This window comes from Ochotona princeps, chromosome 4, assembly GCF_030435755.1.
Source record: "Ochotona princeps isolate mOchPri1 chromosome 4, mOchPri1.hap1, whole genome shotgun sequence".
Classification (NCBI taxonomy): Eukaryota; Metazoa; Chordata; class Mammalia; order Lagomorpha; family Ochotonidae; genus Ochotona; species Ochotona princeps.
The window spans coordinates 9,047,827-9,111,941 of record NC_080835.1 but is presented as its reverse complement, the minus strand read 5'-3'; the positions used below and the strand labels follow the sequence as shown (position 1 = coordinate 9,111,941).

At 48.5% G+C, this 64,115-nt stretch overlaps 3 protein-coding genes across 9 annotated transcripts; 2 read left to right on the top strand and 1 right to left on the bottom strand.

Annotated features, from left to right (window-relative positions):
* Positions 1-6,668: 6,668 nt before the first annotated feature.
* On the top strand, positions 6,669-13,566 carry TMEM216 (transmembrane protein 216). Of its 3 annotated transcripts, none has more exons than XM_058662966.1 (5): positions 6,703-6,821; positions 7,296-7,397; positions 8,260-8,352; positions 12,647-12,848; positions 13,420-13,566. In XM_058662966.1, exons 3-5 carry the CDS (start codon positions 8,307-8,309, stop codon positions 13,433-13,435), a joined length of 264 nt encoding a protein of 87 aa, XP_058518949.1. In that variant the 5' UTR covers positions 6,703-6,821; positions 7,296-7,397; positions 8,260-8,306; the 3' UTR covers positions 13,436-13,566. The 3 variants fall into 3 exon arrangements, with proteins under 3 accessions (XP_058518951.1, XP_058518949.1, XP_058518948.1); XM_058662965.1 differs by lacking the exon at positions 6,703-6,821 and adding an exon at positions 7,005-7,104; XM_058662968.1 differs by lacking the exon at positions 13,420-13,566 and having other exon boundaries at positions 6,669-6,807; positions 12,597-12,734.
* A 3,111-nt stretch (positions 13,567-16,677) lies between these two features.
* Positions 16,678-39,617, bottom strand: CPSF7 (cleavage and polyadenylation specific factor 7). Of its 5 annotated transcripts, none has more exons than XM_004599319.3 (9): positions 39,428-39,617; positions 30,945-31,163; positions 30,012-30,115; positions 29,480-29,652; positions 26,211-26,625; positions 25,585-25,703; positions 23,300-23,468; positions 22,520-22,687; positions 16,678-18,712 (listed from the first exon to the last, which is right to left on the bottom strand). In XM_004599319.3, exons 1-8 carry the CDS (start codon positions 39,479-39,481, stop codon positions 22,525-22,527), a joined length of 1,416 nt encoding a protein of 471 aa, XP_004599376.2. In that variant the 5' UTR covers positions 39,482-39,617; the 3' UTR covers positions 16,678-18,712; positions 22,520-22,524. The 5 variants fall into 5 exon arrangements, with proteins under 5 accessions (XP_004599376.2, XP_004599377.2, XP_058518946.1 ...); XM_004599320.3 differs by having other exon boundaries at positions 29,507-29,652; XM_058662963.1 differs by lacking the exon at positions 39,428-39,617 and adding an exon at positions 30,748-30,813 and having other exon boundaries at positions 29,507-29,652; positions 30,945-31,084.
* A 621-nt stretch (positions 39,618-40,238) lies between these two features.
* Positions 40,239-60,943, top strand: SDHAF2 (succinate dehydrogenase complex assembly factor 2). The gene is made up of 4 exons (XM_058662964.1): positions 40,239-40,390; positions 47,380-47,603; positions 47,678-47,787; positions 60,228-60,943. Exons 1-4 carry the CDS (start codon positions 40,352-40,354, stop codon positions 60,356-60,358), a joined length of 504 nt encoding a protein of 167 aa, XP_058518947.1. The 5' UTR covers positions 40,239-40,351; the 3' UTR covers positions 60,359-60,943.
* Positions 60,944-64,115: the final 3,172 nt, after the last annotated feature.

Genomic DNA, 64,115 nt, shown 5'->3' with positions numbered 1-64,115 from the left:
AGTGATCTCCAACGCAGTGGGCTTTCCATGAAAGCAGTAATTACTGGCTAATGCCCCTGCAAGGTGAGAAAAGGGGACCAGGCGCTGTGGGTGGCCCAGCAGCTAAAGTCCTTGCCTTGAACGCACCGGGATCCCATATGGGCGCCGGTTCTAATCCCATTGGCCCTGCTTCCCATCCAGCTCCCTGCTTGTGGCCTGGGAAAGCAGTTGAGGATGGCCCAAAGCCTTGGGACCCTGCACCCGTGTGGGAGACCCGGAAGAAGCTCCTGGCTTTTGGCTTCGGATCGGCACAGTTCCAGCCGTTGCAGTCACTTGGTGAGTGAACCATTGGACGGAAGATCTTCCTCTCTGTCTCTCTTCTCTGTATATCTGACTTTGCAATAAAAATAAATAAATCTTTAAAAATGAGATGAGAAAAAGAATTGGAGGAAGCTTAATTGTAAGATGAACATGAAACCTCTGTGTCATAATACACCTCTGAGTTGTATTATGAAGTTCTAATTGCTCTTGCATTCCTTCTATTCTTACAAATATCTTAAATGCTCAGATTTTTAGAAAACAAAATTATATAAGCCAATATCCCTTCTGAACAGAGTTGGAAAAAATCCTTAGAACTTTAATAAATTGAACCAGGCAGCCTAGAAAAGGCAGACTGCATCTAATCAAATTGGATTAAGCTCAGGAATATAAGGCTTGTTAACCATCTAAGAATTCCTACATGACATGTATCAAACCGATACAATCAAAGAAGAATTTGATCATAAAATAGTTGAATCTGTGACAAAACTCAACACCCACCCATTCACAGTAAAACGCTATTTCCAACCTTCAAAAAGAACTTCCTCTACCTGACAGAGCTCAGCCATGAAATAACTACATCATTCTCAGAGGGAAAGATGGAGTACTTCCTAACTGTGGGAAAAGTTGCACACAGATGACGGGTCAGTCTTCACACTTCCTTCCCGTTCCAGCGTTCCTCACTGGGAGCCGGGCTGAGGCTACTGGGGCAAGTCTCAGCCTGCAGTGCAGGTGCCCACTCAGTCGAGCCCGCAGTCTAGGCTGCTCCACTTCCCCTGCAGCTCCCTGCTGCTGCACCTGGGCAAGCTGAGGGGGACAGCCCAAGTGCTTGGACCTCTGTACCCACATTGGAGACCTGGAAGCAGCCCCTGGCTCCTGGCTTCAGCCTGGCGTAGTCCTAGTTGTCTTGGCCATTTTGGGAGTGAAGCAGCAGAAAAAAAATTCTGTCTCTCCCTTTGTCACTTTAACTCTTTCAAATAAACAAAACAAAACAAAAAAGTTCATGTAAGATATAAAAAACTGCACAGATTTCATAATTTCTTTTAAAGAAATTGTTATTTAATTATTGATTTAAACAAGTGACATGGGAGTAGAGAGACAGGGAGAAAGAGAAAGACATCTAGCATATGCTAGTTGATTCCCCAAATGGCCACAGTGGTCAGGCCTGGACTTCGCCAAAGCCAGGAACCAGAAACTTCTATCAGGTTTTGCACGTGGATTCAGATGCCCAAGCACATTTTTGTTCACCACTGCATTTCCCAGGCACATTAGCAGGGAGCTGGATCTGAAGCAGAGCAGCTGAGACACAAACTAAGACCTATATGGGATGCTGGCATCGCAGGTGGCTGCTTAACCCACCGTGCCACACTATCAGCCCCTCAAAATTTCTTACACAAAATAAATTTGTCTTAAAAAAAAAAAAACACTTGAAAAAATACTTGAAATACTTTGTGGGAAAGACAAACAGATTTTCCACCTGTTGATTCACTCCTCAAATGCTTGCCAAAGCCACTGTGGGTCCAGGCTGAAGCCAGGAGCCAGGAACTCCTCCCAGGGCTCCACTGGGGGTGGCAGGAACTGAGACACTGGGTCTGCCACATGATAACTCCCAGGTACAGCAGCAGAAGGCTGGACCGGAAGCAGCGGTGGGATTCACTACCAAGCACTCCAATTGTGCCACAACACCCAACCCTCAGAATGACACCTTAACTGCTACACCAAATGCTTGCCCCACCCTGTCTTTGATACAAGAAAGTCCTTACAAGAAGGGAACACTGAAGACCCATCTCTCCTATGTACATACTAAGTATCAGCAAATCAACTCTAGTGATAGGTAAAAAGATCTATGCAAGGGCCCCAAGATCACACCCAGGTCTGCGGACCTGCCAGGAAGACTTGCAGGACTTGGTATCCACGTATCCTCACAGTGACAATTTAGCACAGTGACAGAATACACAGAAAAGGGAAAATGCATACGGGGTGCAGTCCAGCGGAAGCCAGGAGTAAGCTTCCGGCCGTCTCCCGGTAGAGTCACACACAACGTGCTTTGTTCCACCGGCACCACATTCTACCAATGCAGATGGAATGTCTTCTGCCGGGGCAGCTACCTGGAGATTCCATGTCCAAGGTTTCCACTAGGAACCAGAGATACCCTCTGTCCACAATGTGCCTAAATTTCAGACTTTCAGACAGGCATTCCACAGACATCCTACTGTTTGTACAGTTTAGGCACTATGAGCCACTTAAAAAAAAAAGTGCTATAGCCTAGAAGCTTAAAGTCCTCATCTTGCTTGCTCTGGGATCCCATATAGGTGACAGTTCATATCCTGGCAGCCCCACTTCGCATCCAGCTCCCTGTTTGTGACCTGGGAAAGCAGTTGAGGATGGCCCAAAGCCTTGGGACCCTGCATCCTCATGGGAGACCCGGAAGAGGCTCCTGGCTCCTGGCTTCAGATCGGCTCAGTTCAGTTCCAGCTGTTGTGGCTGCTTGATGAGTGAATCAATGCATGAAAGATCTTCCTCTCTGTCTCTCCTCCTCTCGGCATATCTGAATTTCTTTTTTTGTTTTAAAGATTTATTTATTTTTATTACAAAGTCAGATATACAGAAAGGAGGAGAGACAGAGAGGAAGATCCTCCATCTGATGATTCACTCCCCAAGTGACCACAATGGCCGGTTCTGCGCCAATCCGATGCTGGGAACCAGGAACCTCTTCCGGGTCTCCCACGCGGGTGCAGGGTCCCAAAGCTTTGGGCCGTCCTCAACTGCTTTCCCAGGCCACAAGCAGGGAGCTGGATGGGAAGTGGAGCTGCCGGGATTAGAACTCGTGTCCATATGGGATCCTGGGGTGTTCAAGGCGAGGACTTTAGCTGCTAGGCCACGCCGCCGGGCCCATATGTGACTTTTCAATAAAAATTTTTAAAAAATTAAATAAAGTAAAATAAAATTTAAATTTAAAAGAAAGTTTATTTGAAAGGCAGAATCAGAGGGGAAGACAGAGCTTGCATCCACTGGCTTACTCCCCGAATGGCCATAAAGGCCACGGCTGGGCCAGGCTGAAGCTAAGAGCCTGGGACTCCATCGGGGTCTCCCATGTGGGTGCAGGGGCTTTCCCCAGTTGCATCATCAGGGAGCCAGAGAGAAGGAGAGCAGCTGGCACTGGTGCTGGTATAGGCTGTAGTGGTATAGGCTGTAGTGGTATAGGCTGTAGTGGTATAGGCTGTAGTGGTATAGGCTGTAGTGGTATAGGCTGTAGTGGTGTAGGCTGTAGTGGTATAGGCTGTAGTGGTGTAGGCTGTAGTGGTATAGGCTGTAGTGGTATAGGCTGTAGTGGTATAGGCTGTAGTGGTATAGGCTGTAGTGGTGTAGGCTGTAGTGGTATAGGCTGTAGTGGTATAGGCTGTAGTGGTATAGGCTGTAGTGGTGTAGGCTGTAGTGGTATAGGCTGTAGTGGTATAGGCTGTAGTGGTATAGGCTGTTGTGTAATGTGCTCAGCCTCAACAGGGGCCTCACCACTTTGGACTGGTGTGAGCCCTTGCAAAAATCCAATTCTGCAGCACCAGCCAGGCATCCACCTTGCAAACTGGGCTCTCTCCAAGGACAGAAGCCCCAGCCTCCACAATGGCTTTCTTATGCACAACATCGTAACAAAATGAATTTTCTCCCCGGATGGAAAGATCAGTTACACCTTTGAAAAAACAATTCATCACAGCAGATCACAAAACTGTCTCAATAGATGCAGAGAAAACGTTCAAGAAAACACATCATCACGCTTGCGGTAAGCTAGGAAAGCAAGAAGCTTTCTTTAAAGTGGTACGTGTCTGTAACTGGGGCGGGCATTTGGTGCAGCTGCTGAGATGCTGCCTGGCATGCCTGCATCCCATTTCCGAGTGCCCGAGTTCAAGTCCCAGATCCGCCTAATTTCAGCTTCCTGCCATTGCATACCATGGGAGGTAGCAGAGGATGGTTCACAGCACTGGGCCCCTTCAACCCAAGTGGGGGAATCCTGGCTCCTGGCTTCAGCTTGGCTCAGCCTTGACCAGCATGGGCTCTGGGGAAGGGTGAACCAGCACGCAGATCTCTCTCTCTCAAATACATATATATTCTGAAGGATCCTGTGAAGGCCAGGCACCAGCCTGGGCCCCAAGTGTCCCTGCGTGGTCTTGCTGACTGAAACATCATGACACTGAGGATCCAAGCACTTCTGTGGGTCATCAACATGACCAGTGGTGACAACAGCACAGTATCTCTCTCCCCAGGAAAGGGAGGTCTAAAAAAGGGCCCAGCACAGTGCCCAGCAGCTAAAGTCCTCACCTTGAATGTGCCAAGATACCATATGGGCACTGGTTCTAATCTTGGCAGCCCCACTTCCCATCCAACTCCCTGCTTGTAGCCTGGGAAAGCAGTGGAGGACGGCCCAAAGCCTTGGGACCCTGCACCTGCATGGGAGACCTGGAGGAAACTCCTAGCTCCTGACTTTGGATTGGCGCAGCACTGGCTGTTGCGGTCACTTGGGGAGTGAATCATTGGATGGAAGATCTTTCTGTCTGCCCTCCCATCTCTATACATCTGACTTTGCAATAAAAAAAAAAGGTGCTGAGTCCTTTACCTTGGGTGCTTCAACCATGGCGTGCCACAGGACTGGAGCTGCCATGCTGAAATCACTCCCACACCCAGGCTGCCTCGAGGAGACTCTAGCTCTTGGCTGTGCTGCAGTCTGGTCTGCTTCCTTGTGGCAGCTGTGCGGTTGAATGGCATTCTCTGACATGGTCAGTCAGGTTTTGCTTTCAAAGGGCCAGATGGCACTGAAGGCTGGGGGCCACATGGTCACTATTTCTAACAAGTCAACCTCCATTAGAGCATGAAAGCAATACACACTGTGGGGGAGGGGGCCGCTGACATGGTGTTAGAGAAAGCTACTGCTTCTAATGCTAGCATCTTCTGCGAGCGCCGGTTCAAGACCTGGCTGCGCTACTTCTTTTTATTTTTAAAGATTTGTTTATTTTTATTGGAAAGTCAGATTTACAGAGAGAAGGAAAGACAGAAAGATCTTCCATCCACTAATTCACTCCCCAAGAAACCACAATGGTTGGAGCTGAGCTGATCCAAAGCCAGGAGCCAGGAGCTTCTTCCAGGTCTCCCACACCGGTGCAGGGTCCCAAGGCTTTGGACCGTCCTTGACTGCTTTCCTGGGCTACAAGCAGGAAGCTGGATGGGAAGTGGAGCTGCCGGGATTACAACCGGCACCCATATTTGATCCCAGCGGGTGGAGGGTGAGGACCGCTCCATGCCTGCTGCTCCACTTCTGACCCAACTCTCCGAGACGAACGGACTGGGAAAAGCAGCAGAGGATGGCCCCATTGGTTGGGCCCCTGCCATCCATGTGGGAGACTCAGAGGAAGCTCCTGGTTTCCCCTGACCCAGCCTGTGCCATCTGGGGAGTGAGTCAGCAGATGGAAGATCTCTCCCTCTACCTCTGTGACTTTGAGTTTCAAACAAATAAATCCTTTTTTAAAAATACACATTATGTAGTTTTTTCCTAAAAACACTTATAGTCAAAACCAAACGCTAGCCCATCTTGCTTCCGAGGTCCAGAGTAGGAACTTGCCTGGGGTTTCCTGTCCGCCAGCCTTGGAGACAGGGGTTGTAGGATCTGGAGCCCTTCCAAGTTTGCCCTGGGCTTTGCGAAGGGGACCCCGCAGAAGTGCCCTCCCGTTTGCCCTGGAGTTCTGACAGTGAGACAGGGTGCAGGTGCAGGAGGGTCATCAGTGGGTATTTACCCGCTAGTTCCCAGGCTGTCCCACCCTGGAGCCAGAAGGGCCTTGCACACACACACACACACACACACACACGCTATGGGATCAAAGAATTGCTTCTGCCCCTTCCCTCAAAATCTAGGAGAAGTGACAACTACTGCCTAACTCACAGCTCAGCACTCAGGGGCACCCACTTTCCTTCCAGAAGGTTTGAAACAGCCGCGTTTCCTGTGGGCCCCAATCTGACAGTGGTCTGGAAGCCAAGTCGCCACTGTGCTCTCCCAACCGGGCAGGCTCTTTGTCCCCCTCACGTCCGCTGCAATCGGCGGCTCGCCGTTCACCTTCGAACGTTATTTATGCGTGCTCCTGGAATGAAGGCTGTTTTCCGGCTCCTAACGGTTTTATCTGGCACACAACTCCCCAACTGTAGCACACTGCACCGGACCGTCGCCCACAGGGGCTCTCATCCCCAGTCTGGGAACCACACAGCTGCCAGGGCGACCTCGTCCCGACGTCCTGTCCCCCGGGGCCGCCCCGTCCCGGAGGCTGGTGGACATCACGCCGACCCCCATCCCGCGCACGCGCAGCCCCGCCATCACCTGGGCTCCGCGCACAACCATAGAGTACTGCCAGCCGGAAGAGAGGCCAGCGGCCCCGGCCGCTCTGTCCGCCGCTTCCGGCAGCGCCTTGCTGCCCCGGGAGCGGCTCTCGGGGCGCTCGCAGTCTCCATGGGGACTGGAGATGGCGTCGCGAGGTGAGCTTCCGGAGGTGTGTGAGCCGCCGGTCTGTCTAAGCCTCCGTCTGCCCGTTGCCTGCTTCTCTCCCGGAGTTCGGCCTTAACCCTCCGTTCTGAGGCGTTAGGACCGTTGGTCCTCACGTGGTCGGAGAAGAGTTTTGTTGCCCCGCGCACCTCCCGGTGCCCGGAGGGTCTCCAGGTTGGGGGGTCTTACGGGCTGGGCGTCTTCTAGGCCCACTCGCCTGCGCACCCCTTGCGCACCTGTGCTCCCGTCCACGTAGCGACGGGGTCAGTGCCTTCCAGGCGCGGCATCCTGTGAGTTAGCTTTTGGCTTGACGATGATTGCTGGAAGGAAACGGCCGCCACACGCTGACCCCTCACCCCGCCACCTCGCGACCAGCAGCCCCGTCCCTCTATCGCATCCTTGTGCTGCCTGCTTCAAACCCAGACCCCTGGCAGCTTGGTCGCGCTTCTGCCCGTGCCACTTGCCGGTGCTCTCTTGGCAGGTAAACGGTTGTCCTCCACCCCACTGGAGATCCTGTTCTTTCTGAACGGGTGGTATTATGCCACTTACTTCCTGCTGGAACTCTTCATATTCCTCTATAAAGGTAAGGCTTGGCGGCTGACTTCTGCTGGCCCGGCATCCTAACCTCACATCCCAGAGCCAGCACCTCCCAAGGGCCTAGTGCAAGTTTTTTCATTTTTCCTGCCTGCAAGGCAAAAGTTTCTTCCGAGGGGTTCTTGGAGAATGGCTCAAAGGAAGCCCTACGCCCAGAACGGCTTGGGAAATGGGGGCGTCTCCATGGGGTTCTTCTCCCATCACGGCTCTGGTGAACTGGGGGGCTTGAAGCCTGTTGGTCACCCCTAGAAGCTATTCAGTGGCCTATGTACATCTAGTCGTTCTGGAGAGGGAAATCCCCAAGGACTTCTGATGCTAGGAATTAGAAATATAGATGTATTTTTATTTGAAGGGCAGGTTTACAGATATATATATATATATATATATATATATATATATATATATATATATATATATATATATATAAAAAGACCTTCATTTCCACCCCACCCCCCATGGCCCAAACAGCTGGAGCTGAGCTGATCCAAAGCCAGGAGCTTCTTCTGGGTCTCCCATGTGTGTTCAGGGTCTCAAGGACTTGGTTCATTTGTTGCTGCTTTCCCAGGCTACAAGCAGGGAGCTGGATCAGAAGCGGAGTAGCTGGGACTCAGGACCCATATGGGATTGTGGTGTTGCAGGCAGAGGGTTATTAGCGTGTTATGCCACTGTGCTGGCCCAGGAGTTAGGACTGTAAAACTCCACAATAAAGAGCTTGCCTCCTGGAGACAGTCATGCCCCGAGTCAACATTTCTGTGGCTTTGTCTCAGGATGCCCTCCTAGTCCCTGGGCTGTGACGGTTCTCATGGGCACTGTTCCGTGTTGCTTGCCAACCTTGACTTCGTTGTCGGCAGGGCTCCTGCTGCCGTACCCGACAGCCAATCTCATCCTGGATGTGGTGATGCTCTTCCTCTACCTTGGAGTTGAAATAATCCGTCTGTTTTTCGGTGAGTGTCATCCAGAGACTGTGTTTCTCTTCCCTCTGAGACAAGCTGGTATCTGTAACTTGATGACCGGGAAGAACTATGCTCAGCTCACCACCCAAGATTGGATCTGGTGGCCGATCTCATTACTTCCCTGTCTGAAGTTTCAAGCTGCTCCTTCCCATTTGTCGGGTAGCTTTGCCAGTCTTTGCCTGTAGGGCTGGAGGTGGGCAGTAGCACGGGCTATTACACAGTTTTCTCCCTAATTGCTTCATCTTTGCAGAAGTGCCTGGCAGCTGTTGCTGGTTCACTTGAGAGAAAGATCCGGCTGTAACTGCATGTGCAGGGCAGCATACACAGTGCTCAGGTCCCCTCAGCTTTGAATAAATGTCCCTCTAGAACAGGCTTATTTTCTTTTTATTATTTTTTAATAATCTTACTTACTTGATTAGGGTACAAAGGGTCAAGGGCTACAGGGTGAAAGTGGGTAATACCATTGTTTCCACACTAATATTACCATTTTTCCCTGTATCTGGGGTCAGGGGAGAAACAGGGAAAAGCCCCGCCCAGCCTCCCACCCATCCCAGATCCCCAACAGGAGGTGCGCTCCGAGGGTCCTGCTCAGTTTTGATAGTTCATCAGTTCTGGGTTGCTGCCAATCTCTCAGTTCCAATCGCAATGAAACCTATTCAGAGTCCACTGGCTGACAGTCTCTTCATGGTTGGGGTTCTAAGATCAGCAGGTCAGTTGGAGGAATCTCCAAAGAAACTTCATCTGAGATGATCCCAGACCTGATTCTTGGGTTTGCCAGTACAGGGTCCAACACCGTCCGTCACACCAATCAGCTTATGCACATGCTGGTCGTTGCGATTTCTGGGTCCGTTCTGTTTCCAGCCCTGTCTTCCTCGTGAACCAACAGGTGTTGTAGTCCAGCTTGATCCTACCCATTTCATACTCGGTCCTCACGCAAACCAGGGGGAGCTGCAGCCTAGTTGGGGCAGACTCCCCATAACCTCCACCAGTTCTGCCCCCTACCCTGGTTCCCATGCTTGCCAGTCTTTACCACATGCTTGTCCAGTCTGTCCCACATCCCATTTAGCTCTCGCACATGTCAATGGGCATTGAAGCCTAGTTCAACCCAACCAACCTACTATCCAGCCCATACACCTACTGGCAGGTGCCTTTCTGTCTAGCCACCCCTGCCCCTGTCCTGGTTTTCATGCTGTCCAGTGAGAATGGTGACCCCGAGGGAGGTGCCCATTATTACCGTTCTAGGCCACACCCACTCCCAGATTATGCACTCTCCAGGTGGTTCTGGTATTTGACTTGACAGAATTAGCTCCCAGTGCCAGCCTCTGGCAGCTAATGCTGCAGCTAAGCCGAGCCAACCCTCACCCACTCTAATTTTTGCTTGCACCGGTCAGAACAGTCAGCCCACCGTGGCCCTTCCCTTATCTAGCCCACATGAGGCCCACAGGTGTAACAGCCCTGCCTAGTCTGATCTGCCCCCATCCCGACTCACACTTTCCAATGGAAGTAGTTGTCCAGCAGGGGAGCCCACAATCCCCTGTCGGCTCTGCCTCCTCCCCCTGATTATCACATGTGCTGTTAGGGCGCTGCAGCCACATCTGGTGCTGCTCATCTCACCTTGGCATTCCTTAATGTGTACTAGTATGTGTTGCAACTGAACCTGGCTCAACCCACACTCTGTTCTGGTGCTCGGATTCGCCAATGGGTGATGTGAACGGGTTCAGCCTGGTCTGCCCCCAACCCATGCCATGTGTATGCCAGTGGGATAATTTCCATTGCCTGTTCTGGCCTTTTCCTATTGTGCTTCTTGCACTTACCTGCAGGGACTATGTCAAACAGGCTTATTTTCAAAGAGTTACAGAGAGAAGGGGGAAGACAGAGAGCTCTTTCATCTGCACAGGTCTCCCATGTGGGTAAAGGGACCCAAATGCCTGAGCCGTCTTCTGCTACTTTTCCAGGACATTAGCAGGGAGCAGCCAGGACTCAAATCCCATATGGGATGCCAGCACTGTGGGCGGAGGCTTAATGTGCTTCATCAAACACAGGCCCCAAAACAAACTAATTTTAAAAATGGGAAAGAAACATTAATAGGTAATCCTTACTGGAATAATTATAGAGGATTTAAAAGCTTGACAGGGTGCCAAAACTCAACTAAGGAAACAGCCAACTGAAACAAGGCAACTCTTTTCTATTCTTCAAATTGGCTACAATTAAAGGATTTACAATATCCAGTGGGGATGGAAATTTTAAAAGAAATTTTTCTTTTCCTTTTTATTTAAGAGACAGAGATCCTCCCATCTGCTGGTTGGTTCGTTGCCTAACACCTACAACAGCCAGGGTTGGAGCAGGCAGAGGCCAGGAGCTTAGAACTCAGTTCCGAGATCCCTCGTGGGTCCTGGGGACCAAAGAACTTGAGCTGCCACCTGCTGCCTCCAGGGTGTGCTTTCTTTAGAAGGAAGCCGGGCCAGGAAACTTGACTGTTGTCAAGTTGTCAACAATAGCTGGGACTAGGACCTAAATAACTCCAGTATGGAATACAGAGTCCCAAGCAGCTACTTGATGGTTGTGCCAAAAACTTGCCCTGGAATGAGTATTTTACATATTTTTGTGGGACTATAAATTAATACTGCCTTGTTATTTATTACTGTGTAAAAGTCATACCTTTTTTTGAGGTTAAACCTCCGCCTGTGGTGCTGGCATCCCATATGGACACTTGTCTTTGACTGTCAATTCTGTTCCTAACTGGTGCACCTGGGAAGGCAGTGAGATGGCCCAGGGGCTTGGACCCATGCACGTACATGGGAGACCTGGAAGAAGCTCCACACTAACGGATTTGGGCCAGCCCACCTCCAGCCATCGCGACCATTTGGGGCGTGGATACAGCAGAAGGAAGACCTTTCGCTCTATAAACCTGCCTTTCAAATGAAAACAAATATATCTAAAACATTCTTATCTTTTTTTTTTTTTTTTAATTTTCGTTTTATATGAAAGGCAGAAACACACAGAGGCAGAGAGAATTTTCTGTCTGCTGGTTCACCTCCAAATGCTTGTAGCAGCCAGAGCTGGGCCAGGACAAAGCCAGGAGCCATGTGTGTGGCAGGGGTCCACATACTTGAGTCATCTGCCGCCTCCCAAGTCACATTTGCAGCAAGCTGAATCTGGGGCAAAGGAGCCGGGACTTGAACCAGCTGCTCGGATAGTCTAAGGTGTCCGGAGAGCCAACTTAACTGCTGGGTCGAACACTCTCCCCTGAAGTTTATATTCTTAGACCTAACAATTAAACCTCTAAAACTGTATTACAAAAGCAAAATTTCACAGATATGCCAATTGCTGTATGAGAATGTTTGTTAACAATCTTACAACATCAAAGCATTAGAAACAAGCTATGAAACACAAGAGTAGTTCAGTGATGCAGTTGGCTTGGTGGAATCATACACACCATTGAAAAGTAAATCAGCTGTGTCTAAATTAGCTGTGCCATTGTGCCAGCTCCTTTGTAACTTATTTTTTTATAAGTTACAAAGGAGCTGGGACAGTGGCTCAACTGGCTAACTCTCCACCTACAAGCACTGGCATCCCATATGGGTGCTGGTTGGAGTCCCTGCTGCTCCACCTGGCTTCCTGCTTATGACTTGGGAAAGCAGTGAAGGATGGCTGAAGTCCTTGGGCTCCAACATCCACATGGGAGACCTGGAAGAAGTGCCTTACTCCTGGCTTTTGATCAGCTTAGCTCCAGCTCCTTTAGCCATTTGGGGAGTGAACCAATGGATGGAGGATTTTTCTGTCTCTCCTTCTCTGTGTAAATCTGCCTTTCCAATAAAAATAAATAAATCTCTTTTAAAAATAAGCTGTAAGGTAATATGAATATGCATATAAACTCTGGTAATATATATCATTTTGTCATTTTACAACGGAGACATAGAAGTTTTTCTGTATTTCTAAAGTTTTATCTATTATTTGGAGACATTTTCAATGATTTTATAGATATCCATGAGCACATTTTATAATATTTTCAGTGGTTATATGTATTATTTCTGTAACTAAAAACTGTTTTTCCCACTTGAAGTTCCCATTGTCCTTCAGTGGCCATTAGGTTGGAAGCAAGACTTGAGTCAGTGACTCCCAGCCTATAATCACACAGCTTCCCCAGTGTCTGCTGCAGGGGTCCCCATCTACACCCCCTCAGGAGAGTCTCTGCTTTGGTTCTGTGTCACATTCCTCGCACCTTTCCTCCAAAGCCAGGGCAAGCAGGCCACCTGCAGGTGACTCCATGGGCTATGTCTGACAGGTACAAAAGGAAACCTCTGCCAGCGAAAGATGCCCCTTGGTATTAGTGTGGCCTTGACCTTGCCGTCTGCCATGATGGCCTCCTACTACCTGCTGCTGCAGACTTACGTGCTCCGCCTGGAAGCCATCATGAACAGTATCTTGCTCTTCTTCTGTGGCTCCGAGCTGCTGCTTGAGGTGCTGACCCTGGCCGCGTTTTCCAGGTACTGCTGCCCAGGGGCCGTCTCCCATTGCCAGGGCTTGGGGTTCTCTTCCGGGGAAGGGTTGTGACTGAAGCCTGAGGGAGTTAAAGGACTTAAAAGCATGGAGGGATGTCTGGGGGACTGCCTTTCCCAGTTAGGGCAGGTGGGAAAGTTACCCACTTCAGGATGATTCTCACTCCTTGGCATACAGAACAGTTTAGGCAAGCTGTTTTGTTTACCGTTTTTTTTAAAGATTTATTTTATTTTTATTGGAAAGTCAGATATACAGAGGAGAGACAGAGATATCTTCCATCCACTGGTTCACTCCCCAAGTGGCTGCAACGGCCGGAGCTGAGCCGATCTGAAGCCAGGAGCCTCTTCCAGGTCTCCCACGCGGGTGCAGGGTCCCAAGGCTTTGGGCCATCCTCCGCTGCTTTCCTAAGCCATAAGCAGGGAGCTGGATTAGAAGTGGAGCACCCAGGACTAGAATCAGTGCCCATATAAGCTGGTACTTGCAAGGGGAAGATTAGCCTTTGAGCATGGCATCGGCCCCTCACTACTCTTCTAACATTTTCTTTCTTTCTGCCATCAGTATGGACAGGATTTGAAGTAGACAGATGTCAGCCAGCAGCCCGTTGGGGCTGCAAGCGTGTACTGCAGTGCTGTAGCCACACCAGTGAGAACTGACTGTCCTGGGGAAGATCGCACAGATTTCCCTTGGCACACGTGATCTGGGCAGCCACCCCAGCCCAAGGCCAGAACGCGACATCTTCAGAACCAGGACCATCAGCCCTGACCCTTCTGCTTGACAGCCTAGGGGGCTGTAAGGCCAGCCCCAGCCTGGCCGTCTCAGAACTCCCTGCTGAGCTCAGGTTCTCTTTGATCACTGTGGCCAGAATACCTGTGGATCCTTCTCGGCGCCTTGGGCTTCCTGCGGACCTGGGCTGCACGTTCACAGGGTGTGCTGGGCAGCACCTGCCCTGCTGGGCTCTTACCCTCTTCCTCCCAGAGACTGAGCTCCCAGACTTTTCTAGTAGCTCATAGTTATTTTTCTATGCTCATTATGAAACACTATTTTGTAATAAATGTATTTTCTGTGGTGGAATTGAACTTTTTTTTTTTTACTGGCACCGCTCCCTGGGCTTCGCCCAGTCTAAGAGGGGTGGGACAGTCCCTGCAGTTTGCTGTCGGGCTGTGCTTGGTGGGGGCATGACACCAAGGCAGTGACTGAGGTCTTCTTATGGCGTTGTCCCCTGGGCTGCAGCCTGAATGAATCCCTACAGACCCCACCCTCCTTCTCTTTGTCACTGGGATCATCTGTGGGCTGCACTACCGCCCCAGGGGAAGCCTCTTTGTCTCCTTCCTTGAGATGATTGGCAGCTGCTTTCTAAAGTGGACCATGTGTAACTAGAAGCAGCAGATTTGAATCTCACCAACATTTTAAAGTTTATTTTAAAAACCAGTTAGCACACAGGGGGTCTATCAAAAAGTTTGTAGGAATATAAAATCTTTGGTACAATTTTGAAGTTCTTGAAGTTCATGCAGTGTCTTAATACTTGTCCAGCAGCTTTTGGAAGACCATTACATAAGGAGCACGTACCTTTCTTAATGTTAGATATGTTGTCCTAGATGAGCATCTAGTTTCTCGGTAAGACAGTCATCTTTGTTTCTTTTTTTAAAGATTTCATTATTATTGGAAAGCTGGATATACAGAGAGGAGATCTTCCATCCGATGATTCACTCCCCAAGTGAGCACAACGGCTAGTGCTGCGCCAATCCAATGCCGGGAACCAGGAACCTCTTCTAGGTCTCCCACGTGGGTGCAGGGTCCCAAAGCTTTGGGCCGTCCTCGACTGCTTTCCCAGGCCACAAGCAAGGAGCTGGATGGGAAGTGGAGCTGCTGGGATTAGAACCGGTGCCCATATGGGATCCCGGGGCATTCAAGGCGAGGACTTTAGCCGGTAGGCCACGCTGCCGGGCCCGACAGTCATCTTTAAAACTGTTCCTCGTTATGCGTGACAGTTGTATTTTTCTTAGCCCAAACTGCATCCATTTCAAAGCTAAAGTCCCTTCTCTCTACTGTCAGATCCCTAGGATAGCAGCTCTCAAAGTATCTGACCTTTAGGCATCTATGCTGGTCTTCCTGCTTGCTTCCTACGAGCAGGCTCATTCTAGTACCCACTATGCTGATCCTTTTCCTTGTTTGCTACCTTGCCCAGTGCTGTTGGTGCCTAGCTGAATTCTGTCCAGACACAGTAGTTGGATCTAATCAACAACGAAATCCTTAACAGAACACAGCAGGAGCCCTCCCTGAGTTGAGTTACACATTCCAGTAGCACCAATTTTCTGCTGCCCCTTCTGCTTTCTCTAGCCCTGCTTTGATGGCCTGACACTAAAGCGGGGGGACCTTTCTCCATGGCCCCCCAGTACAGGCCCAGGCAACAGAAGTGACTAGAAGGCTCAGCTGGAAGTTGAGGTAACATAAAATCTAGATGTTGAAATTCAAGGAGACCTTAGAGACCCACGAAGTCTGTTCTACCCACTTTGTAGTGTTCCGTGGTGTGGCAGTCACACAGCTGGTCAGTCTGGATCAAGGAAACTGATGCTTAACAGATTCCCCTTACGGATGAAGATCATGGCTGAAACGAGAACATGACTACGGTTCTGGAAATGTTTTTTTCCTGATGGTCCCTGGAGCCATGTGTGCAGCTCCAGTGAGCCACAGCAGAGCCATAGGGACAGACAGGGCGGACAGCTGGACGGCTGTTACTGAGTACATAGGCCAGGAGATGCAGCCCACCGGCACAGCCGGATCACACGCACTAGCCCCTGTCTAGCCAAGCCGTCTGGAGAAGCCCCTCTTAGCTGAGTTCTGGCCCAGGTCAGAAGGTATTTAGGACAAACTATGGTTTTAAATTCATTGATGTCTTTCCTTCCCTTCAGGTTTCACATCCTAAACCTGCTAGGGAACTCGCCTTCTCCTGAAGGCTACGTGTCTGTACACACACCATACATATTATCTTGTCTTTTTATCAGCTAACTTTTCATGTTCACCTGGCTTTTTAAGCAAGTCTGGGATCCCAAGATTGCCTCATAACACTCTGAAGCCAATGCGTATTTTTTCTCACATTTATGTGGCAGTCCAATCGGCAGCACATTTTCTTGAAACATCTTACCAGAAGGCAGAGTAACTTATATTTCCACCTTCTCCAACTGTTGGCTGCTCATTCAGGTGAAGATGACTGAACTAGGCCATGCTGGCTCCCTGAACTTCATAGCACTAGAACTGTCCAAAGCAGGACATTCGCTATGAAAATGAGTGATGCGGTAAAGAAGGCATGTATGTTATGTATCTGAAAGGCAGTGCTAACTGAGAAAGAAGAAACAGATTTCCCATCTGCTGGCTTATTCCCCAAAATGCTCTAACAGCCAGGAACCAGGAACTGGTCTCCCATATGTCTGGCAGGGACCTCAAGTTCTCAGGTCATCGTCAACCTCTCAGGCCTCGGGATCAGAGGCAGAATAAGCTGCGAGGCATGAGCTAGCACTCCGTGGGGGATGCAGGTGCCCCAACTGGTGGCTTAACTTGCTGTGTCATGACGTGTGCTCGGTGGAAGCGTTCTTTAATTGGGCTATTGAGATGGCCAAGGAAAAAGAGCTGATCTACGGGCAGGGGGACGCTCCAGAGGAGGCTTACCATAGCCAGCTGTGATAGCTGTAGAGAACCCGCTGCCTCACACGTGTCTAGCTCTGCAGAACCTGGGCTCTCGGCACCATTCTGCAACATCTCCATCAGCCCATGCCCCAAGCCCAGACACCTCAACAAATCTATTCAATGCAGAATCCACAAAACAGCTCACACCCCATTTATTATTTAAAAATATTTTGTTACAAAAGGAAAAAAATACAATGCAGTATAAAAGATTGACAGCGTCATCAAGTTTATTACACAATTTTCAACCTATCAGAAAGACAAATCACCGACAACAGGGGGACGGGGGCCTTAGCCTTTTTTGGGGGAGCTGTTTTTTTCCTTTTGCTATCAGGAAATAAAACTAAAAATTGTGTCATTGAGTAAAAACAAAAGCAAAAACAAAGGCGGGGGGAGGGGAGAGAAAAGAAATCCTCCAGGTAACGGCTTTTCTGGTTTCTATATTTTATTCCCCTTAAACTGTCATCGTGGTTTTCTCTACACTTACAAAGACACCCGGAGCTGCTCTTGAGGACAAGCACGTCACTTAACACTTGGCTGATTGGGCGGGGTGCCTTGTTCTGAAGTGGAGGTAGGGACGGGGTTGGGGACAGGAAGAAAAAAGCTACAGCCAGTAGCCTCTGTCCCAGGGAATGTGCCTCTCCAGCCCTGGGCATTCCCTCAGCGCCTGAGGGCTGTGTCAGAAATCATGCTGGGAACAGAGGAAGGGTTTAGTCCAATTCAGTTTCTTCCCCTCTGAACCAGAGGATCTCCAGCAACCCTACGTCTCCCATGCCAAGTCTCATCCCACATGCCACGTCTCTTCACATTAGATGTCATTTGCCAAGCAGAAGAATCGTTCCATGGGTATTGCAGGACCCTGTCACCACCTCCTCCTTCAGCAGTAACCACATCACAATTTGGATGTTACAGGAAAAGGAAATTCCAGTTGCCTGAGTAGAAATAGCCCCCAGAGTGCTGGTCCTTAAAACCCAGAGCTGACTTCAGTCCTCAGGCTCCATTTCATCCTCGGTAGAAGCAGGAAGTAGCTCCAGGCAGAGTGAGGGGAGTTAAGTCACTAGTCAAAAGGTGGAAAGACGCCAGATTGCGACTACCTGCCTACCAGTGCCAGGTCATCTCACGCTAAGTATGTACCTGGGGGATGCAAGGCCAAGCTTACATCCAACCTGAAAAAAGAAAAACCTATGGAAGTAGATTACATCCTGCCCAACCTGCCTCTCTCCCCGCTCTTCTTGGTAATTTTACAGTCTGCACTGCTGAGGTCCCGATTATCCCCATCTCCCAATGGCAGTACCTTCCTCTAAAACAAGGAAGTAGCCTTCATGGGGGAAGGAAGGGCTCCATGTGTTAAATGGAAAAGCCCTTGGGAAAGGGAACACCTAATAGAGCTGGTTATTGCAACAGGCAACCAAGCACTAAGCAGCAGAAGGTGGTAATTGGCTCTGCCAGTCTTCCCAGCAGAAAACAACCTCAGGGGCCTTCTTTGCTTAGGGGGGACACGTCCACGGGAGCGGCTGGGCAGGGGGAGTGGAAAGGGTTAGTTCCTCTGAGAGCTCAGGGAAGGAAACCGTCAGTATGTGTGAGGGAAAGCCAGAACAGACGTACCTTTCCTAAGGTCACTTCTGTTCTTGTGGTCCCTCCTCAGAGGGCTGGGAAGGTAAAGGAGTTAAACAAACAAGTGGTATGTTAGCAAGGGGTGTGGACCCTCTTGGCTCCATCACAGTGAGTGCCGAGGGCAGACCTGAGCATGTTTAGCACGCCCAGTCACTCTCTCAGACCCCACATAAAGGATCCATTTTTCCTGGGAAAGAAGTCTTCCCATCAACCTCACCACTAAACTGCTCCTGGAGAATCAAACTCGATTTGTTTCCTTGGACAAAGCACCATTCTCTATGGAGACCAGGGGCCTGGACAAGTTGTTTTCTTCCTGTCTGCCACTCCTTCCAACCACACAAGTCTTCAGAGTCCTCCCCACTGGAAAAACAGGAGGTGTGGGGTTGGGAGGGCTGCCAAGCAATCTTCAATTCTGTAGGGCAGAGGGTATTCCCTGGGTGTTTCAAGGGAGTTAGGGATTTGGAGGGAAGGAAAGGAGTGAGCGGCCTCCGTCCTTAGTCCTGATCAAGGTGAGGAGATGCAGCAAGTCCATTAAAAAATTTTGCTTCCAACCAAACTCCTGCAATGAAAACATCAGGAAAAAGAAAACAAGTTAGAGGTTCTGTCCTGATTGAGATGAGCTCAGAGGAAACATTGGCATTTTCTACAGTTACAACCTAAGAAGCAGAGGATGTGGACAGGAAGAGAAAGCCTGGGAAACTGAAAAGAAGGCAGGATTGTCTGACATTGTTCCAGGGGTAGGGAAGTGGTTGGAAGAGAAGCTACGGTGATTAGAAAGGGAGAAAAAAGCAGTGACATCTCACTTTAAGGTTAGGGGAGAAGAAAACACGGACCACACCAACAACAGGTCTCTGAAAGCAGCTTGACTGAAAAGGAATCTGGCCAGAAAAGTATGGAAATGATACATTTCAAGAAGTTGCAAGGCAATGTGGCAAGTTTAAATACTGTTTCAGAAAATCTATTCTGAGCAAGTCATAGCTTACCTTAAAGGGGAAAAGGGGAATAAATCTGGAAATGGGAGGTACAATGGTAAGAAAACAGGTAAGCACAGAACCAAACCCACTGATTCCCCACATCCCAGCGGCTCTGGCAGGGAGCATGCACGTCAGCAGGAAATGCCTTTTTCCTCTTTTAAAGGCCTGGTTAAAAGTGACTCTCAGCAGTGTCCTTCACAGTACATGACCACACCTGGCATCAGAGATTCTCCAAGTTACTCTAAAACTCAGAGACTAAGTCTTTCCTGAGGCTACAGCTGTGGGCAAGAAGCCAAGAAGCATGCTAACACTAAGCAGGAACCACCTGGCTGGCTCAGAACAGAGAGCACAGCACAGCAGGGAAAGAAAATAACCAGTGGTCCTTATCAAAAACACAACGAGCATACAAGCAGAGTTAACATCTTCCACCCTACAGTAAGGCTCTGGGCCAGCCACTGTCATATCACCACCAAACTCAAGGCCCCTCCTGCAGTGCTGCAATATCAATCTGCGGGTGCTGTGTAGTTCGTCTCGCCATACAAAACAGAATTAGTAACCAAGGGGAAAAGGAAATTAAATTCAGGCTTAGAATTTCTAGTACTCACACTGGTCAACATGGCCCATAGAGGAATGCTTGCCTTTTTACGCAGGTATTTCAGCAGAGGCTCCGCATACCTGCCAGCACTACACAGAAGACCCGCACGCTGCCTCAGATGGATCCTCCTATGCACTGAAATGGCACTCTTTTGGCAAGGATTCCAGAATCTACATGGCCTCTGCCTTATTTGCTTCTCTCAACACTTGCATGTCCCATTTGCTGCGACAGAAAACTAAAGCCCTCACTGCATATTGTTTCACAAAACTGAACAGAAAGTTTCAAGGGTTAGGAAGATACAAACTAGGGATGTTTTAATACAGTGACCCAGGAAGGGATCATGATTTGTGAACGATTCCTACAAACCAAGATGCAAAGCATAACTTGTGCATTATGAGAAGCCACAGTATAAATCCGTAAAGCTCCATGGTCCCATGCTGGGGGTAATGTTTACACACAGAGATCAAAGGTTGTTTCAGGGGGTCAATCCACCTTCAGGTCCTAAGTGGGCCTCCTGAGGAAGGATGGACAAAGGCCGCTGCCCCTGAGTAACACTCATGGAACACATGCGCATACACTCAAAATACAACTCTTTCTGACCGAAAGACTGCTATCCATAGAGTTTGTAAAATAAAGGCATCTAAGGCAAATGATTCAAGAACCATTATCTCCCCAGCTGAAGCCTCCTAAGCCACAATGTGGTACTTACAGGTTGAATTCAGAGTCCTTAGGGGAGACTGTGAGAAGCAGACATTGTTTGGGAATCTGACAGTTCTTTTGTGTTCATGGAATACCAAACGTATCTAAGGGGTAAACCGGGAGAAGCTGGGGAATGAAGAATCTATCTTAGGGTTCATTTTCCTTGTCAGAGGCCTGTGCCAATTGACTATATTCTTGGCAAAACTGTTAAAAGGATTGTCAGTCATCCAAATTCAATCAGTCTCATTTTATAGGTAGGAGAAATGAGACAAAGCAACAGCTCATGTTCAAGCTGAGACGTGCAAGCCTTGGAGTTCTTATGGATCAGTGAAGCCGACCATTTCCTTAAGTCTGGGGGGTGGGGGACAAAGCCACCTGGCCACTCTTGGCTCAGTGAACTCCAAAGCCTCCACACTGTGGCTTGCGTGATGTGTGGCACTACCCACTGTGTGAGCTCCATCAAGAAAGGGAAATGCTGCTCCTACGGAATAAACCATCAGTCCTCTGCTGCCTGACCTCCTGAAGGCAGGCAGAGTTCTATCAGCACAGCAGCCTGCCTCGCAGCGAGGGGATGCAGGCACTGACCAAAACTCATCCACTGGACCCAAACCTACAGCTTATCAGTGATGGAAAACACTCTAGAATCTTGTGGAATAAGTGAGAAATTTCATAACAGAGAAAGGAAACTCATAAAAATACTAGTAACTGTTCACTTTCCCACCTATTTGCTTCCCATGGCAAAAGACAATTACCAACTATAAATCTATTAATGGCAGATAAAACCCAAAACAAAGTTAGAAGGCTGTCACCAAACCAAAGAGGGCATCCTTTGTTAGCAGGCTGTCACTAGGCAAACTGCAACAGATTTCTCTCCGTGTTTACAGCCCAGATGGAGCACTCTCTGGTCAGGAGCCCTTCTCCCTTACTCATTCAGTCATCCATCTAGCCCCAAAATTTCAAAGATAACTACTGTTCTTTCTCTTCACCTTCCTTCTCAGTTACCATTACTTTCAAACCAACAGGCAAAAGGACAACTTCATAACAAACTTGATGTGGGACAGAAAAGTGGGGAGTCCTAGAGGTTTACAAAGTTTGCAACCGCAAAGAGATGCAGACGCCCCCAGGAACCACAGATCTTGAACTTCCCTCAGGAAGTTCATGGAAAAACAGGATTTAAGAATATTTTGGTGCAAACATTTTCTTTGAAATCTATGCATAGCTTTTTCATAATAAACTTTTTAACAACCTCTTATAGGCTCTCCTTGCCAGAGCTTAGAACATTTAAAGATCCTTCCAGACAGGAGTACTCTTGCTTACTTAACACTATAGTCTTCTGCTAGTTTTCACCTGGGCTGCACTGTTAACCTCACAGGCTGTTACTTAGAGCTACAGGCCTCCTCCATCATGGGTCCTATTTAATGAGGGGGAAAAAAAAGGGATAGCCAGAGCCCATGGATCTAGCCGACTGTAACTGCAGAACTTTTGTATTACCTGAGTTAATCATTTGCCAACCCCACAACCCTTCTGTTTTTGATTAAAGAAATAAATGTGCATAAGCTTTTTGTATAAAATAAGCTATCTCCCAGTCCAGAAAGCTATTACACACATTTTTTTTTAGATTAGTGCTCTCTCCTAAGGTCCAATTTTCAAAATCTAGCAATGACTATTATTTGAGAACTTCAATTACTAAGACTGCTAAACGCTTCACATAGATTATTCTGGTAACTATTCAGCAAGCTAATCAGACAGTTTTGCTTATCATCTTCATTTGTAGACAAGGAAACTAGAAAAGAGAATAATAACGGTCTAGCTCCTTAGTGGCGATGGCATTTAAACTGGTGTCTTCAGATGCCATGCTCTTAGCTATTCCATTATTTCTACCAGATACCAGGGTAAGGCAATCTAAAAACAAACAAACAAACACCCCTGCTACAACAGCTCAGCTTCATCTGGCAGTCAGACTTCTCATAAACAAGCAGACAATCTGTTCTGAACTTTGATTACCTAAAACAAGGCTATCTCCACCCCACCATGTTTAATTTAAGCAACCCTTCCTTTCTCAAGATCATCCAGCAGCCAGGAATGGTGCTGCTCCCACCTTTCTCAGTGGTGCCGGTCCCGCTCTCTATCCCGGTGTCTCTCATGTTCACGGTTCCTTTCTTGGAAGTAGTCATCATGCCGATCTTCATTATGAAGCAGATCCCGGTGCCTCCTGCTGCTCTCCCGGGACCGGCTAGGTGACCGCTCCCTGGACCGATGTCTTTTCCTGTTAGAAAGACCCCTCAGCCTCAGCCAGAAGGCCTACCATAATCTTCCCAAGAGTATGTTCTTCCGGTATCTCCCTGCGTTTTCGTCATGTGTCTTCTATTCTTCTACCATAGGTCCACTGTCTAAGATCTCAGCTCTCTGAGAACTAATTTTACTCGGGAAAATAATAACAGTTAAATCTTTTAAGATCATACTAATGAATGTGACACAGTGTTAAAGACTTGACAAGAATCATCTATCTGCAAACACTACTCTTGTTCCTTTGTAAAACTGAGGAAAATAACAGTCAAAAAGATGACTGAACTTCTATTCTCATGAAAGTCTTAAAAGATAGCAAAGAATTGGGATTCAGATCCCAGGCTACATGGCTCCTAAGCTCATTTTCTTACACACTGTCTTTTCCTAACTGATCCCACTACTTCATCCAACAGATTTCAGACATGACAACACTAGTGAAAACCGATCAATGTCTTCCTCTTAAGGACATAAGAACTAGGCCCATTCACCTAGCCAGGCCCTTGCCAAACACCCTAGCGGGACTCTGTGCCTCCCACTACCACACCCTGCACAAGTGCTGCTCAGGGTTGGCAATGTGAAGCCATCGACTTACCTGGAGGAGCTCCCACTGGCACCCATGCTGTAGGACTTGGCCTCTATGCCATGAAGACAGTCCTTAAGAGAGGAGATGAGGACACGGCAACGCTCATCATTGGCGACCCGGGACTGTTTGATTACTGCAATGGCTGTGAGCAGCGTCTCAATCGCATCACTGTAATCCCCTGCCAAGGGACGAGAAAGGCCAAGGATGAGCAGAGGCAGTGATAACCGAACTACAAGGAGCTCTCAAGAGGACAAGAACCAGGAGTAATTAACTGCATCCCCCAAATCAGTATCAAATGACAAGGCACATGTCAGAGGTATGAGTGGATGAATGACATCCGTACCTCATGATCAGATAGGCTAGACAGCACCATGAAATAGCACTATGTCCAAGCACAACTATAAGTCTACTAAAATTGTTCTACTTTTAGTTCATAAATATGTGTACAAATGTTCTAGTGTTACTTGTGTTCGTTTTCAACATAGTCGCACCATATAAATTCAGAAACACTGGTTTTGTGGAATATTACATAGTTGGAATTACGAGGTAAGTAAACATGTATACAGAATAATTCACATAAAATGCTAAGCACAGTACCAGGCACAAAGTAAGGGCTCAATAAATAAATGTTACACATTGATAAATAGTATCTGGCATACATTAATGAAACAAGTTGCAGAACGGTGTTCATTCTGCAAAATAATCGAAATTACATATGTTGTTACATACACAAAACAAACTCTGGAATAATGCACACTAAATTACAAAAGGGAGTCTTATTGGTGGTCCTTGTATACAGGACCTTTATTTCTAATAATGCATACTTCTGTAAATAACTTTTAATCTGTAATCACACGCATGCACACATTTTAAAACATAGCTGGCATCCAGACTAGCCCATTTGCTTCCAGCTCTGAACAATGCCCAAGAGGTCAGTGCTTAGGGGTCACAGGCTATGTACTGGCACACCACTGTTCCAAACAAGTCAGAGCATCGAGAACAGAATACACAGTCGTCTGGTTATAAAAGGCTGGAAACTGCCTCTGCGCAAGGCAACAAGAACTGAGCAGAAATCCTGTAAGAGCTGTGAGATCCTAGAGGACCCGATGTTCATGAAATACATGTGGTCTGAATGACAGGACCGAGAACATAAGAAATGGAGGGAGACAGAGTTTATTATTGATCAGTGCAGTATGAAGTGATTGCCAGGGGAGAGAGAACAACGATAATTTTGGTTAAATTCTGTATGTCTGATTTGTTATAATGGATGTGTATTACTTCTTAAAAACAACCATTCAGCTGTCAGTGTTCACAGCAAAAAGTGAGGAATTATAGAGAACATATATTCAGGACAAACCTCTTTAAGATTTATTCATTTTTATCCAAAAGACAAATTTATAGGGAGATGGAGGGACATAGAAAGATCTCCCATTCACTGGCTCACTCCACTGCTGAGCCGGTTCTGAAGCCAGAAGCCAGGAACCTCTTCTGGGTCTCCTACGTGGATGTATGTTCTTAAGTACTTGGGCCATTCTCCACTGCTTTCCTTGGCCACAAGCAGGGAGCTGGATGGAAAGTGGAGCAGCTGGGACATGAACCAGCACCCATAAAGAGAGTTGACACTTGAAGATGGAGGATTAGCCTGCTGAGCTATAGCACCATCCCCAGGGCAAATTTATTTCTTACAAGATGTGACAAGTCTAGAGACAATTCACATTCAATGTGAGAAATTCATTAGAAGGAAGCGAGCAATACTAATACGTGAAATTCAAACCAGAACCCTGAAAACAGGGCAAAAGTTAGCTTCTAGAAGGGCAGAATATACCTAAAGATGACATCCCACAGACTTGCCTCTTTCTAAGGCTACATGAAGGTCACCAAGTTCGCGCAGACTCCATAACAAACAATCATCTGGGTTAAGACTATTCCTACAGACCTCAGGACTACACCTGGCAGTGGGTTCACTAAACAGACTTGTACCAGGCACTAAGATCAGGGAAGTCTGGGGGACAGGAATTTCACTCTACAACCAATACCACAATCATGTGGTACTAATTAACTTACATTCTAGATACTAAGTTGATTCTGACAGGGGGCAGGTCTAGGAACAGGCTAAGTAAGTAATATCACCAGTACTTCCCAAAAGCCAAGAAATCAGGTTACACATTGCTTTTCCAGGTATGTCAGCTAGATAACTAATAATGTTTCTACTTGTTCCTGTTGACCTTTTGTAAATGGAAATGACAAAACAAGGAAAAACTAGGGGAGAAGCCGCTAAGGTAAGAGCAAGTTACCTGCACTGGCTCCAGCTACCGCTTTGGAAATGGCACTGCTGGAAATTGCTCGGTTTCGCTTCATGATCTCTTCAAATTCAGCTTCACTCACTGCAGAGGGTGGAGGGCCCACGTCTCGGCTGCACAGACACAAGATCACTCCTGAATGCCCACACCTCTTACTGTTCTTACCATGTATTACAGTATTGTCTTAGTCTTACGTGTTACTCTTCCACCATATGCTTTTTTCCCCCACATTTACTGTATTTTAATTTTAAAAGGTGACAACTTCAAACCCAGCACCCAGGCCGGCATTTTTCTATCATAGGCTTTTATATTTGTGGCCTGACCCGACAGTGCTAAACATTCATAGTCATAATCATGGCACTCAATTTAATCAAGCTCCTTAAAAGGGGATCTTTTGGGTCAAGTGCTTAAGATGCAAATGAACCACCCTCCACATATGAAGCCATGAACCCATTAACAAAAGTAAAATGAACTATGTCCCAAGACTCAACGCTAGGAAAACAGATTCCACGAGAGTAAACACATGGAATCAGGGCTCAATTCTTAAGGCAGAACAAAATGCTTGACACTATACCATCCTACACCTGGCTCAGATCTCAAAGGCACAAGATGGTCCTTACCTGCCATGGTGGTTATAGGGTGTAGAGGCCTTCATGTAGGTGTCTGGTGGAGGCCCCACTGCAGCATTTGGTGGTGGGAAGAAGGCTGGGTTGAGGTGAAGCGCAGGAGGGATGGCCCCAGGGGGAGGAACAGCCAGATGAGGAGGTAATCGAGGAGGAGGGGGCATGAGATGCTGATAGTGGATGCCAGGAGGAGGAGGAGGAACACCAAAGCTTGAAGAGAGAGGTGGTGGGGGTGGAATTGGGGGTGGGGGTAGACCCATCAGGGGAAGGGCTGCAGGAGGGCGATTGAAGTAGGGCAGCACACTGGGGGGCTTATCCACGCGAGCAGATGAGGGTAGAAGGTTCTCAGAGGGTGTGGCCCGGCCGTCTGCGGAATCACTAGACTCTCGGGAATGGGCCCGTGGAGGTATTCCTGCGAGGCAAATGGAGTCAGTGTTACTGCCTGTCATGTAGACATTGCCACAGGACCAGCTCAACCTTCAGCAAGCCATGTGGCACTATACTGAAGACACAGCTGAGAAAGAATAATGTTATTCACTGCCTTTTCTTTGGCTACAGAAAAGAGATCAGAAGCAACTCAGGACATGTACCCAGAAGGCAGTACCACTGCAGGTCTGGTATATCAGGGATGCATGTCTTTTTTATCCAGAATTGAGTGCTTCTGAACACACATTTACTTCATCCCTGGACTTGTTTCCTATTTTTAATGCAGAAGGATCCTAATGGCCCAGTAGGAAACAAGAGTGTTCATGGGTGTTCACCTGAATCTGCTGACGTAAATTCCAAAGCCCTTAGGGTTTCAAGGCCTTTCTACTTGGACTAGCACTAACTAGTTCACATGCTCTACTTTGTTGTACACTTGAAGTGTTCTCTGCCATACTGCTCTGGCCAGGCAGTTTACGGAGAAAAAAGTGGAAAGGTAGAGAACAGGTAGCACTTTCTCTAGTCACATGTCCAAAACAGTGACAGCTGAGAAAGAGGTTCAGGTGAACAAGGGCAGACGGGAGGTTAAATGACAGGTGAAGAGAAAACGGGAGATGAGCCAAGAACGAGCAGATGGATGGCATTCCGATGACAGCAGGGCTCAACAGCTTGGCATAAAATGTACTTTTCTAGAAAAGTCCCACTTCATTTCAAGCCCTCAGGGTAGCCTGCCAGGAACCTAGCAGGGCACAAGGGGGCTCACGACATGCTGGTATGTAGTTGGAAGCATGGCTTCTGACACTGTCAAGTCACTTGGTTAATTGGATTCCTTCTCTCTAATTTACCAGGGTAATCGTGATTAATGTGAAAGCCTACAGAACATGATCGTATGGGTCACAGGAACCTTGGTGGGAGAAAGACGCTGTTGGCAACAAGTGTGGAGCGAAAACAATACTCCTTAAATTAAGCTCAACAGTGCTAACTTCGCTGTAAAGCCTAGGGTGGGATGAATTACACAGCCAGGCCCTTACTTTCTCTACTACAGAAATGTATTGCTAGTGCCTAGCACAACGCTGTCAGGTTCTCAGTGTCTCCCCCACATGGCAACTTCCTCCTTCCTAGAATTCTCACAAACGTAAGTTTTAAGCAGCTGTGTTTCTCAGACAGTTAAGCATCTTCCCAGCTACAGTTCCATTCTGCAAGAGAGCTGGCTACAAATTCCCAGAAAAAGAACCATTCTTAAGCAAGGTTTACTTTGAATTAACAGTGCTGCTCAAATCCATTAATGTGACAAAGCAGAAAAACAGCACTGGAGTGTCATCTTCTCAGCAACAAAGTAACACCAAGGAGTAAGGGGCTGAGCAGAGGTGGGACTGCCAGCCCCAGCAGCGTCTCAGCAAAGCCAGGAGAGGGCTCAACCAGAGATTTTGAAAATGAGAACTGTCACGGAAGAAAAGCGTGTGCAGCAGTAACTTAACCCAGAACCATAGGAGCCCAGACAACACTCACTCAGGCTCTCAACCTAGTTAAAGCAACAGCTGCTTCTATGCAAGAGAGAAATGACTATACTTTCACTCGAGGATAGTCATTTTTCCTATAAGGAGACCTGGGCTTGAGCAGGGGCAGGACATGGGTGGTGGACCTCTGCCATCTCTCTCACAACAGCTGGCTGTCTCGGGAAGGGCTCTGCAGCGTGGCAGCACCTTGGCATCACAGCAATCTGTCTGGTTTGAGCCTTCCATAGGGTGAGAAGTTAATTTGAATAGTTCACCAAGGAGTGATTGGGCCTAGCAGACTGATTCACACTAGCCAACCTCACAAGAGGCCAATTCGTAAACCAGAATGCCAATCTATTAGTTTACAAGGAGACATTAACTGCCAAGCAAATGCAATACTTGAGTCAGCTGATCAACACATTCTCTTCCCAGCAGGAGAGCCTAGTCGGAAAATCAAATTAGGATCAGAAGGTGGCTTGGTGTGAACAGTTAGCATAAAGGGAGTAAGATGAATTTAAAGAATCCTATCATTAAAGCAAGGTTATTATGCTGCAACTTTCTTTACTAATGAAAGACACTAGTATTCGCCAGGCAGATGAGAACACTGTTATAAAAAAAAAAGGTTATTAAAAGAGTGCTCTGCTCCCTTAACAAACTGGGAGCACTATATTCCATTCTTATTCACCCACACTCCTGGTTGACTGAGCACCCTCCCGTTCTATGTTCACAACAGGATCACAGCCATCTTGATACACCAACATTTTTCGATAGCTAAGAGAGCCCTATGTTCTGATTGCCCATGGTCATACGATTAGTACAGGATCAAACTAACCTGACCCAGGCCCGGTGCGACAGCATAGTGGTTAAAGTCCTCGCCTTGAATGCGCCGGGATCCCATATGGGCGCTGGTTCTAATCCCGGCGGCCCTGCTTCCCATCCAGCTCCCTGCTTGTAGTCTGGGAAGGCAGTCGAGGACGGCCCAAAGCCTTGGGACCCTGCACAAAGAGCTCCTGGCTCCTGATTGGCTCAGCTCTAGCCGTTGCGGCTGCTTGGGGAGTGAACCATCAGAAGGAAGATCTTCCTCTCTGTCTCTCCTCCTCTCTGTATATCCGCCTTTCCAATAAAAATAAAAACAAACAAACAAAAACTAACCTGACCCTACCAGACTCCCAGCATAACGCTCCTTTCTACACAATCCCCACTTTTGTGGGCTACCTACGAACCGGTCCACGATCCGCAGCCACATTCAACGCCTCCCAGACTCCTCCACATTACAAGCTGAGTACACATCACAGAAAACAAACCCACAAATTCCGCCCCCCATTCATACAGATGGTCTCCACGTACCCCCTCTTGGGACTCGGACGCACTCACGTTTCCGAGCCTGTGCCTCAAACTGTGATAGATTCTGCCGGGTGGCCGGCCTTACATCCACTTTTTCTCCATTAAGAACTTTTCCTGGCAGAAGTTCCAACAATTTGTGGACAGAATTTTCAGAGGCTACCACCACCTCAGCATACCTTGAGGAAGAGAAATTACATGACAACAGGTTAAATCTACTAAGCAACAAATTCTCTTCTACTTTCAACAAAAACTGATACTGCAAAGGATCCTCACTAAATAAAACACACACACACCTATCAGCAAAACAAAGGTGTCACCCTACAATCTTCCTAATTTGTTTTTTGAATTATAAATTAGCATTTGTTACTCCCCAACAGCTACCCTACCATGCAGTAGCTAGACAGGTGCTCATTTTAAGCCGGGAAGCTGGGTGGGCCAGGGGTGGGAGGGATTAAAATCCCAGGGCCAAAAACCAGTGCAGATGTGTGATCCTCATCGCGACAAACTCAAAGGGGCTTTATAATCCAGACCTCACCCTTTGGACTGGCCATTTGCTCGATTCTCTGCAAATTTCAACTCCACCACATCATAGACTCCTATAGAGCGAATAACCTGGATCAGCTGCTGGTCTGTGGTCCACTGGGGCCGGCAAGATGAAAAAGGAAGAAATGTCAAGAGCTACATGCCCCCCACCCCAAAATGCCCCAATCCCTACCCCCCACATGGAGGATTCTAGCCACAAGCATGACCTCCCGGAGGAATTCAAAAGCCTAGCAGCATTTCAATTAGTGTAGGCTTTTTCTTATCGCCCTTACGCACACAGAATTCTAAAATGACCACTTCTCACAACCCCCAACTTTAAGGATAAGACAATTAAAACCTATTTTAGCTGTCATTTCATCTGATTAATCATGAATTCAAACACTGATTGCTAGCAACTTTAAATTACAGATTTGACACACTAGTGTTCACCAATGCCAGAGTTTTTCCCTTAAGTATATAACATTTTCTATCTTGAAATAACCACCCCCTATCACCCGCCCAAAATACGTCACACTGCAACTTTTCTAGAATGCCTACCTACCCCAAGTGCACTAGAACTATCAGGGTCTTCCTTTCATTCCCATCACCCACCAGTATACAGGATTATCTAATGATCACCAAGAGTTCAAGGTGTTTACTCAGAAATCTCATCCCACATACGACCCTGCTAGACATAAAGCCCCAGGGTCAGGGGCAGTAACAAGATGGCAGAAAAAGCAACTACCCACTTAATCATTGCTTTCTTCGGCACCAGAACGTCCTCAGGATAGTTCTCTTTCAGAGATCAATCCAACCTGATCCCAGGAAAAAGAAATCCAACCCCATCAGAGCACAAAACAGTGCAACAGTGGTGTCTGAAAATGCCACTACTTCCCGGGGCTCTCCCGCCAGCCACCCATCAGCTTATTTGGTTATCCCAGCTCACCCAGGAGAAACTGCCCACATAGACTGCAGCTCTTCTGTTACGCAGGCCACTGTACGTATACAGAATTGCAGGAGTCTTGTTATTGGGCTTGGGCGACGGCTCCTGGCGAACAGGAGGTGGTGGCTCAGTGCTGCTACTTCTGTCATCGGAGGGCTGGGAGGTGGCTGTCAGCACATCATCATACAGGTCAATCTGATCTGTGTTGTTGAACTCTGGGTCCTAAGAGATGAGGGGTTAGCAAAGGCGTGTTTGCAAACCTTTCCTGCTGTTCATTCTACTGCACTCTTATTTAGAATCTAGTCAAATATTTTGTAAAGCAATACAGAAAACTTTCTTGTCCTACTCTAGGAAACAGCTTCATTGTTAACCAGCTGCTTATTCTCCCAAGAGAGTTAATCACTTAATTGCTTGCAACGTTTTTGGCTTTAGCCACCTGTGAGAATCCAAAGGTGCATGGTTAAGGAGTCCGGATTTGGGGCAGTGGTCAAGACTGGAACACTTCTGCCCCATGATAGAATTCCAAAGAATTCCTGAGTTCACATCCTAGCTCTGTCCTAATTCCAGCTTCCTTTTTTTCCTTTCTTTTGTATTTTTATTGGAAAGGCAGATTTATAGAGAGAAAGATCTTCATTCCATTGGTTCGTTCACTCCAAGTGGCTACAACAGCTGAATCCAAAGCCAGGAGCCAGGAGTCTCCCATGTGGGTTCTAAGGCTTTGGGTTGTCCTCAACTGTTGTCCCAGGCCACAGCAGGGAGCTGGAAGAGAAGTGGAGCAGCTGGGACACAAATCGGCGCCCATATAGGATCCCGGTGCTTGTAAGATGAGGATTTTAGCCACCAGGTTACCACACCGGGCTCCCAGCTTCCTGTTAACATAGACCCTGGCAAAGGGCAGGTGATGGCTCACATAGTTGCGTTCCTGCCACCCATGAAGGAACAGGAACCAAGTTCCTGCCACTCAGCCTTGGTCAGAGCTGGCTGTTGCAGGTATCAGGGGAGTTAAATAGTAGATGGGTCTCTACATCTCAAACAAAACAAGATACATGGTGAATAAGAACGCAGAAGATGCATCTGTCACCGTTATCAATGAGGTCAGGTTCTAAATACTACATCTGAGATACACTAGAAGTTACTTTCAACATCTCACACTAGTGTGAAAGCAAGTGTTATATAAAACTTACAAGCAGTCTTTAATAGAAAATGGTAACTTCATGTTGGCACCGACAAGACAGAGTTACTGATTTAGTCTTTGATTTATATGAAATCTAGGGAAGCTCAGGTCCACAGCACAGAACTCCCTGTGCCTAACCACCATCAAGGAAATGTTAAAAGAGTAACTGTAGTCGGTTTTCTAGTCAGTTCTACTTCTCACTTTTAATTTCATTATTATTGGAGAAACAGACAGTGTTCTATCTGCTGGCTCACTTCCCCAATTCCCACCATGGCCAGGGCTGGGATTAGGCCAAGTTAAAGCCAGGACTTCGGAATTCAGCCGAGGTCTCCCCCAAGGATGGCAAGAGCCAACCACCTGAAGCCATCTTACCTGTCTGAGGCTCTCTATTGGCAGGAAACTTGACTCCGGAGTCAGAGTTGAGACCAGAACCCAGCCATTTCAATATGGGACATGAGTGTTTTAACTACTAGGCCCAAACCCTAGCTCCCTTAAGTTCGTTCTATTTCTCAAGTCTTGGTGTGACGGCTCAAGATCCCTTGCAAGCACTGGGATCTCATATAGACACCAGTTTGTGTCGCAGCGGCTCCGCTTCCCATCCCTGCTTGCTTACGGTGTGGGAAAGCAGCAGAGGACCACCCAAAGCCTTGGGACCCTGCACCCCGTGTGAGACCCAGAAGAGGCTCCTGGCTTCATTTGGCTCCATTTCTGTCTCTCCTTCTCTCCATAAACCTGATCCACCTTTCCAATAAGTCTTTAGAAAAAAAAAGGTTAAAAAAAAGGCTCAATTTCTCCAGTTACATGCAATTCCAACAGACTACAGTGATATTTACATAGGAGACATTTTTTAGCTATCCCAAAGATGCTCCATGACACCACAAGCAGTCTAAGTTCTCTAAAATGTAAGGTCCAGAACAAGTCAAACTGCTATCAGCGTAAGCATTTGGCCTAGCAGTTAAGATGCCAACTGCCATGCTGGTGAAGACTGACCCTGCCTGGGTTCAGCTCTTATGTGAGCTCTGATTCCAGCTTCCTGTTGCCGTGTTCCCAGGGAGACAGTAGGAGTTGACTCAGTTACTTCAGTACCTGCCACCCACACAGGAGACCTGGAGGACTAAGTTCTGGGCTCTGGGATTCAGCCTGGCCCAGGCCCAGCTGGAGTGGGAATCCAAGGAGTAAACCAGTAGATGGAAAAACTTCTTTCAAACAAAAAACTAAAACCAACATATCATAAGCTGAGCCAAAGAAAGCATTTATAATAATATATTATATTCCGAAAGAAAAAATTTACCTTTTATCTATGTGATACACATATATTACCAAAAACTTAAGCTTCAAAACAGTAACATTTTCAAACATTCAAACATCACTAATGATGCTGCTGCCAAAATGAGACAGCAAGAAGTTCAATGTGCTTTAGGAAACTGTAAATCATTCACTGCTACCTCTTTTTTTTTTAAGGTTTTATTTATTTTTACTGTAAAGTTAGATTTACAGACAGAAAGATATTTCATTCACTGATTCACTCTCCAAGTGACCGCAATGGCCAGAGCTGAGCTGATCTGAAGCCAGGAGTCAGGTCTTCTGGGTCTCCCAGGCATGTGGGTGCAGGGTCCCAAGGCTTTGGTCTATCTTGCACTACTTTCCCAAGCCACAAGCAGAGAGCAAGAATGGAAGTGGAGCAGCCAGGACATGAAACAGCACCCACACGAGATTCCGGCATATGCAAGGCAAGGATTTAGCCACTAAGCCATCATGCTAGCTCCCAACTGCTACTTTTTCAAAGAGACAAAGAGAAAATGTACTCAAATTAGGTAACTTGTCAGGCCCCCTGAGGAGTTTCTCTAAGACAAGAAAGCTCCAGTAAGTATCAGCACAAGAATCTGGGATGCTGAACCAAGAGCAGAGAAGAAATTTACTACCAAACTTACACACAGAACTTCTGCAATCCATAAGCTATCACACACTTTTGGAAATAATCTACTTTCTCAGTTTATCTGAATCACAGTGCAAAAAAAACCAGCAAGATAACAATCTTGAACTGTTCTGAAAGCAAAATGCAAAGATTCCTCAAGCATGTAAATAATTTCAAATATTGCAAACCCCCCCCCCACCAAAAAAAAAAAAAAAAGGAAAAAGGTCTTGGACCTCATACAAGTGTTAGAGATCGGCAACAGGGCAAATGTTTCCAAGACGAGTATTTTGCATAGTGAAGCCCACAAATCAGGATCTTCGAAAAACAGGGCACAGAAGTACAGGGAGAGAAGCTAACACTAGCGTCTGAGGGTAGTAACTAGTAACTTGAATAAGCACATCAGCTAGAGCTATAAGCCAGATTTAAGCCACCCCAAATTTAGACAAATCACTTATCTATTCACTTAGTAGGTAGGGTGACTTACTCTTGCAACTCAAAGTAAATAATTCAAGTGTATTATACCTTACACAAAGATGACACCTTAGACATCACTGCGCTAAGCCCTTGGCAGCTGCAGGCCGCATGAATTCAACTTCAGATCAAAAATATTTGGAGACACAGGCATTGTGGCACAGTGTTACTCAGCCCCATGCAACATGTGGATCCCTCATCAAAGTGGCAGTTTGAGTCTTGGCTGCTCTGCTTCAGATCTAGGTTCCTGCTAATGCACCTAGAAAGCTCTTGAGTTTTGATTTTCTAACACTCAAACGCTCTTTGCTTTCGCCTGGCTCAACCTTAACTGCTGTGGCCATTTAAGGAATGAACCAGCAAAGACATCTCTTCTTTTAAATAAATAAATATTAACAAGCAAGCAAACCCAGTATTTGGGAGAGGCTGACATTTCACACAATAGTTCATATGTCACTTGGGACACCCACAGTTTTTATGGAAATACCTGGGCTGAAATAATGACTGCATTCCTGAGTGCAGCGTCCTGGAGGTACCTGCCCTGGGAGGCAGCAAGTGATGGTCAGGTACCACGGTCAAGCATGTTACCCACATGGGGAAGCTATATTAAGTTCCTGGCTCCTGGTATGTGGGGAGTAAACCAGTATGTGAGATGACTCATCTCTGCTTCTCAAACAATAAAGGCAAAAACACATCCTAAAAATTATCTACATAAATTGTTACATGGTGTAAGTGATTTGAAGATGGCTTAAAAGCATATGGGAGAATGTGAATGGGTTACATGCTCGACCTTGGTATCCACAGGGAAGCGGTTACCCTACAACCAATCCCTTAGACATCGCGGGGTGTCTGTACATTACAGGTTCTTCCCCTGACCCGAATCAAGAGAATAAAGATATTTATGTATATATCATCTTGGATACTTAATGGAGACAAATTAGTATCAGCAATATGTTTCTAAGTGATACTACAAAAAATGACCACTGAAAATTACAGAATGAAACAATACGCCAATTGAGACAGCCAGAGATCAAGTACACGGCAGGCAACTTCACCCTATAAGCTTAGGCAACCAATCTATTCTTCCAAGATCCCTCCAAAAACAGAAGGATTTAATCCTAGAGGACCCTGTAGCATGGATTATCACTTCAGAAACAAACAATTCAACAAAATGCAAAATTATCTCACAAGACTCAAATGACCTTTCTACGCCTCAGAGCCCCACTTCAGAGAAATGGGCCCAAACTACTTTGGCAGAGGCTCCCATAAGGCTCTCCTGAAATTGGCTAGCATCATCAAAACATTTTATTCGTTTAGCTGGTAAGACAGAAAACTAGGTAAGGGTATGAGGCGCTTATAATCACCAAAGTTGGTGATACATGCAGTGATGAAACATGAGTTCAAGATAAAACAGCAAAGCTTTACATGCACTGTGCTGCTGAAAGCTTCATTTCAAATTGAAGATATATATTGCATATATTTAGTATAAATAGTACCTCAAGAAGAATTATGCTCAATGGCACTGAAAGAACTGGGATGTCTCACATGCTTAGTAAATGAAAGGGAACTTTTAAACACATTCTTTTCCACCTGTATACTCAACATCCCTAACTTCTAGCCTGTCTTCCTATGGGGAGTAACCAGCCCATTTTTTTTTTTAAAGCAACCAACTTGATACCATTGTATCTTTTAATTGTAAACACGACTCAAATTTTTGGTCTTAAACAATTCTCCCAGTTCTCATCTCACACCCTCCTTCCCCATCACTCCACCCATTATTCCCCATTGTCTCTGTTCATCACCCTTACCAACGTGACTGGAAACTGTTTTGAGTACCGTTTTGAGTACAGGTATTAAAATTTTGCCGCTTTACTCTACTAGTCCTAGCACATGCTTAGCAAACCAAAGAAACTCAACAAATACTTGCTGATTTAAGCAATAAAGACAATCAGCTACTCTATACAAAGTTGGTCTTAGCACAATAAAGAATAAAGACAAAACACAGGAAGGAGGATCCAGCACAAAGGCTGGATAAGGTTAAATTCTAGCATTACATCTGCTGGGCTCATGTCCTGGCTGCTCCACCTCTCATCCACCCCCTGCCTGTGGCCTGGGGAGGCAGTGGAAGATGACCAAAAGCCTTGGGACCCTGTGATCATGTAAGAGATGTGAAAGAAGCTCCTGGTGGCCACTGGGGAATGAACCAATGGATCAAAGATCTTTCTGTCTCTCCTCCTCTCTGTATATCTGCCTTTCAAATGAAGTTAAACAACAACAAATCTTTAAACAAGCCAAAACACAGGAAGGAGTAGCAGTACTCAGTCTCCTTCCCAGAATTATCAGCTGGTAATCCATGCTGCGTAATGAAGTAAGAAAGCATCAGTGCTACAAAGAGGCTTCTGCAGCATGCTGCGAAAACTAAGCATCCAATGGGCCCAGCGCGATGGCCCAACCAGCTAATCCTCCACCTCCAAGTGCCAGCAACCCATAGGGGTGCCAGTTCATGTCCTGGCTGCTTCATTTCCCATCCAGCTCCCTGCTTGTGCCCAGGGAAAGCAGTGGAGGATGGCCTAAAGTCTTGGGATGCTGTATCCATGTAGGAGACCCAGAAGGAGCTCCTGGCTCCGGATGGTCATTTGGAGGAGTGAACCAGTAGATCGAAGACCTTTCTCTTTCTAGCCCTTATTCTCTCTGTAAATCTGCCTTTCCAATAAAAAAAGAAGGGTCTAACCACCACTAGGGACTCAACATGAACTATTTATTTGGGGAAAAAAAGCACACAAAGGGATTTTTGTGCATGGCCCAGCTTGGTGGCTAATCAGTAACATTCTTCAACACAATTGGTACTGGATGTCTCTGGCCCAAGCCAGAGCCTACCATCCTACTCAGAGAAGGGATTTTACCATTTCTTTAGCAATTCAGATTACACCAAAACCAGCTTTGCCAAAAATGAACTAACTTATGGTGAGAAGTGGGGGAGAAAATGTCCCTTCCTCTGTTTTCTGTCGCTGTCCTGCAGCAATGGACTTGGTGCACGGAGCCGATAATAACACGGTTGGACTACTGACTGATGATCAATAGCCAAAATTTATTAGGGGCAACAGACTTTATATGCTGAGGGTCATACAGGATTAGGGTAGAGATACTTAGTTCATCAACTGTTTCTATGCCTTAGTTTGGAAGTCCTTTTGCCTTGTATATTACTTCCCACTCAACTGTTCTTATACAAACAATATCTCATCAGGTATACAAAAGGTAGCCATACAGTTGTTCTCATGCAAAGGATATCCAATCAGTCACATACAAAACATCCATTCAGTTGTTTATCATACAAATATTGTCCCATCAACTGTAATCCTGTGCTCCCTGACTACTGACTACGGTTGGTCGCTGACCTATGGTCACAATGTCCTCCTACAGTTTTCCACAAGACATTCAAATCCTGCCTCATTGGTATAATAATTGGTACCCAATTAGAGCTCATGCACTATTGTTTGTACGATTAAAGAGGGGACATTGATAAGGCCAGCAATGTCTCCCCTGCCAGAGTAGTGACCAGGGACCAGTGTTTGCATCCTGTGACCTAAAAGGAACACCACTTAACAACACTTTCTCGGACCACACATGACCCGCAACCAAGAACCCTGCTCTGAGTATTTCCTCAATGAACCAGTTAACACTGTCATCCATCAACAAATAAGGACTCAATGCTGAGACAAAAAGCTTTTCATTAATAAAGAATTAGCCAGCTTTCTTTTCTTGTTATGATAGAACAAGAACACACACACAACTGCTGGAAATTTGATTCAAGGGAACGTGGAAAACTCAGGAGAGCAATGGCTTTGTTTAAGTGAAAATACCCAAGCTCAGGGCCCGGCGGCGTGGCCTAGTGGCTAAAGTCCTCGCCTTGAAAGCCCCGGGATCCCATATGGGCGCCAGTTCTAATCCTGGCAGCTCCACTTCCCATCCAGCTCCCTGCTTGTGGCCTGGGAAAGCAGTCGAGGACGGCCCAAGGCTTTGGGACCCTGTACCCGTGTGGGAAACCCAGAAGAGGTTCCAGGTTCCCGGCTTCGGATTGGTGCAGCACCGGCCGCTGGGCTCACCTGGGGAGTGAATCATTGGATGGAACATCTTCCTCTCTGTCTCTCCTCCTCTCTGTATATCTGACTTTGTAACAAAAATAAATAAATCTTTAAAAAAAGATATCCAAGCTCTTTTGACTTGCCTGAACTGAAAAATATTTAAGACGTATTTAAGACAGCTGGCAGTAGACACTACAGTTTAACAGACTTTGGAAAACTGCGTGAAATCAACACATGGAGCGACCAATCACTCCCAACTCGGCCCTTGTGAATGGCTCTACTTCCATCTGCTTTTGAACCACCCTGCCCAATGTTCTTCACTCTTCTCCTTAATACAATTTATTACATCAAACTGCCAATCTTACTTCTCAAGCCTAGAATCAAACTAGAGGAAACAATTGGAACAGAGCAAAACAGAACCTTCAATTCTCTCAAGCACAGTGGGCCTTTACACCTTCAGGCCCAGAGGCCATTTCTCCAGCCAGCACCCAGAACACACCACTGCTAACGGTTCCCAGGTACATGGTTTTTAAACGCGGTTAGTCTTGGAGAAGACTGACACCCAACTTTCGCTTCCTTGGGGAGCCAGTTCCACAGGCTGATTCCTCACTCCATTATAACTGCTTTTTATATGCTCTTAAATCAAATTAAGCCTGAAGGTTCAAATTAATCTTAAGCAGGATACTCAATAGGCTTTAAAGTCTCCGCTAGGAGGGAAAAATGCTACACCTGAAGAGTTGCGTTCAACACTGGGGCTGGCACATCCTGAAACCCGGGCCAAAGTTGCTCAAAGTGACGGAAACCACAAAGCTCTCCCTGACCATCTCCTCCCCGCCGCCCCCCTCACCTGGTTGAACTCCTCATCAGCGTATATATCAATCAGGTCCACTCCTTCTGACATGGCTCCGGAAGGAAGATCTCAAGTCCGGAGAAGGGACAAAGCAAAGGAAGCCACTGCGGTATGCAGAAGCCCCACGATTAGAAAGGCAGGAGAGGGTCCCAGGCTGGGAGGAGGGGCAGGGATGGTCCACCCGCCCATCTCCCGGCAGCCCCGCCCCCGGCCTCGCGCCGCCCCGCACCCTGCCCAGCTCTCCCCGGCCGTCCGGGCTCGCGGGGCTCGCTGCCCATCATCACCCAGAGGCCCCGACCCGAGTGGCGCCGCTGCTGCCGGGAACAGGGCGCGACCCCAGAGTCCAGGCCTCGGCTCCCAGGCGCCTTCTTCGAAGCCAGCCTGCCCGCACCTGCCCAGGCCCCGAGGCGACCCCAGCCAGGGCGCCTTCGGGTCCCGGCAGCTTCCATCCGCCTCTGCCTCTCCCTCCCGGCCCAATCCTCGCTCCCGGCTCGCGCGGCCTGCCCCATTCCCTCCCAACAGACCCGGCCCGGCGCGCTTGGCCCCTCCCTCCAAGGCCCGCACCTCCCTCCGCTCGCCGCCTCCGGCCAGGCCCTAAGCTCAACCGACCCCCTCCCCGCCTCAGCGGCGGCCCAGGCCCTTCTTCCGGCCCCGCCGGCCCACGGCCGCGCGCCCCCGTTACCGGGAATATGGCGGCGGCGGCGGCGAGTCCGGACTAGGCCCGAAGCGCGCGAACCGCTCTCCACCGCAGGCCCCGCCCCCCGCCCCGCCACCGGCGTCACACGCACCGCCACTTCCGCCATGCGCAAGCACGCACCTTCCGGCTCAGGTCTCCTCGGCGGCCGAGGTTCGCTGGTGGGGTAGGCAGGAGTTCCCGGAAGTGGTCCAGGGCAGGTTTTCTTCCGGAGTGGGTTGGGAAAAATGGCGGCGGCGGTCCGTGCGTTCCCGGCGGTGGCGCGGGTGAGGCAAGCGGAGATATCAGGGGCTGGAGCTCGGGCCGAGGGGCTAGGGTTCCGGTTTTTTGTCGGCCTTGGAGCCCAAAGGGAGCGTTCAGCTGTGCGGGAGCCCAGGGTAAGGGGAGGACCCAAGGAGAGGCCTGTCCTGCAGATGACATTGAGATCGTGTCCAGCTTTTTGGTGGAACCTGCGCTGTGCTCCGGCTGTCGCAGGTGCCTGAGAACTCGGCCTTGGAGGGCGACCCGCCTCAGTTCTCGCCTGTTCTAAGCACTTTCAAATGCCTTTCCCGGCTTCACAGTCTCATGAGTTCTTCATATTCTTTGTGATGAGGACATTGACCACTGTACACCTCGCTTTCAGAACTCGTTGTTGCAACTCGTCATTTCTTGGGTGTTGGATTTTTGGGTTTTGTCTTAGATGTCTTATTTAGCTCCCTTTTGAGTTCTGATTTGGCCCGTTGGGCTGTATTAGGAGTGCGTTAATACCACGTAGTTGTGAATGTTCCCGTTTTCTTCCTGTTAATGATTTCTGGTGTTTTTTTTTTCCTCCTGAGGTTAGCAAAGATAATCTAGCTGAGTTATTTTCCCCATGAAGTCTTCTTCCGTTGATTGAGATTTGCTTTCAGTGCTTGCGAGGGATGTGTTTTGACTGTGTGGGAATCTGTTAGGTCCTTGTGATCCGCAACACTTGGTTTCCTTCCTTACCGGCCGTTAGAATGTTTCGTCCAAAGTTGCAGTTACTAGGTTGCTGGCGGTGTCCTCCTTCACTTCTGCGTGGGTTTGCTTAGTGTATTTGGATGTTCTGATCTTGGGTAATCTATTTGTAGTTCGACCTTTCTGGCCAATTACCTTTTTTGATCATTATACTTGTTAAATGTCTTTCGTTGTGTCATGTGGCAAATTGGACTCAGAGTCTGTCTGTGTTAAGTGTGGTCATCCGTGTGCTCTCTTGGTGACTTGCCATGGACTGTCACTTCCTATCCATTCAGCCTATGTATGTCCTTAAAATCTGCAGCGATTGTCTCTGTAGACTGTGTGTCTCGATCCCCCCCCCCCCCCCCCCCGTTCAGCCACTCTTGTCTTAAAGATTTATTTATTTTTATTGGAAAGGTAGATTTACAGAGAGAAGGAAAGACAGATCTCCCATCTGCTGGTTTAGTCCGCAAGTGGCTGTAACGGCTAATGCTGAGCTGAGCCAGAGTCAGGAGCCAGGAGCCTCTTCTGGATCTCCTAGCCGGGTCCAGACGTCCAAGCACTTGAGCCCTATTTGGCTGCTTTCCTAGGGACAGTAGCAGGGAGCCAGATTATAAGCGGAGCAGTCAGGACTTGAACCAGCCCCATAGAGATACTGTGGTGGTGTCTTAACGTGCTGAGCCACAACACCAGCCCTATTGTATACAATGTAAAAGTGATTGACACTTTTAACTTGACAGGTAACCCCCACCCTCTCTGATTTATGCTTGCACCAATAGGAACAATCATAAATAAGTTTTTCAAAAGGGAGATCTGAAACTCCTGTCAGGATATAGTCTCTGTAGGTGAGTGCAAGAGCCAGGAAAGGTAGCAGCCCAGACCAGACCAGGGAAAGGTACCCACCGGCATACATTTGGCATAGGTCGGGGTCAGACCAGGCTGAACCAGTTCACATCACCCGCTGGCAAATCCGAGCACCAAAACAGAGTGTGGGTCGGGCCAGGTTCGATCGCAACACATACCAGTACACATTACAGCTGGGACTGGGTGCCTGCTGGGCTGGGCTAGACTGTAACCCTCACCAGCTGGAATTGGGGGTGGGCCGGGCCGGGCTGGGCCAAGCTGCAGCACCCACTGGCAAATGCCGAGGTGAGGCAGGCCTTGCCAGACTGGGCCGCAGCACCCAACCAGCACACGCAAGAACCAGAGGGGGAGGGGACAAAGCCGGCAGGGGGAATGTGGAAGACTCCCCTGCTGGATCGCCACTCCCACTGGAGAGCGTGAGTTGAGATGGGGGCAGACCAGACCAGGCAGGGCTACAACACCTGTGGGCCTCATGTGAGTTAGATCAGGGAAAAGCCAGGCTGGGCTGATTGTCCCTACTGGTATAAGCAAAAATTAGAGTGGGTGAGGGTTGGTTGGGCTTTGCCACTGCAATCAGCTGGTAGAGGCTGGCACTAAGGGCTTATTCTGTCAAGTTAAACTGCAGAACCACCTGGAGAGTGCATGATCTGAGAGTGGGAGTGGCCTAGTAGGGAAATAGTGGGCACCTCCCTCTTGGGCTACCACTCCCACTATAGAGCATGAAAACCAGAACTAGGGCAGGGGTGACTAGACAGAACAGCACCCGGCTGCATGTGTATGGGCTGGATAGTAGGGCTGGTTAGGCTTCAATGCCCATTGACATATATAAGAGCTGAATGGGATGTGGGAGAGACTGAACAAGTCTTGGCGAGCACGGGAACCAGGGTAGGGGGCAGGCCTGGTAGGGGCTGTGAGGGTTATGGGGAGTCACCCCAACTAGGCTGCATTTCCCACTGGTTTGCATGAGGGCCGAGTGTGAAGTGGGCAGGATCGGGCTGGACTGTAACACCCATTGGTTCATGTGGAAGACAGGGCTGGAAACAGACTGACCCAACAATTGCAACCAGCAGCATATGCATAAGCTGATTGGGACTACAGACTGTGCCAGTACTGGCAAGCACACACAAGAATCAGGTCTGGGGATCACCTCAGATGAATTTTCTGTAGGGATCTCTCCAACTGAACTGCTGATCTCAGAACCCTAACCATGAAGAGACCATGTCACTTAGTGGATTTTGGAGATTTCATCATTCTTGGAATGGCGAGACTGGCAGCAATTCAGAACTGCTGAACTATCAAAATTGCTTGAGCAGAACCCTCGGACCATGCCCCATATCAGGGACCTGGAATGGGTGGGAGGCTGGGTGGGGCTTCTCCCTTTATCTCTCCCCTTTTTCCAGACACAGGGAAAAAAAATAATATTGGTCCCAGCGTGATAGCATAGTGGTTAAAGTCCTCGCCTTGCACGCGTGCCAGGGTCCCATATGGGTGCCATTTCTAATCCTGGCGGCCCCATTTCCCATCCAGCTCCCTGCCTGTGGCCTGGGAAAGCAGTCAAGGACGGCCCGACGCCTTGGGACCCCATACCCATGTGGGAGACCGGAAAGAGCTCCTGACTCCTGGCTTTGGATCGGCGCAATACCGGCCATTGCACTCACTTGGGGAGTGAATCATCCTCCAGGGCAGATCTTCCTCTCTGTCTCTCCTTTCTCTGTATATCTGCCTTCCCAATAAAAATAAACAAATCTTTTAAAAAAATAATATTAATGTGGAAATAATGGTGTTACTTTCCTGTAGCCCTTGATTCTTTGTGCCCTAATCAACCATGTAAAGATTATCAAAATAAAAGAATTTTTTAAAAAAGGGAGATCCAAGTTAATTTTCCAGTATTGATCATGATAGGCTCTCTTATTCTCTTATTTCCATGGAAATTTCTCACCCACTTATGTTACATTAGTGCAGATACTAGGATATCGGTGTATACGTCAGAATGTTCTAGAGGACTTGTTCCGGATGTGATTGCCAGGGCCCAATTCTAGAGATGGGACTAGAGTAGAGATTAGAGAACTCTGAGTTTTCATTGTGTAGTCTATTAGTTTGCTAGTGTTGTTACTATGGTTTGAATGTTTGTCTCCCCAAAGTCTAGTGTTAATAGAAATAGGAGGGCAGAGACTATCGTGACTGGGGATGTTGTCTTTTGGGGCTGACTGCATTGAATTGTTTCACTAGGGTGTGGAGCCCTCAGGATTAAATCCTGGGGTTTTGTGAGAACACACAGGTGTAGATGCACAGTGTATTCCCTGCCGCGGGCCACGTGATGCTCCCCCCATTTCACGGCTCTGCCAGCAAGATGCCATTGGGCCTACATAGTCTTAAACTACGAACCAACAGAAATGTGAGCTGTTATAATTCAGGCTGCCTCGGGTATTTTTGTTACGGTGATGAAAAGGTGACTAGAACTACCACCGTTACAAAATATCACAGTTCAGATAAGTTAAACAACCACAGTTTATTTCCTAACAGTTTTGGAGGATAGAAATCCAAGATCAGGACCTGACGCGATAGCATAGCGGTTAAAGTCCTCACCTTGAACGTCCCGAGATCCCATATGGGCACTGGTTCTAGTCCTGGCGGCTCCACTTCCCATCCGGCTCCCTGCTTGTGGCCTGGGAAAGCAGTCGAGGACGGCCAAAGCTTTGGGACCCTGCACCTACGTGGGAGACCCAGAAGAAGCTCCTGGCTTCAGATTGACGCAGTTCCAGCTGTTGCAGCCACTTGGGGAGTGAACCATTGGATGGAAGATCTTCCTCTCTGTCTCTCCTCCTTTCTGTATATCTGCATTTCCAATAATAATAATAAATACATCTTAAGAAAAAAAAAGAGAAATCCAAGATCAGAGTGTGAGCAGGTTCAGCTGCTCTGGAGACGGCTGTGCTTGGCTCCTCATCACAGAATGCATGCACGCGCTGTTTCCTTGGCTTGATCAAAGCTTTCCTGGAAACCTAGAGGCTTTTTAAATTCAATTCTTCACTTCCAAAGTTTTAAAAAACTGCTTTGTATCTCCTGATTGATGCTATCATTTTGTTCAGCATTCACTTTCTTGAGGTTATTGGGCATCTTTGTGTTGGTTATTTTGAATTCTTTTTTTTTTTAGAAGATTTATTTATTATTATTGGAAAGCCGGATATACAGAGAGAAGGAGAGACAGAGAGGAAGATCTTCCGTCCGATGATTCACTCCCCAAGTGAGCCGCAACGGCCGGTGCTGTGCTGATCCGAAGCTGGGAACCTGGAACCTCCTCCAGGTCTCCCACGTGGGTGCAGGGTCCCAAAGCTTTGGGCCGTCCCTCAACCGCTTTCCCAGGCCACAAGCGGGGAGCTGGATGGGAAGTGGAGCCGCCAGGACTATAATCGGTGCCCATATGGGATCCCGGGGCTTTCAAGGCGAGGACTTTAGCTGCTAGGCCATGCCGCCAGGCCCTATTTTGAATTCTTGTTGGTAATTCATGGACCTCATTCTTTAGTCCTCTGTCTGGGCCGTGTTGCCTTGCTTCTTTGTGTACCTTCCATCTTTGTGTGGGGATCAGCACATTGGAAAAATCCAACTGTCCCAGCTTTCACTATACAGCCTGATGAGGAATTCTGAGAACCTCTCAGCTCCTTTCTGTAGATGCATTTTTTTTTTCTGGATTTATGAGTTTATGGAGATTTTTTCATGATCTCTTGCTCCCTCTAGTGCTTGTTTGTGGTACTGTAGTTTGTTTAAAGCTGTTGCTAGTCATCTCCCTGCCCAGGAGTCCCCAGCCTTGTAATGTATACCAGGTTGTGTCAGTGCCAACCTGTTTGGTAGCTCCTACACCCAAAATCTGAACACTGGGTGTATGTCTTGGACATTCATTTCCCTCCCCACCTAGAAGCCAGGAGCTGGGAGTTTCCTCCTGGTCAGGCCTACTGTGTTGGGGAAGGGACCATTGCAGACAATTGCCCCAGATTGTCCTGCTGGTGTCGGCAGCTGGTTCTGCCGAACAGTGTTTGCATCTTACAGAGGGACTTGGTCTGCCTTGTTGAGTCAGTGTCTTGGGGGAAGGAGGATGTGGGGCTTCCTGTTTGTCTTTTTGCCAGTGTCACCATCTTCATGTTGTATCTCGAGAACTAAGCCTTTTAGTAGATTGGGAACCTTTGGGAGTTTGGGGGCCGCACTACCTGTATCCTCAGGGTCTCAGTGCACACTATACTGTGTTGTAAGAGACTGTGAAACAAGAAGATAGTTTTGTTGGGCTGTTTTTTGAAAAGGCGTTATTTAACAACCTGTGTTTGGGTCAGTGTTGTGGGTGCAATAGATTAAGCTGCTACCCGTGACGCAGGTCTGTCCTGTGATCTTTTAGGCCTGGCTATCCCGCTTCCGATCCAGTTCCTGCTAATTCCCCCGGGAAGTGCAGAGGGAGAGCCTGGCTTCAGTCTGGTCCAGTCCTGGGCCATTTGGGGAATGAACCAGTGGATGGAAGAAATCTCCCTTCCCTTCTCAGTGACTCTCTCTCTCTGCTTTGCAAAGAAAGAAAAAGTACTTTTTTTTTTTTTTTAAAAGAATGTACAGTTAATATTTTAGGATTGAGTACTCTTTGGACAACTATTTCAACTATTTAGCCTTCCTGTGCGGGCGGAGGGGGGTGCTGCGAAGTGGAGACAATGTCAGCATTAACAGTTTTTCTCTCTCTCTTTTTTAAGATTTATTTCATTTACTTGAAAAAGTGTCCTTCTCTCCACTGGTTCACTCTCAAATAACTGCACCAACCAGGACTGGGCTGAAGCCAGGAGCCTGGTAGTCCAGGGAGCTCTCCCACGTGGGTAGCAAAGGCCCAAACGCTCAGGCCAGCTGCTACTTTCCGGTGCCTTAGCAGGGAGCTGAACTGGAAGCAGAGCAGGTGGCACTTGAGCTGACACTCTGATATGGGACGCTAGTGTTACAGATGGCAGCTTAATACACTGTGCCCTAATGCTGACCCCAACCATTGACTTTTTTTTTAATTGAAGATTTTTTTTTTCTTTTTAAAATTGGAATGGCAGATTTATGGAGAGAAAGAGAGAGAGAAACAGAAGAAGATCTTCCATATGCTGGTTCAGTCCCCACGTAGCTGCAGTGGCCAGAGCTGAGTTGATCTGAAGCCAGGAGCCGGAGCTTCTTCCAGGTCTCCCACGCGGGTGTAGTGTACCAAGGCCTTGGACCATTCTCTGCTGCTTTCCCAGGCCACAAGCAGGGAGCTGGATGGGAAGTGGAGCAACTAGGACATGAACTGGCATGCCCCTGTGGGATCCTGGTGCTTGCAGGGCGAGGATTTAGCCGGGTCCCACCACTGCCTTGTTAGCAACCGCTGAGCACTGAGTGGATGACAGCAGTGGTATCTGTCGTCGACATAGGTATTTGCACTTTGTTGTTTCAGATGCTTGTGCTGTCAAGGCACAGCCTGTTGTCTCCTTTGCTCAGCGTGACGTCATCCAGACGCCTCTACAGAGGAGACAGCCCAACAGATTCCCAAAAAGACATGATTGAAATACCTTTGCCTCCATGGCAGGAGAGAACCGACGAGTCCATAGAGACCAAAAGGGCCCGGCTGCTGTATGAGAGCAGGAAGAGGGGAATGCTGGAGAACTGCATCCTCCTTAGGTAAGCAGAGAGGAGGCTGGGAGTCACTTCTCTGACCAGGCAGCCTTTTCAGCCTCTCCCCTTCTTGTTTTTAGTCTGTTTGCCAAAGAGCACCTGCACCAAATGACGGAGAAGCAGCTGAACCTGTATGACCGCCTGATCAATGAGCCCAGTAACGACTGGGATATCTACTACTGGGCCACAGGTACTGGGCATAATCAGGGTTATGTGAAACAAGGGTGACTTGGGCTGATTTGAGCCAAGAGTTTTATTCTAAGCCATTTTTAAAATAGATTTATTTTTATTTTTATTGGAAAGTCAGATATACAGAGAGGAGGAGAGATAGAAAGGAAGATCTTCTATCCGATGATTCACTGCCCAAGTGGCCACAGTGGCCAGAGCTGAGCTGATCCAAAGGCAGGAGCCAGGAGCTTCTTCTGGGTCTCCCATTTAGTGCAGGGTCCCAGGGCTTTAAGCCATCATCAGCTGCTTTCCCAGGCCACAAGCAGGGAGTTGGACGGGAAATGGAGCAGCTGGGACACAAACCAGTGCTGATATAGAATCCCAACGGTTGCAAGGCAGGGATTTAGCCACTAGGCTACTGTGCAGGTTGCCAAACCTCACAATCTAAAATATTCCCTGTGTGATCTTTTACTCAATAGATTTGCCCTTGATTTAGCAAAGTCCATGCTATCATTTCTAGGAAAACTTCATTTTTATATGGGTTGAATAATATTCCACATGTGAGCATATTACAGTTTGTTTATCTGTTGCCCAGTTGAGAGATTGAGGGGCATTTCTAGCTTTAGGTGATTATGACTAAAGCTGCTATATGTATGTTGTGAGCATAGCTTTTTGTGTTTCTTGGGTAAATACCAGAAAAGATAACCAGGCCATGTGGTAAGTGTATAGTCCACTTCATAGCAAACATTTCCTTTAGTGGTCCCAATAGCCCATATTTTAGCCATGTTTGACCTTACGGTCTCAGCTCTGCCTTAGAACATGAAAGCAGAATAGATTGTAGCAAACAAGTGAGTGTGTCTATGTTCTAACAACAAAAAGTTTGTAGATTTATTTTTTTTAATAATCATTTTATTTTTGTTGATGTTCACGTTATGATGAGATGTGTGCCCATGTGGACCTCCAGATGGGGTGCGGAGGGTCGAGGCGTGGGGGGAGGTGAATGAGACAACTGCCTCCAGTCTCCTTTTTTCTTCCTGTATCTGGGAAAGCGGAGACAGAAGGGGAGAGGGCCACTCCCAGCAGCCCCAGCACATCACACCCAGGAAGGGGAACGGCCAGCCAATGTCATCCCAGGGTCCCCAATGGGAAGCATGTTCTGAGGACACTGCTTAAGTGGTCTGAGATGCTGTTGATTTCCTGGCTTCAAGGTTGAGAAAATCCTTCAAGGCCTATTTCACCGACACAGTCCACCTTAGAGTCTCATTTTGCCCAGATACTTGCTGTCAAAGCTTGGCCAGGAGAGTTGTCCAGTTTATTCTGCCCTCCGTGGTACCAGAGTTCCTCTGCAGGCCTCAGTGAACTGGTTGTCAGGTCCTTCATGAACATCTGACCATACCATTCACTGCACAGGCCTTAGCAACCAAGTGGATACTGCAGCCTAGCCTACCCCTGTGTACTGCACACTTGGCCCTCAGGCACAGCAGCAGGAATTGCAGCCTAGTTGGAGAAACCCCAGTAACCCCCACCAGGCCTGCTGCACCCCGCTTCCTGCACATGCCAGTGTGTGCAGCAGATTGTTCCAGTCTGTGCCACATCCCATTTGGCTCTTGTACTTGTCAATAGGTGTTAAAACCAAGCTCATCCCAACCGATCCCACTGTCCAACCCACATTCATACTGGCATGTGTCACCGACTGTCCAGCCAGGCCTGCCCCCAGCCCTAATTCTCATGCTCACCAGTGGAAGCTGCAGCCCATCATAGAGGTGCCCACAATTTCCCTACTAGGCCCCTTTCCTAGCCCTGGATCATGTACTTTCCAAATTGTTCAGTAGTATAGCCTGACAGGACTTGTCCCCAGTCCCAGCACATGCTAGCCAATGCTGTGGCAACAAGCCTGCACCAGTGGATATGGTCGCTTACCTCAGTCTGGCTCTCCCTGAACCCAGCTCACATGCAGGCTAACAAGCTTTGTAGTCCTGCCCAGCCTGTTCTGCCCCCAGTCCTAGCTGTCACACTCACCAGCAGGACCGGTGGTCCAACAGGGGAACCTCCACAGCTCCCCTGCTGGGCTTGCTCCCCATCCTGGGTCTGGTGTATGTAGGTGGGAGCTGTAACCCAGACTGCCATGGCTTCCCTTAGCTTGGCATTCACTAGTGGGTGCTGCAGCTTGGCTTGGCCTGGCCTGCCCCCAGTTTCAGCTCCTGCTGGTGGGTTCTGCAAACTAGCCAAGCCCATCTGGCCCTATTGTGAACTGGCTGGCATTGTGGCCTAATCTGGCATGTCTTGGACCCTGTCCTGGTTCTCACATCTGCTAGTGGTCCAGACTGGGCTGCTCCTAGCCTTGATTCTTGCGCTCACCTGCAGGGACTGCATCCTGACAGGAATTCCTCAAGTTCCTCTATCAGGTCATCTCCCAGTGGCAGATCTCACGTACATCGGTCTAACTTGGCCCACCTCCTGTCCTGGCAGGTACAGCAGCCTTGCACGACCAGCCCACACCCATTCTGGCTCTTGTTGGATGCTACAGTCCAGCCATACCTGGTCCACCCCCAGACCCAGCTCTTGCATGGTTCAATAGGTGCAGAAACCTGGCCTAGCCTGTGTTAAACCTAATCCCACTCTTGCTCTTGCAAGCACCAGTTGTTGCTTGGAGCCTAGTCCCAACTGACAATCCCCATACTCCATCCACACCCATGTCAAGGGATATTGTAGCCATGTCCATCCCAGTTCACCACCCCCATTCCAGCTCTCACTCACCAGTGAGAACCACAGCCCAGCAAGTGTGGGACCTTAGCTCCCCAACCAGGCTTTCTCCCAACCACAGGTCTTGTGCATGCCGGTGGTTGCTCCCACCCAGCCTGGCATAGCCCATCACCCATCTTGGGCTTTGCTATCAGATGCTGCAGCCTGACTTGGTCTGCCCCTCTTCTCCACACCCCTGGCTCAGCTCATGCTGGTAGGTGTACTGTAGCCTGGCCCTGCCCAGCTTGCCCCCATCCCTGGCTTACATACAGACTGGTAGGTGTGATAGCCTAGCCTTGCATGGCCCACACCCCATCCTGGCTCCTGCACATGCCAGTGTGCTATGGTTTTGCCTGGTGTTGCCCCCACCCTTCCCGAGCCAACCCACACACCTGCTGACAAGTGAAGCAATCCTGCCCTGCCTAACACCCAGCGCTGACTCACATGCTCACCAATAAGAGTGATGGCCTACCAGGGGAATTTCCCAAGTTCCCAAGTTCCCCCACCAAGCCTACTTTCAGACCCAGATCTCATGCATGCCAGTGAATGCTAGGCCCTTAGCTGTCACACTCTGCCCCTCCCCCCAGTGTTGGCTTTTGTGTGTTCTGGTAGATGTTGTGGCCTAACCCGCCACACACCCAATTCTTGGGTGTGCGGACAGGTGCTACAGCCTGGACCAGATGGCCTGTTCCCAACCCCAGCACCCATGAGTGTTGATGAGTTTTATCTTTTATTTCTATTATTGGTAATCTATGGTCATTTTTTATATTTTTGATCAGTCTGACTAGAAATTTATTAATTTTATTCATATTTTCAAAGAACTAGCTCTTAATTTCACTGATTTTCTCTGTTTTTCTGCTTTTTGGTATTACTGATATTTTTTTTCCTTCGATTCAAGTGACTTTTTAAAAAATGTTATTTGGCTATTTATTTGAAAGGCAGAGTTACAAAAAGAGAAATGAAGGGTCAGAGCAAAAAGGAGAAAGCTTTTCTTACTGGCTCACACCTCAAATGACCACAGCAGCCAGGGCTGGGCCACAGCCAGGAGCCTGGAGCTCCACCCAGATCTCTCACGTGGATGAGGGGCCTGGTAGCTTGGGCTGGGCTGGGCTGGGTCAGGCCGGGCCACAGCCAGGAGCCTGGGGCTCCATCCTCGTCTCCCATGTGGGTGAACAGGGCCTATTGGCTCAGGCTGGGCCAGGCCAGAACCGGGAGCCTGGCGTTCCACCCAGGTCTCCCACGTGAATGAGGGGCCTGGTAGCTTGGGCTGGGTTGGGCCAGAACCAGAAGCCTAGGACTCCATCCTGGTCTCCCATGTGGATAGTGGGGCCTGGTAGCTTGGGCTGGGCCGGGCTGGGCCACAGCCAGGAGCCTGGGGCTCCATCCTCGTCTCCCATGTGGGTGAACAGGGCCTATTGGCTCAGGCTGGGCCAGGCCACAACCAGGAGCCTGGGACTCCATCCTCATTTCCCATGTGGATGAGGACGGCCTATTGGCTCAGGCTGGGCCGGGCCAGAACCGGAAGCCTGGAGCTCCACCCAGGTCTCCCATGTGGGTGAGAGGGGCCTGTGCACCTTCACCATCCTCTGCTATTTCCCCTGACTCATCAGCAGGGACCTGAATTGAAAGTGAAGCAGTTGGGACTCCAACTGGTGTCTACTGGGATGCCAGCATCACAGGTGGAGGCCAAACTTACTGAGCCACAGTGCCAGCCCCTGAATAACTTCCTTTAAAAAAAAAAGAACACATTTTTTAAAAATTTATTTATTTTTTTGGGAAAGACAAATATACAAAAAGGAGGAGAGACAGAGAAGAAGATCTCCCGTCCAGTGATTCACTCCCAAAGTGACCGCAACGGTGCCTTTATGGGATCCCAGCGTGTGTAAGGCGAGGACTTTAGCTGCTAGGCTACCACACCAGGCCCACATAACTTCCTTTTTAACCCATGAGTTATTCAGTTTCAAACATTTGAAGTTTCACAATTTTTTGAAGTTTGTTTCATGACTTGAAAACACAGTTATCTTGATAAATGTTCCAGGTGCGTCTGATTATGACGTCTTGTCTTTACATATTGTGTAAATCTCAACCAGGTCAGTTGGTTGATACTGTTCTGCATGTCTTTTATGTTCTAATTTTCTGAGTATTTGTCAATTAGTTACTGTATAATTGTAGATTCATCAGTTACACTTTTCTGTCCATTTTTGCTTTTTCTATTTTGAAGCTCTGATATGTGATAATGCATTTAGGATTATTTTTCCTTAGTGAATTGATTACTCAGTCATTGTACTTTGTGTGTCTTTATTACGATACTATGCGTTGTGAACTGGTGTGGTGTGGCAGGAGGAGGGCGCTCAGCTAGTCTTTGGTGTTTGCACTGCATGTATTTCCCTCTCTGTATTGGTTTCCTAATGCCATGTAGGAAACACTGCAAGCTTACTTTTGTTAGCTTTATGCTCAGAAGCCAGGCCCAAGATCTGTGAGCCTGAAATCAGCGTATCTGACGTTTGGCATTCCTGTCTGGAGGCTGAGGAAGAACACTTCACACACGTTTGGGTTGTCAGAATTCATTTTCTTGCAGTTTTAGAGCTGAGATCCAGTTGTCTTGTTCACGGTCCCATCTTTTTCTGTTCCTGGAGATCCTTGTCTCTTGGCCTCTTGCAGCTCAGCCATCTCATAGGATTCCCTCTCTTGATTCGGAGCCCTCTGGCTCTCCTGCCACCGGCTAAGAAAGCTCTGCTTTTCAGTAGTGCCTGTGCTCAAGCAATACCTGCCTGGCCAGGATCTGTGACTGAGAGTCTACCGCAGCGTGTAGCAGCCTGATCACAGCAGCGGTGTCATCACAGGCACAGTGACCCCACAGTGCAGGGCTGCGCCCCTGTGGAGCAGGGCCTTGGGGGCCACCATGGAAGTGGTCACAGTGACCCCACAGTGCAGGGCTGTGCCGCTGTGGAGCAGGGCCTTGGGGGCCAGCCTGGAAGTGGTCACAGTGATCCCACGGTGCAGGGCTGCGCCCCTGTGGAGCAGGGCCTTGGGGGCCACCATGGAAGTGGTCACAGTGACCCCACGGTACAGGGCTGTGCCACTGTGGAGCAGGGCCTTGGGGGCCACCATGGAAGTGGTCACAGTGACCCCACGGTACAGGGCTATGCCGCTGGGGAGCAGGGCCTTGGAGGCCAACCTGGAAGTGGTCACAGTGACCCCACGGTGCAGGGCTGCGCCCCTGTGGAGCAGGGCCTTGGGGGCCAGCCTGGAAGTGATCACAGTGACCCCACGGTGCAGGGCTGCGCCCCTGGGGAGCAGGGCCTTGGGGGCCAGCCTGGAAGTGGTCACAGTGACCCCACAGTGCAGGGCTGTGCCCCTGGGGAGCAGGGCCTTGGAGGCCAGCCTGGAAGTGATCACAGTGACCCCACGGTGCAGGGCTGTGCCGCTGGGGAGGAGGGCCTTGGAGGCCAGCCTGGAAGTGGTCACAGTGACCCCACAGTACAGGGCTGTGCCGCTGGGGAGGAGGGCCTTGGAGGCCAGCCTGGAAGTGGTCACAGTGACCCCACAGTACAGGGCTGCGCCCCTGGGGAGGAGGGCCTTGGGGGCCAGCCTGGAAATGGTCCTAACAAACCATTCTGTTACTTCCAATTTCCGTTTATCTTTGTACTTGAATTGAATTTCTTGTATACTACGTATGCAGTCTTTTCAACCAATCTGAATTGTTTTTATAAAAGTTATGATTGTATAATTTTTTAATGATTGCAGAATGAGCCTGCATCTTTAATTGATTGTAGTCCACCTTCAGGAAATATTACACAGCTTCATGTATATAACATAAAACCTTACACTAGTGTACTCCAGTGTGCCCGTGCCATGCTTTGCCCTCAGTGGTGCTATCAGTGTATTTTTACTGCTTTTCTTTGGTCAGCCAGTTATCTTCAGAGTGATTGGAAATAAAAGAAATACAAAAATATTTGGTATTTGCCTTTGTTTAACCACTTCTTGAGATTGTCATTTCGTACTCTGTCTGGTGCCATGTTTCCTGTGTCTTAGAGGCTTGCTTTAGTAGTTCTTATAGTGCAGACAAGCTGCTGGGATTCTCTCGGCTTTGGTTTCTTATTTTGAGATTTTCACAGAATGTGGGGTTCCATGTTCACAGTCTCTTTCTTTTAGCAATTTAACTGGGCACACTGTGCTGCTGGTCGTTGGTGTGCAGAGTGGAGTCCGTCTGGCCTGGAGTAGAGCCGGGTCTGGAGTGGCTGGTGCTGCTCTGGTTGCCTGCTGCACATTGCCGGCTCCAGCTCCCCTGGTAGTCCATGTGCTGTTTTCTGGTGTGCCGAGCTGTTGAGCAGTGTGCTACATCTCCATCCCTTTATGAGTGTCTTTTCTTTCTAAGTATGTTTGGTATTTTGTCCTTGGTTTCTCGTTGTCTGGATTTGATGTAATTTGTGCAGATAGTGATCCTGCCATGTGTCTACTGAGCGTGCTGTGTCTAATAAATCTTTCATTGTTGTTGGGGAAAATTCCAGCCATTCTATCTTCAGATGTTTCTTTTGCCTCATTCTCTCTTTTCCTTCTGGCATTCCAATTACATTTAGGTTAGAGCATTTGGTATTGTCCTGTAACTTCTGTATTCTCTGCTTTGTATTTTTAAAATCTATTTTTTTATTTGAAAGGCAGAATTTCAGAGAGGGAGAAATACATTTTCCATCTGCTAGTTCATTCCCCAAATGGCCACAATGGCTGAGCAGGGCCAGATGGAAGCCAAGAGCCAGAAGTTTCTTCTGGCTCTCTCACAGGGGTGCAAGGGCCCAAGCACTCGGGCTGTCCTCTGCTTTCCCAGGTGCAGCAGCGGGGAGCTAGGTAGGAGTGGAGCCTCAGGACTTGAACCGGCAGCCGTTTGAGGTGCCGGCGCAGCTGTCAGTAGTTTTACTCACTGTCACAGCAGCAGCTCCTCTGCTTTGGTTTTCTATTCGTTTGTTTTTGTTGTCAGTTTGTGTGATTTATTGACTAGTAGCAACTGACCTGCTTTCTAATTCTTTCCTTTGATTATGTCAACTCTCATGATGAATCTGTTAAAGTCGTTCCACTGTAGTCCTAGATTTCCCAGTGACTTTTACAGTTTTCGGCTCCCTTCTGGAGTTTCTTATCTGCTCATGCATGTTGTGTGTGTCTTCTACAAGTCTTTAATATTAGCTCTACTTGTTGCAGATTCTCTGATATGTTGAGATACGTAGGCCATCCCTGAGTCTGTTCATTGCTTTGCCCCGACTCTGGTTTTTTTCCCCATCCTCTTCTGTTGTGTATATATTCATAATTTTTCTTTTTTTTTTTGAAATATTTATTTATTTTTATTACAAAGTCAGATATACAGAGAGGAGGAGAGACAGAGAGGAAGATCTTCCGTCCGATGAAACACTCCCCAAGTGAGCTGCAACTGCCGGTGTACGCCGATCAGAAGCCCGGAACCTGGAACCTCTTCCAGGTCTCCCACGCAGGTGCAGGAACCCAAAGCACTGGGCCGTCCTCGACTGCTTTGCCAGGCCACAGGCAGGAAGCTGGATGGGAAGTGGAGCTGCCGGGATTAGAACCGGCGCCCATATGGGATCCCGGGGCGTTCAAGGTGAGGACTTTAGCTGCTAGGCCACGCCGCCGGGCCCTATATTCATAATTTTTCATTCATGTAAGACAAAAAGACTGTCTTACAGTGTTATTCCCAGAACTGAGTGTACTACTTCCACATGGCTCCTAGTTTGGGGGATCAAGTTGGTCAAATTAGGGCCCAGCTTGGTGACCCAGTGGCTAAAAACTCGCCCTACACACACTGGGATCCCACATGGATGCTGGTTTGTGTCCTCACTGTTCTGCTTCCCATCCAGCTTCCTGCTTGTGGCGTGGGAAAGCAGTGGAAGATGGCCCAAAGCCTTGGGTCCCTGCACCCACATGGGAGACCTGGAAGAAGCTCCTGGTTTCGGATCAGCTCAGCTCCGGCTGTTGCGGCCACTTGGGGAATGAACCAACTGACAGAAGATCTTTCCTCTCTCTATAAATCTGCCTTTTCAAAAAAAATAAGTAAATCTTTTTTACAGTTGGTCAGGTTAGCAATAAAACCAGGTTCAATTTCTGTTTTTTATTTGAAAGGTAAAGAGATAGACAATGAAATCTCTCAGTCTGCTGGTTGGCTTCCCAAATGCCCGCAGCAGTTGAGGCTGCACCATCTTATACTGGGAGTTGGGAACTCAGTCTTTGTCCCTCGTGAGTGGCAGGAACCTGAATGCTGGAGCTGGAGCTGAAGGTATCCATCTGTTGCCTGCCGGAGTTCACTTCATAAGGAGACTGGAATGGAGCAGACCCGGCACTGAAACCCAGGCTGTCCAGTAAGGGGTGCAGATGTGTCTAGCAGCAGTCGACTCCAGTGCCGCATACTCAGCCCCAGTTTGGGTTTTGCTTTGACCTTGGCTACCTTGAGCACATCATTAGCCTTTGGTTTTGCTGTGTGCTGGGTGGAGGCGTCTGGAGATGGTTGCTCAGTGTTCCTGTCCGCCCTCGGCGTTCAGCCTTCTGTGCCTGCCTGTGCCGTGCCCTAGCCCGCCCAGCAGGAGATCCTGCTGCCTGCCACGTGCTGCCTCAGCTTTGTGCAGCCATGGGCCCTGAGCCTTGTGGCTGCTGTGGGCGTGCAGGGACCCTTCCCCTCCCCTAGGGAGGAGTCTGTTTTCCTTGTGTCCTTCCATCAGCCCACAGGGTTGCCCACCTGTGCACATGCTAGGCTCTGTGTGATTTTGTTTTTCAGTGGATTTTTTTCCGTTGTGTTTTGTTTTGTTCTGTTTTTGGCCTCGTGGGCCGCTCCCCTGCTCCTGGGGGCGGCCTCTAGCATGTGTTCTGCGCCCGGCTTTGTTGAGTACACGCAGAGGAGGAGCCCGAGGGTGGGTGTCAGCTGTGCTTGTGCCTGTGGCTCCCAGGGGCTTATGCTCACACTAACTCCCATTTGGCTTTTCTAGTCATTCCAAACTGAGTTTTTCTTACCAGTTGTGTTGTTTGGTGTCTCTTGCTTCTGTGGCCGTCGCAGAGGTGAGTGTGCGTGTCCAGCATCTCCTCTTGTTCCTTGCTCATCCCTGGAACTGAGGCTGGTCCTGTGACGTCAGCCCTTGGACAACTCCAAGCGAAGTTGTGTCTAGTTCTCCGGGTTTGTGTGTTGCTCAGGTGACTGCCGTCTTTCCAGCCTCCTGTGTCCCGGAGGGACTCAGTCTGTCTGACTTTATTTTGATGATCACAAAAAGCCGGAATGCTCATGGGATGCCTGGTCCCATGCCAAGGGGCAATCGGACTCAGCTTTAAGGAATTCTCTCTCCTAGCGTTGTCCAGAAAACTGTGTAGAAACTGAAATTAAAAGGTACAAAAAAAAAAGTTTGAATCCATGCATACTAGGGGTCTTCCAAAAGTTCATGGAAATGCATAGTGTAGAAAAAGTTATGCATAGATTTCAAAATTAATTTGCACCGAAATAAACTCACCTCTTTTTTTGAAAAGCAGTTATACAGAGACAAGGAGATACAGAGAAGAGTATCTTCTATCCGCTGGTTTATTCCCTAAGTGGTCGCAACAGCTAGAGCTGAAGCCAGGAGCCAGGAGATTTTGCTGGGTCTCCCACATGGGTGCAGGGTCCCAACGCTTTGGGCCGTCCTCTGCTGCTTTCCCAGACACAAGCAGGGAGCTGGAAGGGAAGTAGAGCAGCTAGGACACGAACTGGCACCCAAGGTGAGAACTTGAACCACTAGGCCACCACACCGGGCCCAAAATAAACTTACCTTTGAAAACATTTGTTTGTTTGAAAGATAGAGACCTCCTATCTGCTATTTATTTATTTGAAAGGGAAAGGCAAGACACAGTGAGCCTCCATCCACTAACTCACTTCCCAGTTGGCTGCAACGGCCTAGTCAGCCAGGCAAAAGCCAAGAACCAGGAACTCCATCCTGTCTCCATGTGAGAGGCAGGGTCCGAGGGCTTGAACCGTCCTCTGCTGCCTTCCCAGGCACCTTAGCAGGGAGCCGGATGGGAAGCTGAGTAGCCAGGACATGAACCAGCACTCCAGTATGACAGCATCCTAAGCAGCAACTTAACTGGCTCTGTCACAACACTGCTCCCTGCCCCTCATCAAGTGTCATTTTAACCACTGTGCCAAACATCTAATCCTTAAATTTACCTTTTAAAAATGTACTTGCCTTTGGGCAATTTTTAAAAACAAGATTTATTTATTGGAAAGGCAGAGTTAAAGAGAGAGAGAGAGAGAGCTTCCATCTGCTGGTTCACTCCCCAAATGGCCACATCAGCTGGCTGGGCAGGTCCAGAGCCAGGAGCTGCTTCTGGTTCTCCCATGTAAGTTCAGGGACTCAAGGACTTGGGCCTTTGCTTTCCTAAGCCACTGACAGGAAGCTGGATCAGAAATGGAGTAGCCAGGACACAAACCTGTGCCCATATGGAATGCCAGGACTTGCTAATGAACACTTAGCCTGTTGAGTCACCATACTGCTCCCCCCCTTAGAGTCACAGAATGAGGAGGAGACAGAGAAAGTTCTTCCATCTGCTACTTCACTCCCCAGATGGCAGCAAAGCCAGGAGCTTTGGGTAGGACTCCCACTTGGGGGTTAAGGGCCCAAATACTTGGACCATCTGCCACTGCTTTTCCCAGGCTACTAGCAGACAGCTGGATCAGAAGTGGAGCAGTCAGGACATGAACTAGTGCCTGTATAGAATGCTGGCATTGTAGACAAGGGCTTCACCTGCTGCACTGCAGTGCTGGCCCCTTGGTCAAACGTCTCGGATGGGAGAAGCCGTCTGAGCAGCACACTGCCAGAGTGTCGGCCTGCGGCTGGCCTTCTGGCCTTCTCGTTTCTTTGTTGCCAGTGCCTTGGTTGCTGTCCACTTAAATGTAGTTCTATCACAGTGCCTTGAATACCCTTCCAGAAAACTCCTTTTCACTTAAGTTTGCTGGAGTTACCAATTTCACTTTAAAAAAAAAAAAAGATTTATTTATTTTTATTACAAAGTCAGATATACAGAGAGGAAGATCTTCCGTCCGATGATTCACTCCCCAAGTGACTGCAATGGCTGGTGCTGTGCCGATCTGAAGCCAGGAGCCAGGAACCTTTTCCGGGTCTCCCACGCAAGTGCAGGATCCCAAGGTTTTGGGCCGCCCTCCACTGCTTTTCGAGGCCACAAGCAGGGAGTTGGATGGGAAGTGCGGCTGCCAGGATTATAACTGGCACCCATATGTGATCCTGGCGCTCCACTGGCACCCATATGGGAGGACTTCAGCTGCTAGGCCAAGGTGCCAGGCCCGATTTCTGTCACTTCTAATCAAGGACATCTAAATAATAAAGTGAAAGCTTTTGTCTCAGAAATGTGTAGATTATAAGGGGAAACGTGGTACCTGGAGAACATGAACTGCCCAGTGCAAAGCACAGTGATGGAGGCAGGACGGGGAGAGCCTGCACACTTAAGTCTGGTGGCCACATGGTCATGCGGACAGCAACTTAGCTCTCCTGCCATAATGGGAAAGCCACCATGGCTGACCCTTACTTTACCTGGGAGCAGCTGCTGACATCATGTTTGTCTGTCCCAAGGAAGGGCAGAGACGGTCTGCAGTCTGAGTACCCACCTGTGGTTCTTGGCCAAGGCCAAAGTGTCCGATACCTGAACGTGACTATGGTGTAATGCTTTCTGTCCACTCTTCTCTTGCAGAAGCAAAGCCAGCCCCGAAAATATTTGAAAATGAAGTCATGACACTGCTGAGAGATTTTGCCAAAAACAAAAACAAAGAGCAGAGACTGCGGGCCCCGGATCTGGAGTACCTCTTTGAAAAGCCACGTTGAGCCTGGCGCGTGTGCAGCGGGCACCCAGTGTGGAGATGGTAACTGCTCCCAGTGGTTGCTGGCCTCGGCTGCTGCTTCTGACGCTCGACTCTCCCTCCCTCCCGGGACCTGCATGTAGATGGGTGGTGTGACTTGCTCTGGCCCTTTCTGGTTCAGTTTTGACCTATCTAAATGGTTTGTCCATGTTGTTGCCGCTCAGGCCTGGCTTGAGCTGCTGGTGCCATTAGCAAGTTTGCCAGCAGAGGGCACTGTAGGAAAGCAGCTGTGCTAGTGCATTGCTTCTGCCCCCAGTGTTCCCTGAAAGGGGCCAGAAGCCCCACCTGCTGTAAGAGCAGCCCCCCACCCCGTGCTCCAGGGCTTTGTCAAGGTGAAATCCCCCTCCCTACAACCTGGTGTGGTCTTTTCTGTCCAAGGAAGCTGATCCAATCCCACCTGAGCTGCACTGTTGAAAAACACAGCGGGCGGAATGAGACCATACTGCCTAAGTGTCAACATCTTAGTTGGTAGGTTTTTTTTAACCACGCACTTTGTAAATTGTGAGATAATTGACTATTAAAGAATAAAGATGAAAAGAAATTTATAGTACCTCAGCCCTCGCATTTTATTTTCGTTTCCCCTCTCCTCCTATAACCGTAGTCATTCAGCTCTACAAGGTTGCAATTACAGGTTTTACTTCATGCGGTGTTATAGCAAACTTTTCCCTTCAGTTCTGCAATCTTCACAGTGATTTTAGTCGCCTGAAAAATAACACAGTGGATGTGATGTGTTAGAATAAATCCAGTAGAAATATTTAGTTCTGGGGCCAGGAGAGTTCCGCATTGCTGGTAATGAGCTCTCCAGAGCTCTGCCCTCAACTGCAGCCCCGTCTCAGGTCAGTCCCCCAGGCCTGACTGGGCCCACCTACAGGTGCTGACAGAAGGCTGACTAGGATGGATGAGCCGGTGGTTGATGGTCACGGCAGCTGCCCCTGGAAGTGTGTGCTCCAGCCTCGTTGGGATCCGGGTCCTGCTGCCCCCCGGTGTCTCTGGCTAAGAAGGAAACAGAGCCAGCTTCTATGTCGGTGATGTCATAACAGCGTCACAGCACAGCATGATCGAGTTAGATGTTGGGCCTCATCTGTGGATGAGAAAGTGGGTCCAGGGATAAGAAGCTGTTCAAGATCCAATAGCTTTTGGTCAGAAAACCAAAATTTAGCATTATTCAGTCTGCTTCTAGAACTCATGAACTTTCTATTAGAACATACTACCTGTTGCTGGCAATTTCCTAGAAATATACACCTGGCAAAGAAATAGCAGTTCTCACATGAAACTTCTTATTGCAATTGGGGGGCAAGAAGCCAACAGGTGCTTCCAGGGTGAGTAGATCTGAACTTGGCCATCCAGTGACGCTTGCCCAAGGGAGGAAAGAGAATACTGCTGATGGTGAGTTCAAAGCCCGCCTCTACTGCTTACCTGCTGGGCAAATTCCCTGTTCCTCACCTGTGACCTGGAGAGGATGCTCCCCACTGCACCGGCTGAGAGCAGAGGGAGCCAGGCAGCACGCGGTGTGCACTCAGCAGCCACGAGCATTAGCCTGTGCTCCTGGCCAGAGCCTGGGCCTCAAGCTGTCCCCAGTCCAAAGTGCCCGGCGTGTCAGCAGGACCACTGTGGCTCTATGTTGAACAGTTGGGTCTGCAGGTCGGAAATCCAAGCCTGTTAAAGTAACCGTGGAGTGTCAGCGGTGGGCAGAGACTGCTGAGTAAACAGGCCCTGGTGACAAGAACTTGGATGGAAAAACCTAGCACTCTCCGCCATGCAAGGAGTGGGAGTGGGGTCTGGGGCAGAGGCAGGACAGGCGCGAAGATGTCCCCCGGGCAGCACAGCAAGGCTGGCCGATCTCGGGCTGCGTTTGATGTCCTGTGGGGAGGAAGTTACCGGCGAGGGAGTTTATATATAGAAACCGCTGGCCTGGAAGAGGTGCGCGTGAGTCAGGCCGTACCTTGCCCGTTTATCCGATGCACGTTACGCAACCAGGCCCAGAAGCCAAGTACTTGGCTTGGGCCTCTCCCCCGCCCTGCGAGGCTGATCCCTTCTTACCCTGATTGTGTCTTATTTAACATCATGTTCGGCTGCTCCCACTTTCACCTGGGACTGGCATGCTGTTAAAGGAATTGTTTTCCTCCCAGGCTGCTGGCTTGTGTCAGCTCTGAAAGTGAGCTCGCTCACTAACCTCAGCTGCGCAGCGACAGACCCGGGGCTGCTATGTAAACAGCTTTTTCCCTTCATTAGACATGAAGCAAAACTACGCTGGCCACAGCACATTTGTTAAAAATTAAAGGAACGTGCAGCAAGAGGCAGCGGTCCCCCAAGGCTCACAAGGACCCGCTGAGCAGCGCGGGGACAAGCCGCCAGCCTCAGTGCTCCCGGGTGATGCAGCCTGCTGCCTGGCCTCGCTCGGGGCCTGGGCTGGACACAGGCGTGTCACACCCTGCCCTGCCCCTTTTGGGGTGATCTTGCGAGTTCCCCACAGGCTCCCCGCGTGACATGAAACTGGGTCAGGAAAGGCTGTTCCCTCCCCTTCACTTCCTCTTCACTTCAAATCTAAAAAAATTCCGTAAGCCAGAAGCGTTGCGCCCCAGCCCTCTCGGCCTCGGAGTGCGTCTCTGCTCGCGAGAGGCGTCTCTGGCTGGCTGGGCAGGTACCTGGAGATCACCTGATTTGAGTCTTCAGTTACAGCAAGGCTAGCACTGGCACACACCTGCTTCAGTTTTTTGTTGTAAGATTTTATGTTTTTATTGGAAAGTCAGATATACAGAGAGGAAGATCCTCCATCCAATGATTCACTGCCCAAGTGACCGCAGTGGCCGGTGCTGCGCCAGTCTGAAGCCAAAAGCCTGGAGCTTCCGCCATGTCTCCCACGCGGGTACAGGGTCCCAAGGCTTTGGGCCGTCCTCGACTGCTTTCCCAGGCCACAAGCAGGGAGCTGGATGGGAAGTGGAACAACGAGGACACGAACTGGCACCCATGTGCCATTCCAGCATTTGTAGGCAAGGATTTAGCCACTGAGTCGTGCTGGCCCTCGCTTCCTTCTTTCTTTTTTTTAAAGATGTATTTAGTTTTTGTTGGAAAGGCAGATATACAGAGAGGAGGAGAGACAGAGAGGAAGATCTTCTGTCCGATGATTCACTCCCCAAGTGAGCCGTAACGGCCAGTGCTGTGCCGATCCGAAGCCGGGAACCTGGAACTTCCTCCAGGTCTCCCACGCGGGTGCAGGCTCCCAAGGCTTTGGATCATCCTTGACTGCCTTCCCAGGCCACAAGCAGGGAGCTGGATGGGAAGTGGGGCTGCAGGGATTAGAACCGGCACCCATATGGGATCCTGGCGCGTTCAAGGCGAGAACTTTAGCCGCTACACTATCATGCCGGGCTCTCTTTCTTTTTTTTAAAACTGTACTTAATGTATAATAGGGTTTTGGTTCAGAGAATAGGTCATTTAGTGTCCGTCTGAGGGGCTCACTCACTGTAATGATCGAAAAACAGTTACTAATATTCGGGTGACCAGGAAGAATGGAACTAAAAGGGACAATTTTCTTTTTTTAAAATTATTTTCTGAGTTATTTTTTTATTATATTTTTTACAATCTTTACATAGTTAATTAGGGTAAAAAGGTTCAAGGGCTATAGGAAAGTGGGTAAGACTGTTATTTCCGTATTGTTTCTTTCATGTATCTGAGGTAAAGGAGGATATTGAGGGAGAAGCCCCACCCAGTTTCCCACCTAC

What these genes read in the sequence shown, in the direction of transcription:
- TMEM216 (XM_058662966.1), top strand. Translation starts at nt 8,307, where the DNA reads ATGCTCTTCCTCTACCTTGGAGTTGAAATAATCCGTCTGTTTTTCG. An exon ending in AATAATCCGTCTGTTTTTCG is followed by an intron (nt 8,353 to 12,646) that starts GTGAGTGTCATC and finishes TATGTCTGACAG; the next exon opens with GTACAAAAGGAAACCTCTGC.
- SDHAF2 (XM_058662964.1), top strand. Translation starts at nt 40,352, where the DNA reads ATGGCGGCGGCGGTCCGTGCGTTCCCGGCGGTGGCGCGG. An exon ending in CGTTCCCGGCGGTGGCGCGG is followed by an intron (nt 40,391 to 47,379) that starts GTGAGGCAAGCG and finishes TTGTTGTTTCAG; the next exon opens with ATGCTTGTGCTGTCAAGGCA. An exon ending in GAGAACTGCATCCTCCTTAG is followed by an intron (nt 47,604 to 47,677) that starts GTAAGCAGAGAG and finishes TCTTGTTTTTAG; the next exon opens with TCTGTTTGCCAAAGAGCACC.
- CPSF7 (XM_004599319.3), bottom strand. Translation starts at nt 39,481, where the DNA reads ATGTCAGAAGGAGTGGACCTGATTGATATATACGCTGATGAGGAGTTC. An exon ending in GCAAATGGCCAGTCCAAAGG is followed by an intron (nt 29,653 to 30,011) that starts GTGAGGTCTGGA and finishes CTCTTCCTCAAG; the next exon opens with GTATGCTGAGGTGGTGGTAG. An exon ending in CCCTATAACCACCATGGCAG is followed by an intron (nt 25,704 to 26,210) that starts GTAAGGACCATC and finishes GTGTCTGTGCAG; the next exon opens with CCGAGACGTGGGCCCTCCAC.